Source organism: Oncorhynchus keta, chromosome 7 (assembly GCF_023373465.1).
Source record: "Oncorhynchus keta strain PuntledgeMale-10-30-2019 chromosome 7, Oket_V2, whole genome shotgun sequence".
Taxonomy (NCBI): Eukaryota; Metazoa; Chordata; class Actinopteri; order Salmoniformes; family Salmonidae; genus Oncorhynchus; species Oncorhynchus keta.
This window is the reverse complement of record NC_068427.1, coordinates 45,385,647-45,457,735: the sequence shown is the minus strand read 5'-3', so window position 1 is coordinate 45,457,735 and position 72,089 is coordinate 45,385,647. Positions and strand designations below refer to the sequence as shown.

Genomic DNA, 72,089 nt, shown 5'->3' with positions numbered 1-72,089 from the left:
GGAGGTTTCTGAGTCAAAGGTGAACAAGGTGATTAGCTCACTAAAGAACTCTAAAGCCAAATATGTGTTTGGGATGGACTCTACCTTTCTTAAAAACTACAAAGAGTCACTCATTGGCCCCATTACTAAGGTCACCAACACATCTATTGGTCTATTGTTTCCAAGGGTATGGAAGTCGGCCATAATAACGGCCATCTTTAAATCAGGCGACCCTGCTGACGTGAGTAACTACAGGCCCATTAGTATACTACCTGTGGTGTCAAAGGTTGTTGAATAGTGTGTAGCAGAACAACTGATTGCCCACCTCAACAACAGCCCCTTCACATTACACTCCATGCAGTTTGGCTTCAGAGCGAAACACTCCACAGAAACGGCCAACTGCTTTCTTCTGGAAAATATGAAGTCCAAGATGGACAAAGGGGGTGCTGTTGGGGCTGTGTTTCTGGACCTAAGGAAGGCTTTTGATACTGTTAAACATGAGATTCTCATCAAAAAATTGTCCAAGTTCAACTTTTCCCCTGATGCCTGGAGATGGATGAAATCATACCTTGAAGGCAGAACTCAGTGTGTCAGAGTGAGCAATGAGCTGTCGCCCACTCGTAGCTATGATGTGGGCGTGCCCCAAGGGTCAATACTGGGGCCCCTCCTGTTCACTCTGTACATTAATGATCTGCCTTCTGTCTGTACTGGGTCTGAAGTCCAAATGTATGCAGATGATACAGTGATATATGTGCATGCAAAGAGCAAACAACAAGCTGCACAAGAACTCACTACTGTAATGGTCCAGGTTACAAAGTGGCTCAGTGACTCGTGTTTGCATCTCAATGTGAAAAAAACTGTTTGCATGTTCTTCACAAAGAGGGCAACAGATGCTACTGAGCCAGATGTCTATGTGTCAGGGGAGAAGCTCCAGGTGGTATCCGATTTTAAGTACCTTGGCATCATACTTGATTCCAACCTCTCTTTTAAAAAGCATGTGAAAAAGGTAATTCAAATAACTAAATTCAATCTAGCTAATTTCCGATTTATACGAAATTGTTTGACTACAGAGGTAGCAAAACTGTACTTCAAATCTATGATACTCCCCCACTTAACATACTGCTTGACTAGTTGGGCCCAAGCTTGCTGTACAACATTAAAACCTATTCAGTCTGTCTACAAACAGGCTCTCAAAGTGCTTGATAGGAAGTCCAATAGCCATCATCATTGTCACATCCTTAGAAAACATGAGCTCTTGAGTTGGGAAAATCTTGTGCAATACACCGACGCATGTCTTGTATTCAAGATCCTTAATGGCCTGGCTCCCCCTCCACTCAATAGTTTTGTTAAACAGAAAACCCAGACATATGGCAGCAGATCCACAAGGTCTGCCATGAGAGGTGACTGTATAGTTACCCTAAGGAAAAGCACCTTTAGTAAATCTGCATTCTCTGTGAGAGCTTCCCATGTCTGGAATACACTGCCATCAGACACACATAACTGCACCACATATCACACTTTCACAAAATGCTTGAAGACATGGCTAAAGGTCAATCAGATTTGTGAACATGGTCCCTAGCTGTGTGTTGCCGCTTTCCATGTTGTCTGTTGTCTGTAGCTTGTGAGGTGTGGAAACACTTTGTTGCTTTTATGAATTTTGTCTTGCTGCTTTTTGTTCTATGTTGCTCTGTCTGTATGCTACGTCTTGCTTGTCCTATGTTGCTCTGTCTGTATGCTATGTCTTGCTTGTCCTATGTTGCTATGTTTATGGTTTATGGTCTATATTGTAATTGTTTTTAATAACCTGCCCAGGGACTGCGGTTGAAAATTAGCCGGCTGGCTAAAACCGGCACTTTTACTGAAACGTTGATTAATGTGCACTGTCCCTGTAAAAAAAAATAAACGAAAAAAAAAAAATCAGTGGACCTTCACCCATGGAAAGATTGATCGCTGACGTCAGCAACAATGCAAATCCTAACTATGCAGAGGGGCTGGAAATGTTCGAATTCGATGCCATAAACAAGCCCTCAACTATGCCCACCAGCAGAGATGGACAGTGCACCAGTACCTCAGTGTCCAGCAGAGGCCCGAGCAGGAAGCTGGGGAGTTCAAGGCACAGGTGGAGAGAACCAGGGAGCTGGCATCAAAAGCCGAAAAGGATAAGCTACTGCTAGACGAGGAACTGTGTGAGAAGACAGATAAATTGGAAGATCTGTCTAACACTTATAACAAAGAATGCAAACAAACTCTTGACCAAGTCCGTATTCTAAAGGAACAACTTGTTTTAGCCAAAATTAAATATGATGAAGTCCACGCAAAACTAGATTAATCTAGCGGGCTAGCTAGAAACTTAATGCCCTGCAAACGGTTGTGAATGAAACCACTCAAAGCAATAATGCTTTATTCCAAAAGCTGCAGACCAAAGACGATCAGTTAATGAACTCAATGACCAAGTTGGAGGACAAAACAGCAGAACTCATTGAAGTCGCTGATTTGATGAAGGATGAAAAAGACCAGGTGAGAAAGTTGGAAAATGTGACCTCTAAACAAAAGGAGGACATCGCATCACTGGATCTCTCACTCCACACTCGAGACCTCTCCCTGCAAACGATGACAGATAGGTATGAGGCCGAGCGGAGCAAGGGCGACACCTACGTGTCTAAAATAAACACCCTCAACTCCCAGGTGGAATCTGTGATGCAGCAGAACACCACCCTTAGGTATCATCTGGAGGAACTCCAGAACAGTCAAACGCTATCACGGGACAACCAAACCAAGCAGCCGAGCTCACATCCGGTACTCAGAGACCGAGGGAATGTAAATGACAGGAGATTTCAGCCTCTTTCTCTTGGCCATTCGTCCCACAGTGAATTGGGGCCAAATTATCCCTTCAACAAATGTTTCATTTCAGGTTTATAATAAGGTTGGTAGCAATATAAAAAATTGTTATGGAAATGTGTTACCTGCCATCATGTACCTTCACCCCACCTATCTGGATTGCTGACCTCTGCCTACCCTGACCCTGGGCCTGCCTGCCATCCTGTACCTTCACCCCACCTATCTGGATTGCTGACCTCTGCCTACCCTGACCCTGGGCCTGCCTGCCATCCTGTACCTTCACCCCACCTATCTGGATTGCTGACCTCTGCCTACCCTGACCCTGGGCCTGCCTGCCATCCTGTACCTTCACCCCACCTATCTGGATTGCTGACCTCTGCCTACCCTGACCCTGGGCCTGCCTGCCATCCTGTACCTTCACCCCACCTATCTGGATTGCTGACCTCTGCCTACCCTGACCCTGGGCCTGCCTGCCATCCTGTACCGTCACCCCACCTATCTGGATTGCTGACCTCTGCCTACCATGACCCTGGGCCTACCTGCCATCCTGTACCTTCACCCCACCTATCTGGATTGCTGACCCCTGCCTACCCTGACCCTGGGCCTGCCTGCCATCCTGTACCTTCACCCCACCTATCTGGATTGCTGACCTCTGCCTACCCTGACCCTGGGCCTGCCTGGCATCCTGTACCTTCGCCCCACCTATCTGGATTGCTGACCTTTGCCTACCCTGACCCTGAGCCTGCCTGCCATCCTGTACCTTCGCCCCACCTATCTGGATTGCTGACCTCTGCCTACCCTGACCCTGGGCCTGCCTGCCGTCCTGTACCTTCGCCCCACCTATCTGGATTGCTGACCTCTGCCTACCCTGACCCTGAGCCTGCCTGCCATCCTGTACCTTCGCCCCACCTATCTGGATTGCTGACCTCTGCCTACCCTGACCCTGAGCCTGCCTGCCATCCTGTACCTTCACCCCACCTATCTGGATTGCTGACCTCTGCCTACCCTGACCCTGGGCCTGCCTGCCATCCTGTACCTTCACCCCACCTATCTGGATTGCTGACCTCTGCCTACCCTGACCCTGGGCCTGCCTGCCATCCTGTACCTTCGCCCCACCTATCTGGATTGCTGACCTCTGTCTACCCTGACCCTGGGCCTGCCTGCCATCCTGTACCTTCACCCCACCTATCTGGATTGCTGACCTCTGCCTACCCTGACCCTGGGCCTGCCTGCCATCCTGTACCTTCACCCCACCTATCTGGATTGCTGACCTCTGCCTACCCTGACCCTGAGCCTGCCTGCCATCCTGTACCTTCACCCCACCTATCTGGATTGCTGACCTCTGCCTACCCTGACCCTGGGCCTGCCTGCCATCCTGTACCTTCACCCCACCTATCTGGATTGCTGACCTCTGCCTACCCTGACCCTGAGCCTGCCATCCTGTACCTTCACCCCACCTATCTGGATTGCTGACCTCTGCATACCCTGACCCTGGGCCTGCCTGCCATCCTGTACCTTCACCCCACCTATCTGGATTGCTGACCTCTGCCTACCCTGACCCTGCCTGCCATCCTGTACCTTCGCCCCACCTATCTGGATTGCTGACCTCTGCCTACCCTGACCCTGAGCCTGCCTGCCATCCTGTACCTTCACCCCACCTATCTGGATTGCTGACCTCTGCCTACCCTGACCCTGAGCCTGCCTGCCGTCCTGTATGCCCCACCTATCAAATCTCCACTTTAATCATAAAAAATGGTTTATATACCCTACATTACTCAACTCATTCGCATATACCGTACTCTATACCATCTACTTCATCTTGCCTATGCCGCACGGCCATCACTCATCCATATATTTACATGTACATATTCTTATTCATTCCTTTACACTTGTCTGTATAAGGTAGTTGTTGTGAAATTGTTAGATTACTTGTTAGATATTACTGCACGGTCGGAACTAGAAGCACAAGCATTTCACTACACTCGCATCAATTTCTGCTAACCATGTGTATGTGACATATACAATTTGATTTGATTTGATCTGGATTACTGACCCCTGCCTGCCCTTGACCTGTCTTTTGCCTATAAAATAACACCTATAATAGTAATAAAGAATGCACTTCGTCATGTATTATCTCAAAAAGTTTTCTGAAAATGGGCGAAACATGGTCGAAGGACCTGGATAAATTGTAAACCAACATCACCTGAAAATGCATACATATAATACATATGCAATTGACATCATTTGTTAAAATGTGTAATTTGTCCTCATTTAGTAATGCTTACCTACCTACAGTATCAAAGCCATTGAAGCAGACTTAAAGTATATTTTTTAAATATTGTTGAGATGAGTAAAAATGCTATGCAAATTGCCATTCTAATATGGCATTGCTGGTATGACCCTCATGACTTCTCAACTGCCTGGTAGAGTTTGGATATTTCCAAAAAAAACATTGAGTAAAAAAAAATATATATATATATATTGGATATTCCTATTTGAAGTATTAGTAACAGGAATTGAAAATTTCAACATGTTTTTCAAGAAGAGACAGTTGAAGGTATAAAGAACCATGATTGAAAGGTTCTAATTGAAATTTGAAGAAGTGATACGTTTTTGGACAACTTGACTTGTAGTGTAGGTAGTAACCCTTTTACATGTAATGTTCAGTGAAATAACGTATTTAAATTTTGGTTTCCCTTACCCTGTAAGCAGTCTATGAACTGCTCTAGTAACTGCAATTCACACTTTGGTTTTGTAGACAAGTCACTGCCAACAAAAGCGAATGTTAGCATTTTCAGAAAAAAAACATGATTTCCTTCAACATTACTACAACAGTGTGATTGTTTTGGAGTAAAAAGTTCAATATATTTATTTTAATAACATCCTCCATGTTGTGTGCTTATTGTTTAACCATTGATATGTTCTTGGTCATTTTAATACCGTAAGGAACAACAGGTACTGCTGCAATGTGTAATGATCTTCGTCTGTTGTTTGTAGAAAGTCAGACCGAAATGCAGCGTGTAGGTTACTCATGACTTTTAATGAAGCTAATACGGTACATGAAATAACGGAAGAAGAAAACAACAAACGAATGAAACTAATACAGCCTATCTGGTGACTAACACTAAAACAGGTACAATCGCCCACGAAATACAACGCGCACTCAAGCTACCTAAATACGGTTCCCAATCCGAGACAACTAGAATCAGCTGACTCCAATTAGGAATCGCCTCAGGCAGCCAAGCCTAACTAGACACACCCCTAATAATACACACTCCCAATTAATACAAACCCTAATACGAAATACAACATATAAACCCATGTCACACCCTGGCCTACCCAAACATATAACAAAAACACAAGATACAATGACCAAGGCGTGACACAATGTCTACCAATTGCATGTCCATCTTTTTGTAAGAAATTACACTGCTTACTCAAAACATTTATAAAGTATTAAGGACATATGAATAATCCTCCCTTCAGATTAGGAACTGCAACATGACTTTACTAATGATTAGTAAAGGGTTTCATACGCAAATGTATTAAACATCTTATGAATGATCTTATGAATCATTATTAAATACTATAGAAGTTGTTTATTCATGTGTGAATAACTAGCTTACCAAAACAAGTATGGGAGTAATGATAAATGAACGAGTAAACTATTTTACTAATCCATTACAAATTCTTTAGTATGATACCCAAACAAACTCTGTAATCATTCAGAGTAAACAGCATCTGAGAGAGCTGTTCTGCCTCTGTAGTGAGAGTAGGGGTAGTGAGAGCAGTGACAGTAGTGTTCCTAACCAGTATATTGAGGTTGAAGTGTCTGCTACAGTCTCCTGCGCTGTTGTGTTTAATCATTATTGCATATAGTAGTTATTTATACATGTTAGAATACCTAGCTGAGTAACATTTAACAAATGCGGGCCTAATAATAGATGGTGAAGAAACCCTAAATAGCTTACAAATGGTTTATTACAAACCATTATGAAGTGGTACACATAAATGCATATTCTTACATTTTACTGTTAACTACTTACAAAATACACAATTTAGATAGACCTGGACATTTTCTGATAACATGCAGTATTGTACATTTCAACTTTACTGGACCTGTTGAAGGGGGTGTGTCCCAATTGTACCACTAGAGGGTAATGCTAGACAATATACAGTATATATGACATCCTCAAAATGTACTGTTGGTATTTAATAGGATCCCCATTATCTAATGCAAATGCATCAGCTAATCTTGCTGGGGTCCACATTAAATAACATTGAACAACAGACTATTTGGCCTATACAACCGAAAAATGACTACAATGTCATTTATTAAACAATTGTATGCCTTTTCATGCTTTCCCTAAGTCATTCCAATCCAATCCAGCCAAATAATTCTGTATCAATGCATGTATCTATGATGACAACACTGAACTATGAAAATCTTAACTTCAGAGTTAAAATGTTAAAATGTTTAAATGTAATTTTGAACCATGGATAAAATAAGGCATAAATGATTGGATTAATTAAGGAGTTAACAAGTGGCAAAAAGCTGATGATAAACAATAAAAAGTCTTCAATTAAAAAAGAAAGAAAGAAAACAAAAAGAAATGGAATCCAACAAATGAAATAGTTGATAACAACAATAGACAGAGTCTTTGTTGCTTTTCTCTCAGACTTATTTGCCTGAATAGTTTTAACACCAGACACACTGACAGCCTCTTTTGAAAACACCTTTCTGGCCTGTGATCTGGCCACCACAAAGATTTTCATATAAAGTGTTATAATAACAGAGCACGGGACAACCATTGTAATTGCAATGTCAATTAACGTAACCCAATTTAAACGTTCTAAAATAACACATTCTGTCAAACACCTACTTGGTACCTGTACATTTACAAAGTTTCTTATAATAGCAGCACGGTAAATGATACAACAACACCAGGTAAAGGATATACAACACATCGTTCTTGTTATTGTTATTTTAGAGTGGTACAATAAGGGATCACACACAGCAACATAGCGGTCAATAGATATCAAGACCAAATTGCCCAGAGATAAAGAAGTACATAAATAAGTGATGTAGAATTGAAACACACAGAAATGTTCCCCAAATCCCCAGCATGATTCCATTAATGCTACAGTCGTTACTGGTATCACAATCAGTCCCACCAGGAGATCTGACACAGCCAGAGAGAAGATGAGCAGGTTGGTTGTAGTGTGGAGCTGCTTGAAGTGGGAGATGGAGATAATCACCAGTACGTTCAAAAATACTGTAACTGCTGAAATCAATGAGAAGAAGATGTACAGTGTTATATAGATAGATGTCGATAGCAAAGCCTTTCTGCAAGAGGAGTTTCTGTCCTGAAAACAGTATTGAACATCTTCATGTTCCTCCATTTGTAATAAAGGGTAAAATGCTGAGGTCCTGCTCCTGCTTGGTCCTGTGTGTGACCCTGTCGGGTCCGCCTTCTGACAAACTCTGAGCACTGCCTCTCTATTTATCCCTGAATAGCTGACAACCACTCCCCTCCACAGAGTCTCTCTGCACACACAATAGAGCACAGAAATGAAAAAAAAAAGAATGTTGGATAAACAAATGATGTAATGTATGACAGGATTGGATGTTGCTGTGCCCACCTAGCCTGTCCTTCAACCTTACTGATAGTTAGAGATGAGAGAAAAGGTACATTTTCATTCAAATCTAATAAAAAAAAGTTTGTCCCATGCGCCAAAGAGGAGCTTACAGTGAAATGGTATATACTAAATGGTCACTTTTGTTTATATGTTTATTATTTTACAATTAAAAATTAAAAATCAAATAAAAAAGACAGCAATACTAACAATGACATTCATTTAGAGGACAAAACAAAACTTAACTCACACATACACAAAATAAAACAAAATCCTATTAGGTGATGCATGTATAAGAAGACAGCATATATGTCAGGATTTGGCCAGGGTTGTTCCGGTTTTTGGTCACTAGATGCCATTGTGCCTTTTGACCTTTTGTTTTCCCTTGATCCCCATTATTATTTGCACCTGTGCCTCGTTTCCCCTGATTGTATTTAAACCCTTTGTTTTCCTCAGTCCTTTGCTCTGTGTTTGTATGTTAGCACCCAGCCCTAGTTCTCTGTGAACTCTTGTTGATCCCGGTGGACTCTCTTGTGGAATTCTGTTTTTTGTTCTTGTTTGTTTTTGAGTATTTTTTTAGGCTTTTTGTGCTATACCTTCCACCTTGTGGATTTACCTTTTTGTCTTGGAGGATTACCTTTGTTCTTGTGGAATTCTTTGAGGTTGTGGAGTTACATGTTTTCCTGAAGGACTTCACTTTTTACTTCATTAAATACACTGTCTCAAGTACTGCTGTGTCTGCCTCATCTTCTGGGTTCTGCCAACTATTCGTGGCTCAGTTGGTTAAGTGACTGTTTCTCACTCCGGAGACCCGGGTTCGTAACCGGGTCCTGACAGAAACACAGAGCCAAAAATGAACCCAGAGGCAGCCAGTTCCCAGGACCTTGTTGCCATGCTGTCCCACCACCAGGAGACTGTCCAACGCCACGAAGCCGCCCTGGTTCAGCAAGAGGCCTTAATGGCTAGACATTCTCATCTTCTGTCGGAGATGCTGACTTCCATAAAGCAGATATCTGATCGACTTACCCCGGCAACAGTTCCTGTCCCAGTACCTCAGATTCACGTACCCATGGCAGTTAACCCTCTGGCTGAACCTCGTCTTCCACCTCCCCAACGGTTCTCAGGTGATCCAAGTGCTTGTAAAGGGTTTCTCACCCAATGTTCTCTCCTTTGAGCTGCAACCCTCGTCGTTCCCCACCGACCGGTCTAAGATCGCATATATCATCACCCTGCTGTCGGAAAAAGCCCTGGCCTGGGCTACTGCTGTGTGGGATGCCCATAGTTCCTGCTGTGCCAGCTACTCTGCCTTTGCTGAGGAATTCAAACGAGTGTTTCAAGGCCCAAGCAGTGGTCCTGACTCAGCCAAACAGCTCCTGACTCTCCACCAAGGTCGGCGCAGCGTGACGGACTATGCCATCCAGTTCCGCAAGGTGGCAGCAGCGAGTGGCTGGAACAACGAGGCGCTCACGGTGTGCTTTCTGAAAGGCCTTTCCGACACTATCCAAGATGAACTGGCCACTCGGGGAACCACCGGACAATCTCGAGTCCCTGATCAAGTTGGCCTCACGCATTGACCAGCGTCTGAGAGAGAGAGAATTCAACCGTAGACCTCTAGCCCCTATCAGTCCCAGCTCCGAGTCCCCACCTTTATCCTCGCTGGCTCCACCGGAACCCATGCAGATTGTACGCATCTCCCGGGCTGAGAGAGACCGCCGGATGAGGGAGCGACGCTGTCTATATTGCGGCAAACCTGGCCATTTCCGTACCACGTGTCCCGGGCTCCAGGGAAACGCTCTGTCCCGTACAGACCGGGGGGAACTGTAACGGGAAACATAACCTCCTCCCATCCGTCCAACTCCCGTCTGCTCATTCCAGTCACCCTTTCCTGGGACAACCACAAGCTTCACCTTCAAGCCTTGGTAGACTCTGGAGCCCCCAGGTAACTTCATGGATGGTGTCTGGGCGAAGGAGAATGGCGTTCCCTCTGAACCTTTAAGTGACCCCATGAGGGTTACTACATTGGATGGAAGCCCTTTGGGATCTGGTCTTGTCACTCATGTCACTACCTCCTTGCGTCTTTCAGTTTCACAACACCAGGAATTGATGAACTTTCATTTGATCTCCTGTTCCGAGTTCCCTCTCGTCCTTGGATACCCCTGGCTTCACAGCCATAACCCTCACATCGACTGGTCTGTGGGCACTATAAAGCAGTGGGGTCTTACGTGCCAAGCTACTCGTATTTTCCCGAATTCCCCGAGTTCTACTCCCGAGTCTTTAGAATCCATCGACCTGATCCGAGTTCCCGAGTGTTACCATGACCTCAAACTGGTATTTAGCAAACAGAGGGCCACCATGCTACCACCCCATAGACCTTATGATTGCCCCATCGAACTGTTTCCGGGCACTTGCCCCCCCAGGGGTCGGATCTTTTCCCTATCTTCACCCGAACGAGCTGCTATGGATACCTACATCAAGGACGCTCTGGAAGCAGGCCTCATGCGTCCATCCACCTCCCCGGCGGGAGCAGGGTTTTTCTTTGTGGCCAAGAAAGACGGTGGATTACGTCCTTGCATCGACTACCGGGGACTCAATGCCATAACCGTCCGTAACCGTTACCCGCTACCCCTTATGGCCACAGCCTTCGAGCTGCTCCAGGAAGCAGTTGTTTTCACTAAGCTTGACCTGCGGAACGCATAACATCTTGTGCGGATCAGACCTGGTGACGAGTGGAAGACCGCTTTCAACACGCCTACTGGTCACTATGAATACTTGGTGATGCCCTTCGGCCTGACCAACGCCCCAGAGGTGTTCCAAGCGCTCATAAATGATGTGCTTAGGGATATGCTGAACATATTTGTGTTTGTTTACTTGGATGACATCCTCATCTTTTCGAGCTCTCTTCAAGAACACACAAAGCATGTCAGACAAGTACTCAAACGCCTCCTAGACAGCCATCTGTACGTTAAGCCGGAAAAATGTGAATTCCATTCATCCCGAGTACAATTCCTGGGATTTGTAGTGGGACCCGGTCGAGTCCAAATGGACCCCAGGAAGGTAGGGGCGGTAGCGGATTGGCCCACCCCCAAATCCGTTAAGGAAGTTCAGCGTTTCCTGGGCTTCACTAACTTTTACCGCAAGTTCATCAAGAACTTCAGCTTGGTGGCAGCCCCTCTCTCAGCTTTAACCAAGGGTGGCAATGCAATGTTTTTGTGGGGAAGAGAAGCTGAGACTGCCTTCCAAGGACTCAAGCAGCGCGTCCTCTCTGCTCCCATCCTGATACTACGGATGAACCGTTTGTGGTGGAGGTAGACGCCTCAGAGGTTGGTGTTGGAGCTGTCCTTTTTCAGAGGGGTGAAGACAAGAAGCTTCATCCGTGCGCTTTCTTCTCACACCGGCTTACCCCGGCTGAGAGGAACTACGATGTGGGGGATCGTGAACTCCTAGCGGTTAAGAAGGCATTGAAGGAATGGAGACACTGGCTCGAGGGGGCTTCTCACCCATTTCAAGTGCTTACGGACCACAAAAATCTGGAGTATATCCAGCAGGCGAAGCGGTTGAACTCTAGACAAGCTAGATGGTCTTTTTTCTTCAATCGATTCCAGTTTATCCTCACCTATCGGCCCGGGTCGAAGAATCTCAAACCGGATGCCCTGTCCCGAGTCTACGCTCCTGCCATTCGAGATGACACGGACATGCCTGTCCTTCCTGCTGCTAAGATCGTGGCTCCGATCTCGTGGCAAGTTGAGGATACCGTGAGACGAGCTCAAGCTATTGAACCGGACCCGAAAGGAGGTCCTGCCAATCGGTTGTTTGTCCCCAAGGCAGTGAGGACTCAGGTCCTTCTGTGGGGGCACTCCTCTAGCCTCACCTGTCACCCGGGCGTAGGTCGCACCTTGGAGTTCATCCAGCGTAAGTTCTGGTGGCCTACCATAAGAGAAGACGTTGCCACTTTCGTAAATGCCTGCCCCGTGTGCTGCCAGGGCAAATCTTCTCACCTCCGCCCGCAAGGACTCCTTCACCCTTTACCTGTTCCCCACAGACCCTGGCCCCATATCTCGTTGGACTTTATTACTGGCCTTCCTCCATCCCATAGCAATACTACTATCCTAGTCATAATCGACAGGTTTTTAAAGGCGGCCAGGTTCGTCCCTCTGACTAAGTTACCTTCTGCCAAGGAAACGGCTGAGTTGGTAATTAATCATGTGTTCCGAGTCTTCGGCATTACTCAAGATATGGTTTCTGACAGAGGTCCCCAATTCGCCTCTAGGTTTTGGAAGGCCTTCTGCCAACTCATGGGGGCTTCTGCCAGTCTATCTTCAGGGTACCATCCAGAGTCCAACGGCCAAACAGAAAGGATGAATCAAGAGCTGGAAACCACCCTCCTATGTATGACTCGTAACAACCCGTCCACATGGTCGTCCTTCATTGTTTGGGCCGAATACGCGCACAACACCTTGCGTTCCTCCTCCACTGGTATGTCCCCGCACGAGTGTCAGTTTGGCTATACCCCTCCATTGTTCCCGGACCAGGAGGCAGAAGTCAGAGTGCCTTCAGCCTTGAAGTTCGTCAGACGCTGTCGGCTTATGTGGAGGAAGACCCGTCTTAATCTTATGCGTTCCTCACAGAGGTACCAACAACAAGCCAACAGACGTTGCCGTCCCGGGCCTACCCTGTGCCCCGGCCAGAGAGTCTGGCTCTCCACAAGAGACTTACCACTACGGGTGGAGTCTCGCAAGCTGTCCCAAAAATACATCGGTCCCTTTAAGGTTGCCAGGAGAGTTAACCCAGTTTCTTATCACCTACACTTACCCAGATCCCTTAAGATTAATCCCACGTTTCACATTTCCTTATTAAAACCTGTTGTTTTTTCTCCCCTTGTCCCGGCAGACAGACCTCCCCTTCCGCCTCATGTCATTGGAGGCCAGCCGGCTTATACTGTCCATCGGATACTGGATTCCCGCCGGGTGCAGCGGTCCTGGCAGTATCTGATGGACTGGGAAGGCTACGGTCCCGAGGAGCGCTCCTGGGTTCCTGCCAAAGACATACTGGACCCTGACCTCATTCGTCAGTTCAGGGCCCTCCACCCTGAGAGAGCTGGTAGGAGCCGTTCCTAGGGGGGGGGGATTCTGTCAGGATTTGGCCAGGGTTGTTCCGGTTTTTGGTCACTAGATGCCATTGTGCCTTTTGACCTTTTGTTTTCCCTTGATCCCCATTATTATTTGCACCTGTGCCTCGTTTCCCCTGATTGTATTTAAACCCTTTGTTTTCCTCAGTCCTTTGCTCTGTGTTTGTATGTTAGCACCCAGCCCTAGTTCTCTGTGAACTCTTGTTGATCCCGGTGGACTCTCTTGTGGAATTCTGTTTTTTGTTCTTGTTTGTTTTTTGAGTATTTTTTTGAGGCTTTTTGTGCTATACCTTCCACCTTGTGGATTTACCTTTTTGTCTTGGAGGATTACCTTTGTTCTTGTGGAATTCCTTTGAGGTTGTGGAGTTACATGTTTTCCTGAAGAACTTCTATTTTTACTTCATTAAATACACCGTCTCAAGTACTGCTGTGTCTGCCTCATCTTCTGGGTTCTGCCAACTATTCGTGGCTCAGTTGGTTAAGTGACTGTTTCTCACTCCGGAGACCCGGGTTCGTAACCGGGTCCTGACAATATAGTCATTACAAGCAGTGTAGTTAAGCTGAAAATAAATATTGAGTGGAGTACAGCACAGAGTAGCAGCAGATCGTCAACCCAGTTATGAAGCGGGACTAGACCATTTATCCAGTATCGGCTGCCATATTTTGAAAAACATTGAACTTCTATTGGAGGTATTGTATTGAATCTTTTCCATATGTATTACATTCCCTAAATCTCGTAATCACATTTCAAAGGTAAGTACAGTCTCCAGTTTCCAAAATTGCAATATGAGCCTTTTGCCTAATAGAGTACAAAGAGAGACAGCTTTCCCTTCGTGGTTATTCCTATCAACTGTACCAAACAGTGGTCAATGGGTCTGGGGCTAGAACTCTATCAAAGGCTCTAGATAAGTAATCAAAAATGAGAGCCCAGTAAACATGTAACTTGAGACATGTCCAGAATAAGTGGGTCAACGTCCCCTCATCCTGCTTGCACCTCTCACACAGTGGTGAGGTGTCCGGGAATATTTTATGCAGTTTCACTTTTGAGTAATGTAACCTGTGTATCACTTTAAACTGTACAAGGTTGTGTCTGGCATTCACTAAACTGTGGTTTATATTCCTGAGAGCTTCTACCCAGTCCTCATCTGAGATTTCTGACCCATGTTCTTGTTCCCAAGCCCTTTTAATGGTGTCTGTGGATACCTCTATGTGGGCCTGTAGCACATCATACAGTCTAGAGACCGACCCTTTTGAATGGGGTTTGACAAGGATCAAGCTATCTAATGTAGGACTATTTGGCTTCATGCCATACTGTGGGATATGTGTCCTTATGAAATTCCTGATTTGGAGGTATCTGAAAAAATGTGTTGTTGGCATGTTGAACTTTCCCTGTAATTGTTGAAATGAAGCTAACTGACATCTATGTATAGATTACCAATTGTTGTGAGCCCCTTCTCCCTCCACTGTGAAAACACCACATCATCCAATGCGGGGTGGAAAGCATGATTCAGGCAAATCGGGCTGTCAATGTATACAGTGGGTATGTTAAGGAAATGCCTAATCTGTTTCCAGATCCTAAGCGTATGACAAATGACTGGGTTAGAGTCATAAGTGGATTTTTTTACATATGATGGGCTATTAACAAGTGCAGGGAGTGAGGAACGTTGACAGGAGGCCTGCTCAATCAAAAGCCATGCAGGCATATCCTTCTGTCTCATCGCAGGTAAGCTTTCCCTCCAGAAAGACACAATGTTCAGATTAGCAGCCCAATAATACAGTTTAAAGTGAGGAAGGCCAAAGCCCCCCTCTATCTTGTACTTGCATAAATGCTTCTTTGAAATTCTGGCTGCCTTGTTATCCCATAAAAATTGAGTTACTATTGAATCCAGTTTCTTAAAATAGCTTTGTGGTATGAAATTGGGTAGACATTGGAAGAGGTAAAGAAACCTGGGTAGGACAACCATTTGAGTAGCGTTTATACGACCAACTAAGGAGATAGGCAGAGTTTTCCAAAAATCTATATTTTGTTTAAGCTGATATATTTTCATGTCCCAATTCGCTTTCAACAGCTGATCAAGGTCTCTTGTCACTACAATGCCAAGGCTTGTGAACTTGTCCATCACTGTTCTAAACGGGGTAGATTGCAGAAATTGCATATCCACAGGCTGTGATATTGGCATCAACTCACTTGTAGCCAGAGAAGGAGCCAAATGTGTTTATCAAGTTAAGTAAGGGTGGAATAGAAGTTTTAGGACAAAAACAAAAGACCATCGTCTGCATATAGGGACATTTTGTGCTGTGTGTCCTTTATTTTAACAGAAGCTATATCGGCACATGTCCGAATGCGAGTAGCAAGGGGTTCCATGGCTATAGCAAAGAGAGCAGGCGAAATAGGGCACCCCTGTCGGCACCCCTTGAACAAGCGAAATGACTGCGACATTTCTTGATTGGTTACCACGGATGCCATTGGGTGTGCATAAATAATTCTTATCCAAATGATAAATTCCTTTCCGAACCCGAAGTGCTCCAGAACCGACATCATATACTTCCACTCAATCCGATCAAACGCCTTCTCTGCATCAAGAGCTATTACCACTGCCTCAACCTTCTCTGCATCAAGAGCTATTACCACTGCCTCAACCTTCTCTGCATCAAGAGCTATTACCACTGCCTCAACCTTCTCTGCATCAAGAGCTATTACCACTGCCTCAACCTTATGATCGTGATACATTACGTTGAAAAGGCGTCTCAAATTGTAGTATATACGTCGGCCCGGGATAAAACCTGTCTGGTCAGGGTGTATGATGTCGGAAATATATGTTTTCTATGGGGAGTAACGACACGGGGCGATAAGACGACATCTCCATGGAATCTCTATCTTTTTTCAAGATCAGTTACATTACATTGTAGCCTCATACAGTGTTTGCTGGAGTTTGGCATTTTCTTTGGAGTGTTTAAACATTCGCAACATAAGTGGAGATAGACTGGCGCAGTACTTCTTATAGAATTCTATTACATATCCATCGGGCCCAGGGGCCTTGCTGTTTGGAAATTGTGCTATCGCTGTGTTAATTTCCTCTAAACGTTATCCCTGCATCGAATGCAGCAGCTGCCCTGTCTAGTTTAGGAAGTTCACATTCAGCGAAAAAAAGTTCCATAGTTTGTGGATCAGTAGCATCGCATTTTGATCATCGCATCTTCTCAAGGACTGTAGATGAGGAATTCGTTGTAAAAACGTTCTCCTGTTCCCCTACCTCTCTTTCAATTTCTCTCAGCCTAGTATTGGCGCGTTTCTTCCTCTCTGATATATAAGAAAGAATGTAACCTCTAATCACAGCCTTTAGAGATTCCCAAAGAGTGGAGTCGTCAACATCCCCCGTGTCGTTAGTTCCGAGGAAAAAGGCAATCTGCTCCTTCAAATACTGACAAAAAGCCTCATCTTTCAGCAGGTACGCGTCTAAGCGCCACGGTCGCCGACCTGTCGACATATTGTCGAGTTTCAGCACCATGGACACAGGAGAGTGGGCCGTTATTAGAATAAGGTGATAGGTAACCAACTCAGCTGCTGAAATTAGTTTGGAGTCCAACAAAAAATAGTCCATTCTGGAATATGATTCATGAACTGATGGAAAGAAAGAATAATCCATGTCTGTTGGGTGCGTCAGTCTCCAAATATCGACAATGTTAAGGTTAGACAGACACTGGCATTTGATTGTTGAAGTGACCTTGATAACTGTTTATCTAAAAGAGGATCTAACGTACAGTTAAAGTCCCCTCCAACAATAACACTTGTATCCAAGATATTTGGTATGTCCTTAAATACCCTTTGAAAAAACAATGGATCATCGAAGTTGGGTTCATATAAATTGACTAAGGTTACTGGTTTCGAATTCAGTGTACCAACCATAATAATATACCGACCATTAGGATCTGAAATCGAGGATGAGTAAACAAAAGGAATGTTTTTCCTTATCAGGATTGCTACCCCTCTCGCTTTTGCATCAAAGTTAGGCTGGTATGAAATGGTCACTTACAAGCAGTTAACAAACAATGCAGTTTTATGAAAAAACAAGTTTTAAGTAAAATAAAGATAAGTCAAAAATTTTAAATAACAGTAGCAGATAATTAAAGAGCAGCAGTAAAATAACAGTAGCGAGGCTATATACACGGGGTACCGGTACAGAATCAATGTGCGGGTGCACCAGTTAGTCGAGGTAATTGAGGTAATACTGTATGTACAGTTGAAGTCTTAAGTTTACATACACTTATGTTGGAGTCATTAAAACTCATTTTTCAACCACTTCACAAATTTCTTGTTAACAAACTATAGTGTTGGCAAGTCGGTTAGGACATGTACTTTGTGCATGACACAATAACATTTTCCAACAATTGTTTACAGACAGATTAATTAATTTATCACATTTCTAGTGGGTCAGAAGTTTACCTAAACTAAGTTGACTGTGCCTTTAAACAGCTTGGAAAATTCCAAAAAGTATTTATTTTTTTTATTTTTTATTTCACCTTTATTTAACCAGGTAGGCTAGTTGAGAACAAGTTCATATTTGCAACTGCGACCTGGCCAAGATAAAGCATAGCAGTGTGAACAGACAACACAGAGTTACACATGGAGTAAACAATTAGCAAGTCAATAACACAGTAGAAAAAATGGGCAGTCTATATACAATGTGTGCAAAAGGCATGAGGAGGTAGGCGAATAATACAATTTTGCAGATCAACACTGGATTGATAAATGATCAGATGGTCATGTACAGGTAGAGATATTGGTGTGCAAAAGAGCAGAAAAGTAAATAAATGAAAACAGTATAAAAACAGTATGGGAATGAGGTAGGTGAAAATGGGTGAGCTATTTACCTATAGACTATGTACAGCTGCAGCGATCGGTTAGCTGCTCGGATAGCTGATGTTTGAAGTTGGTGAGGGAGATAAAGTCTCCAACTTCAGCGATTTTGCAATTCGTTCCAGTCACAGGCAGCAGAGTACTGGAACGAAAGGCGGCCAAATGAGGTGTTGGCTTTAGGGATGATCAGTGAGATACACCTGCTGGAGCGCGTGCTACGGATGGGTGTTGCCATCGTGACCAGTGAACTGAGATAAGGCGGAGCTTTACCTAGCATGGACTTGTAGATGACCTGGAGCCAGTGGGTCTGGCGACGAATATGTAGTGAGGGCCAGCCGATTAGAGCATACAAGTCGCAGTGGTGGGTGGTATAAGGTGCTTTAGTGACAAAACGGATGGCACTGTGATAGACTGCATCCAGTTTGCTGAGTAGAGTGTTGGAAGCCATTTTGTAGATGACATCGCCGAAGTCGAGGATCGGTAGGATAGTCAGTTTTACTAGGGTAAGCTTGGCAGCGTGAGTGAAGGAGGCTTTGTTGCGGAATAGAAAGCCGACTCTTGATTTGATTTTTGATTGGAGATGTTTGATGTGAGTCTGGAAGGAGAGTTTGCAGTCTAGCCAGACACCTAGGTACTTATAGATGTCCACATATTCAAGGTCGGAACCATCTAGGGTGGTGATGCTAGTCGGGCATGCGGGTGCAGGCAGCGATCGGTTGAAAAGCATGCATTTGGTTTTACTCGCGTTTAAGAGCAGTTGGAGGCCACGGAAGGAGTGCTGTATGGCATTGAAGCTCGTTTGGAGGTTTGATAGCACAGTGTCCAATGACGGGCCGAAAGTATATAGAATGGTGTCATCTGCGTAGAGGTGGATCAGGGAATCGCCCGCAGCAAGAGCAACATCATTGATATATACAGAGAAAAGAGTCGGCCCGAGAATTGAACCCTGTGGCACCCCCATAGAGACTGCCAGAGGACCGGACAGCATGCCCTCCGATTTGACACACTGAACTCTGTCTGCAAAGTAATTGGTGAACCAGGCAAGGCAGTCATCCGAAAAACCGAGGCTGTTGAGTCTGCCGATAAGAATATGGTGATTGACAGAGTCGAAAGCCTTGGCGAGGTCGATGAAGACGGCTGCACAGTACTGTCTTTTATCGATGGCGGTTATGATATCGTCGGTTATGATATGTCATGGCTTTAAAAGCTTCTGATAGGCTAATTGACATCCTTTGAGTCAATTGGAGGTGTACCTGTGGATTTATTTCAAGGCCTACCTTCAAAATCCAAGACCTCACAAAATAAATTGTAGACCTCCACTGTCACGCCCTGGCCTTAGTATTCTGTGTTTTCGTTAGTATTTGAGGCCAGGGTGTGACATGGGGATTTATGTGGTTTGTTTTGTCTGGGGTTGTTTGTAGTAATGGGATTGTGGTTAGAGTAGTACTCTGGGTAAGTCTATGGTTGCCTAGAGTGGTTCTCAATCAGAGGCAGGTGTTTATCGTTGTCTCTGATTGGGAACCATATTTAGGCAGCCATATTCTTTAGATCTCTTGTGGGCGATTGTTCCTGTCTCTGTATCATTTCACCAGATAGGCTCGGTCACTTTGGTTTTTCTTTTTTACTTGTTTTGGAAGAAGAGAATGAGCGCCATTCTCCTTGCGGAGATGGTGCTAAATACATCAACACGGTCGGTCCCTGGGATTGGGCTGGCCAACACGATTCGGTTTGCTTGGAAGGAAAAGGAGTTGGAGCCTTTAGGATGGGAATCCTTTGGAAGGATAATATTGATGGGATTCTAAAGCTGACGGTGAAGGACGTGTTTTGTTTCCAAGGCAACTCGCTGGAGGGAGCATACGACGTGGCACTATATACAGAGGAAAAACACGATGATATCCTGAGAAGGGCAAGAGCAGTGGGAGGTGAGAGGCCGATGTGCCACTACGATATAACAAGCCTGGCGAAGAATAACTTTAGGGTTGTAACTGTCAACATTTACAACCCTTACGTTAAGGACGAAGAGGTGAGGGCTTTTCTGGGGAGATACATGGATAACGTCTCCTCAGCAAGGCACCTCAAAGACTCCCTTGGGTTTTGGAATGGGAGGAGAGGCTTCCAGGCCCTCCTCAGAGAGGACCCAAAGGGACATGGTGGCTACCTCCATCCTCCTGCTATGTTCTCCCTAGGGGCTGACAGGGGGACGTTGTTTTATGCACGTCAGCCCCCATTTTGCAGGCGCTGTATGGCCTACGGTCACATATTCGCTTCATGCAGTACACGAAAATGCAGATTTTGTGCATCTGAGGATCACGAGGCGAGAGATTCTGACAAGCCTAAGACGTGCCATGGGTGTGGCTCGCCAGCACACCTGTGGCGGGGGTGCCCGGCCCGTCAGAGGTCATATGCGTCTGCGGCTGGGGGAGCAGGAGCGGGGGATGGGGGAAGAAGAGGAGGGGAAGGAAGCACGCCTCATGACCAGAGTACAGGTCCAGAGGGGAAGGCCACAAGGAAGGAGGAGGAGCCAGAAGCGGCGGATGGAAGAGAGAAGGAAACGGAAGGCACGGGAGTAGGAGAACCAGGAAAAGCGGCGGAAGAAGGCAACCGAGTGGAGGAGCATGAGAGAGAAGAAAGCGAGGGAGGAGTGGTGGAGAAGGAGACGGTGGAAGAGCAAGTGGACTGGGGGGAAAGTGCCCTGGTGGAAGAGATGAGGGGTATGGTGGAGGAGCTGGCGGGGGGGGAGGGTGGTATCTCTCCACTGCCGCCATCACCAAAGAAGAGAATGAAGAGGAGGGTGCGATTGGCCGACAGTGAGAGGGAGGGGATGGCCAAGAGAGTGATGGGGGTGGGAGAAACCTCTGGGTTGCTGCTGGTTTCCCCAGGCCCTCAACTTCTGTTGGGTGGGGACACACCTAACAAGACTCAGGACTGGGTACAGGAGGAGGTGGGGAGTTTTTTGTTTGGGGACTCAGCCTCCCAATTTTTTTTTCCAAACCAGCTGCAACACTGGGGAGGGGAGGATTGTGGGGGTAGACCCAGGGTGCAGGGCACCCTGGAGCCAAACACTATTCCTGCATCCTGGGATGGTGTGATGGAGGAAGAGGGGGAGATGTCGGGATTACGGATGGTGTTCTCACCGGTAGATATGGAGCAGGGGAGCATCGGGTGAGTCTCCTGTTTTTTTTTCTTTTCTGTCTGGGTTTAGAATTTGAGTGTATTACATGTTTTTATTTTTTCATGGAGTCTAATTTTACTTTTGTTAGTTTAAATGTAAGGGGTTTATAGGATTTTGTTAAGAGGAGGGCGGTTTTTAGTTATTTGGAGGGTGTGGGGTTTGATTTTGTTTTTTACAGGAGGTTCACCTGAGGGATGGAGGGGATGTTAGTAGGTTTAAGAGGGAGTGGGACAAGGGGAGTCGGTTTGGGGTGTTGGGGGTGCACTCATCGGGGTAGGGATTTTGTGTGGGCACAGGGAGGTAAAAGTGGAGGATTCTTTTGTGGTAATGCAGGGGAGGGTTATAGGGGTGGATGTCACGATAAGGGATTGTAAATTTAGATTAGTGGTGGTGTATGGGCCACAGGTGGTGGCAGACAGGAGGGAGATGGTGGACTGTCTGATGCCCCTGTGTGTCACAAATAGGAAATTAGTGATAGGGGGGGATTTTAAATAAAGATTTAGGAAGAAGGGGGGATAGCAGTGCAGGTGCCATTGCCAGGCTAATGGCTTGCCATGGTCTGGTAGATGGTGGTCTGCACACTACTCCGAAAATGGACGGTCCTACATGGCGCAACTCCAGGGGGGTTGAGCGGAGGCTCGACTATATTTTTGTACCCAGGTCTTTGGGTATGTTGTCTGGGCACCTGTTGCCTGTTTTCTTTTCGGATCACGACGGGGTGCTCCTGCAGGTGGGGTCGCCAGTCTGCCTCTTTGGTAGGGGGTACTGGAAGTTAGATCGGGATGTGCTGGAGGAGCAGGCTTTTGTTGACGGGTTTTATGGTTTCTTTTGGAGGCTTGAGGGCCTCCGGTCCATGTGCGAGGGGGTGTTAGAGTGGTGGGAATTAGTTAAGGTGAGGATTAGGGCTTTTATAATAGGGTATTGCAAGAGGAAAAAAAGGGAGGAGAGGAGGGAGGTGGATCGTATCCAGAGGTTAATTGAACTCGAATACGAGGCTGGCAACCTCGGCGGGTCGTTTGACTGGGAGAGATCTGCAACCCTAAAGGCGCAGCTCAGGGAGTTGCAGGAGCGGAAGGCTCGATCTTTCCTTGAGCATGCGCATAGTGGCTTTCTAGAACATAATGAGACTTGTTCTGCTATGTTCTTTAAGTTGGTTAGGGCCAGACAGAGTAGGAAGGTAATGCATGGTGTTAGGGAAGAAAATAGTAGTATAGTTAGAGAACCAGAGGATATGGTCAGGGTGACAACTGATCATTTCAAGGTTTATTTAAGGAAAGGGAAATAGATGTAGAGCAGGGAAATGTGTTTTAGAACACTTGTCCAGGCGGTTGCCGGAGGACATTAGAGAAGTGATGGAGGCCAGATCTCACTAGTAGAGGTTGAGAGCGCTCTTAGGAGGATGGGAAAAGGGAAGGTGCCTGGGATGGATGGGCTGCCGGCTGAGTTTTATCTCAAGTTTTGGGGTATACTTGGACCAGTGGTCCTCGAAGTCTTGAAGGCCATCCTTGAGACGGGGTCCCGGGGGATCAATGGCTGTTGGTGTGCTGTCACTTTTATATAAGAAGGGGAAGTAACAGACCTTGGCAACTGGCGGCCGTTGACCATGCTGTGTGTAGATTACAAGCTACTTGCAAAGGTTTTAGCAGACCGGTTGCGCACAGCCCTTCCCTACGTCGTTCATGAGGATCAGACGTGTGGGGTAGAGGGCCGCTCTATTAGATGGAACCTACAGTTAATCAGGGACTCCATCGCTTGGGTTGAAGATAGAGGACTGCCTTTAATGGTAGCAGCTAGATCAGGCGAAAGCCTTCGATCGCGTGAATAGATCCTTTTTATTCAGAGTGTTAGGTCGATTAGGATTTGGGGAGAAGTTTATAGGATAGATTCGTACATTATATGTCGGAGCGGGGTGCCGAGTTAGTGTAAATAGTCACTTGGGTGACGTTTTTGACCTCTCGTCTGGGGTCAGGCAGGGGTGCCCACTCTCGGCTCTCCTCTTTGCTCTGTACATGGAGCCTCTGGGGGCTGCCATTAGGGCAGACACAGGGGTGGAAGGCTTGCTGATCCCTGGAAGTGGTGGGCTGCGTGTTAAGATGACGCAGTACGCCGACGACACTTCCTTGCTGTTGTGCAAGGACTCGTGTCTGACAAGGTCCCTTGCCATCTTTGGGGATTTCACCCGAGCGTCGGGAGCAGTTCTAAACCATGCAAAGTCTTCCGTCAAGTTTTTCGGAAGATGGCGCGGTAGAACGGATGTGCCTGGGGGGTTATCTCTCTGTGAGGGGGCCCTGAGGATTCTCGGGGTCCATTTTGAGACCTCCGGCTCAGCGACGCTAAACTGGAACATGCGTATCGCAGTGGTACAGAGGAAGCTAGCAATGTGGAAAGCTAGGTATTTTTCTTTTATGGGCAAAGTCCTGGTCCTATAGGTGGATGTGCTGCCATCTTTTTTGTATTTGGCATACATCTACCCATTGCCGGCTTGTCTGAGGAGGCCTCTAGTGAGGCTTGTGTTTCAGTTTATGTGGAGTGGCAGGTGCGAGTGGGTCGCCAGGGCACGCATGATCTGTCCCATCGGGGAGGGAGGTAGGGGGGTACCACATTTCCCCCTCAAGCTGGACACAATTTTTTTTTCTTTTTTTGTTAATGGAGCTTGCTCAGCCAGTGATACACCCGTCCGGTTACCTCCTGCGGGTGTTTTTCTCGTATCAGGCGAGAAGCATAATGGTGTGGTCTAACACGGGTCCTCGGGCGGAACAGCTGCCGTGGCACTTTGGTCATGCGGCCAAGTGGCTGCGTGCGCACCCTGAGGTTGAAGTTGCCCGAGTAGGTTTAGATCACAGGCACCTGTACGAGGAGGTCAGAAAGGCAGGGAGTCTGGCGCCTGTAGTGGGCATCTCGGAAGTGGTCTGGGAGGGAGTCCAGGCGCGGGGTCTGGATAACAGGCTCAAGGACCTGAATTGGTTGAGCCTTCATAAGTGTTTGCCGGTACGTTCCATCTTGTACCGGTATAATTTGGTGCAATCCCCCACCTGTCTAAGATCCTCTTGTGGCAGGGAGGAGACTGTGCGCCATGTCTTTTGGGACTGTGCCTTTGCCGGAGTAGTATGGGCTAGGGCATGGGTGTTGTTAGGTTTGGTAAAGGGGGATTTTGTATTGACGTGGGCCAGGTTAGAGAGGGGTGTAGGGAAAGCGAGAGGGACAGATAGGGACAGGTTTCTGCTCTGGCTTCATCTTTATTAAAGATGTACAAAACTAACCACGCTGCATTTTGATCCGCCTCTCTTTCCCCAGAAGACAACCGTTACATCCACAAGTCTGGTTCATCCTTGGGAGCAATTTCCAAACACCTGAAGGTACCACGTTCATCTGTACAAACAATAGTACGCAAGTATAAACACCATGGTACCATGTAGCCGTCATACCGCTCAGGAAGGAGACGTGTTCTGTCTCTTAGAGATGAACGTACTTTGGTGCTTAAAGTACAAATCATTCCCAGAACAACAGCAAAGGACCTTGTGGAGAGGCTTGAGGAAACGGGTACAAAAGTATCTATATCCACAGTAAAACGAGTCCTATATCGACATAACCACCATAAAAAAGCCAGACTACAGTTTGCAAATGCACATGGGGACAAAGATCGTACTTTTTGGAGAAATGTCCCCTGGTCTGATGAAACAAAAATATAATTGTTTTGCCATAATGACCATTGTTATGTTTGGAGGAAAAAGGGGGAGCTTGCAAGCTGAAGAACACCATCTCAACCGTGACGCATGGGGGTGGCAGCATCATGTTGTGGGGGTGCATTTCTGCAGGAGGGACTAATGCACTTCTGAAAATAGATGGCATCATGAGAAGGAAAATGATGTGGATATATTGAACCAACATCTCAAGACATCAGTCAGGAATTTAACCTTTTGTAACTAGGGGGCAGTATTTTCATTTTTGGATAAAAACGTCCCCGTTTTAAACAAGATATTTTGTAACAAAAAGATGCTCGACTATGCATATAATTGACAGATCAAATCAAATCAAATCAGCTTTGGATAGAAAACACTCTGACGTTTCCAAAACTGCAAAGATATTGTCTGTGAGTGCAACTGAACTGATGTTACAGGTGAAACCCAGATAAAAATCCAATCAGGAAGTGACGCATTTTTTTAAACCGCCTCATGCCAATGACTCCTTATATGGCTGTGAATGAGCTACGAATGAGCTTACGTTTTCTACGTATTCCCCAAGGTGTCTACAGCCTTGTGACGTCTTTTTACGCATTTATGTTGAAGAATAGCCGTAAGGGACCACATTTAGCAAGTGGTCACATGGTGGCTCCCGCAGAAAATCTTGCGTAAAGTACACAAGTAGCCATTTTTCCAATAGCTTCTTATGAGAAACCAATTGCCCCAACGGATATATTATCCAATTGTCATGTGAAAAACACCTTGAGGATTGATTCTAAACAACGTTTAACATGTTTCTGTCGATATTATGGAGCTAATTTGGGAAACATTTTGGTGTTGTAGTGACCGCGTTTTCCGGTCGATTTCTCAGCCAAACGTGACAAACAAATGGGAGCTATTTCGCCTACAAAAATAATATTTTTGGAAAAAAGGAACATTTGCTATCTAACTGGGAGTCTCCTGAGTGAAAACATCCGAAGTTCTTCAAAGGTAAATGATTTAATTTGATGTGTCTCAATATATTTCATTTGTGATTTTCATGAATAGGAAGAATTTGTAGGAAGATTTATGTCCGCTGCGTTATCCTAATTCGTTTGAGGCTATGATTACGCTCCCGGATCCAGGATTGATAGTCGCAAGAAGTTAAAGCTGGGTCGCAAATGGGTCTTCCAAATGGAAAATGACCCCAAGAATACTTCCAAAGTTGTGGCAAAATGGCTTAAGGACAACAAAGTCAAGGTATTGGAGTGGTCAACACAAAGCCCTGACCTCAATCCTATAGAAAATGTATGTGCAGAACTGAAAAAGCATGTGCGAGCAATGAGGCCTACAAACCTGACTCAGTTACACCAGATCTCTAAGGAGGAATTGGCCAAAATTCACCCAAATTATTGTGGGAAGCTTGTGGAAGGCTACCCAAAACGTTTGACCCAAGTTAACCTGGCTTTTGGTGAGGGGTTCCACTAGCGGAACGGGTTACCAGAAGCACATTTGTTTTTAAATAATTGTACACCTGTCTGGGAACGGGGTTTCCCGTTCCGCTAGCGGAACCCCTCGCCAACAGCCAATGAAATTGCAGGGCGCCAAATACAAATCAACAGAAATCAAATGTCTCGAACATAGAAGTATTTTACACCATCTGGGACTGAGTAGGTGGCAGTTTACTCTGGGCGCACTATTCATCCAAAAGTGAAAATGCGGCCCCCTATCCCAAAGAATTTAAACAATTTAAAGGCCATGCTACCAATGTATGTAAACTCCTGACCCACTGGGAATGTGATGAAAGAAATAAAATCTGAAATAAATAATTATCTCCTATTATTCTGACATTTAACATTCTTAAAATCATTTGGTGATCCTAACTGACCTAAAGCAGGGACTTTTTATAGGATTAAATGTCAGGAATTGTGAAACTGAGTTTAAATGTATTTGGCTAATGGATATGGAAACTAGCCACTTCAACTGTATATGTAGGTATAGTTATTTACATGATTATGCATCAATAATAAACAGAGTAGCAGCAGTGTAAAAGAATCAGGGAGCCAATTAAATAGTCTGGGTAGCCATTTGATTAGCTTACAAAAATAACGGCGAGCGTTAAAAGCCAGCCCTGCCAATGAAATGCAAGATGTGAAACTGAAGTTTTTTAGACTTCCAATATTCAATACAACAAAATAAGATTCGGAAGGATGGCCTTGTGAAACTATAGGACACATCAAGGCATATGTCATTTGGCCAGTGCATAAGAAAATAACAGTCAGGCAGTTGATAAGACGGTACATCTTTATGGTGTATGTTCTAATGGCATTTCATAGGAACATTCCATAGACTTGTACAAATGTCCATCTGAACTGAATTATGAAACAATTATTCAAGTTGAGGGAGACAGTTACATAATATTTGCCAGAGATCACCCTGCAGTGTTCTGACCCAATCATATTGTTTGTATAGTTTGTTATTGTCTCAGATTCAAGAGGGACCTGTTTGCACTGAACTGCAAGGCTCTGTAATAATGACACTTACATCACTCTACCAATTAAAGGTGTCAAATAAGAACACACACACACACGCGTGCGCACACACACACACAGTCAGACACACACACACACAAACACACACACAGTGAGACAGACACACACAAACACATACAAACATCTAGTACACTGTAATTTCATCTCTCTTCACCTTCACGATTCTCAAAGAGCATATTGCATCAGCAAAACTCAACCTGTGCTCTGTGACTGATGTCACTGGCACAATAATGTAAGTGTACACCTCTTTAAATTATGTTAGTTTGACTTTAAGTTTCTCACATCAGAGGGTCCTGTTATCACCTGTATGCACGGCTCTGGAATAATGAGGTTCAAAACTCTAAGGAATTCTACCAATTAAAGGTGTTGGAGACACAAACACTTTACTCAAGGGACCCAATAAGGCCCCAGTACAGCATAAACATTCAAAGTGACCTGATCAGAAACTCGGCATCCTGTGTGGAAAATAAACATCTTAATCGTCCAAGAGGAAAGTTCCTCTTCGACCGAGGCAAAACTGATCTGAAACTCCACATCCTGCATGGAAAATAAATATCTTAACCAATAGTCCAAGACGAACGTTACTCTTGAACCAAGGCCGAGGGTGGCACTGACTTTGAAGTACCAGGCAGGACTACATCATTGTGAGAGTCTGACTCACCTCTGCTACACATTTGACAATTCAGTCATTTAACAGATGGGGTGAGGAGTAATTTCCATTTAGCCACTCTACCATAAAGGCCTGATTGGTGGAGTGCTGCAGAGATGGTTGTCCTTTTGGAAGGTTCTCCCATCTCCACAGAGAAACTCTGGAGCTCTGTCAGACTTACCTTTGGGTTCTTGGTCACCTCCCTGGCCAAGGCCCTTCTCACCTGATTGCTCAGTTTGGCAAGGCGGTCAGATCTAGGAAGAGGTCTTGGTGGTTACAAACTTCTTCCATTTAAGCATGATCGAGGCAACTCTGTTCTTGGGGACCTTATGTGCTACAGAAATGTTTTGGAACTCTTCCCCAGATCGGTGCCATGATACAACCCTGTCTGTGAGCTGTATGGACAATTCCTTCAACCTCATGGCTTGGTTTTTTCTCTGGCATGCACTGTCAACTGTGGGACCTTATACAGTGGGAAGAACAAGTATCTGATACACTGCCGATTTTTGCAGGTTTTCCTACTTACAAAGCATGTAGAGGTCAAATGTTTATCATAGGTACACTTCATCTGTGAGAGACGGAATCTAAAACAAAATCCAGAAAATCACATTGTATGATTTTTAGGTCATTAATTAGCATTTTATTGCATGACAAGTATTTGATACATCAGACAAGCAGAACTTAATATTTGTTACAGAAACCTTTGTTTGCAATTACAGAGATCATATGTTTCCTGTAGTTCTTGACCAGGTTTGCACACACTGCAGCAGGGATGTTGGCCCACTCCTCCATACTGACCTTCTCCAGATCCTTCAGGTTTCAGGGCTGTCGCTGGGCAATACGGACATTCAGCTCCCTCCAAAGACTTTCTATTGGTTTCAGGTCTGGAGACTGGCAAGGCCACTCCAGGACCTTGAGATGCTTCTTACGGACCCACTCCTTAGTTGCCCTGGTTGTGTGTTTCAGGTCGTTGTCATGTTGGAAGACCCAGCCACGACCCATCTTCAATGCTCTTACTGAGGGAACTAGGTTGTTGGCCAAGATCTCACGATACATGGCCCCATCCATCCTCCCCTCAATAAGGTGCAGTCGTCCTGTCCCCTTTGTAGAAGGAATGATGTTTCCACCTCCATGCTTCACGGTTGGGATGGTGTTCTTGGGGTTGTACTCATCCTTCTTCTTCCTCCAAACACGGCGAGTGGAGTTTAGACCAAAAAGCTCTATTTTTGTCTCATCAGACCACATGACCTTCTACCATTTCTCCTCTGGATCATCCAGATGGTCATTGGCAAACTTCAGACGGGCCTGGACATAAGCTGGCTTGAGCACGGGGACCTTGCGTTCGCTGCAGGGTGTCAATCCATGGCGGCGTAGTGTGTTACTAATGGTTTTCTTTGAGACTGTGGTCCCAGCTCTCTTCAGGTCATTGACCAGGTCCTGTCGTGTAGTTCTGGGCTGATCCCTCACCTTCCTCATGATCATTGATGCCCCACGAGGTGAGATCTTGCATGGAGCCCCAGACTGAGGGTGATTGACCGTCATCTTGGACTTAATAATAATAATAATAATATATGCCATTTAGCAGACGCTTTTATCCAAAGCGACTTACAGTCATGTGTGCATACATTCTACGTATGGGTGGTCCCGGGAATCGAACCCACTACCCTGGCGTTACAAGCGCCATGCTCTACCAACTGAGCTACAGAAGACTTCCAAGCTGCTTGCCTATTGTCCTGTAGCCCATCAGGTCTACAATGTGCAGGTCTACAATTTGATCCCTGATGTCCCTGATGTCCTTACACAGCTCTCTGGTCTTGGCCAGTGTGGAGAGGTTGGAGTCTGTTTGATTGAGTGTGTGGACAGGTGTCTTTTATACAGGTAACGAGTTCAAACAGGTGCAGTTAATACAGGTAATGAGGGGAGAACAGGAGGGCTTCTTAAAGAAAAACTAACAGGTCTGTGAGGGACAATTCTTACTGGTTGTTAGGTGATCAAATACTTATGTCATGCAATAAAATGCTAATTAATTACTTAAAAATCATACAATCATACACTGTTACCAAATGTTGCATCTGCACTGTTCTTCAAATAAATGTGTTTTACTCAAACAATATTGACTACTTTAACTTCTTAGAACTACACTAATTAGCATAACGCAACGGACAAAAAATCTTACTAGAAAATATTCATATTCATGAAATCACAAGTGAAATATAGTGAAACACAGCTTAGCCTTTTGTTAATCACCCTGTCATCTCAGATTTTGAAATGTATGCTTTTCAGCCAAAGCAAGACAAGCATTTGTGTAAGTTTATCGATAGCCTAGCATGGCATTATGTCCAGCTAGCAGCAGGCAGCTTGGTCACGAAAATCAGAAAAGCAATCAAATTAAATTGTTTACCTTTGAGCTTCGGATGTTTTCACTCACGAGACTCCCAGTTAGACAGCTAATGTTCATTTTGTTCCATAAAGATTATTTTTATAGCCGAAATACCTCCGTTTGTTCTTCACGTTTTGTTGAGAAATCCACCGGAAATTGCGGTCATGACAACGTCGAAATATATTCCAATTTAGATCCATAATATCGACAGAAACATGGCAAACGTCAATCCTCAAGGTGTTTTTCAAATACCTATTCGATAATATATCAACCCGGGACAATTGGCTTCTTAGTAGGAGTGAGAGGAGCAATGGCCGCCTTTGTCTATTACGCACAAATCATTCTGAGAGCCACCAGCTGACCACTAACGCAATGTTGTTGTTCACACTCATCTCTCGAAATAAAAGCCTGAAACTATGTCTCGTGACTGTAGACACATTAGGGAAGCCATAGAAAAAGGAATCTGGTTGATATCATTTTCAATGCTCAATAGGGAGGCATAGGAACGCAGAGGTTTCAAAATAAGAGTCACTTCCTGATTGGATTTTTCTCAAGCTTTCGCCTGCAATATCAGTTCTGTTATACTCACAGACAATATTTTTACAGTTTTGGAAACTTTAGGGTGTTTTCTATCCTACGCTGTCAATTATATGCATATTCTAGCATCTTGTCCTGAGAAATAGCCTGTTTACTTTGGGAACGTTATGAAAATACTGCAAAAATGAAAATACTGCCCCCTAGCCTCAAGAGTCTGCTACTCCAGAACCGCTCTGAACCAATTTTAGTATATAGCATCTACAGACCCAAGTCTTCAAAACGCAAGGTTTTCAAAGACTCTAGTTCAAAAAACATAGCAGTTATAAGCTATTGAACTTTCATGATTTTTCCCCCTGTCCAACAGTGCCACCATACAGCCAAACTAAACCATACTTTACAGATTAGCTACACTCATGTCGATGAGAATGTGTGCCAAATTTCATCTCTGAGTGAAACTGATCAAAAGATATAAACATGTTATAGTGCCACCGTGTGTTTGATCTCAATGTGCTTAGATATGTTCAGTCTTGAAAGTGTTTGGAACACGTGTACCAAGTTATGTTACAATACAAATATCATCGTCTGCGTTACATGCATTTATGTGCTAAACCACGCCCACATGAAGTGTTGATTGGCCATGTTGTTTGAGATGGTAGCCATTCTGTCAAGCCAAAGGAGGAGACATGGAATTTTTGATTTTGATGGTTGACTTTACAAAAAGGAAGGGGATTAAAACAAGATTAAAGCTAGATTCCGGTGGACTCTTGTCTAATCTTTCACACAAGTGTGACCCGATTCAGGAAACTAGGCATATGTCGCAAGTTACGACTTCACAGGAGAGCTGTTGATAATTTTTTTTTAAATCAAAATGCTTGTTTTTTTACAGAAATGCCTTCTCAAACATGTAAAATGTCATTATGTGTATGCTCTCCACTTTCTGGAGGACCGAGTTTTTAAGTCAGTGGAATTCGAGTATGATAGCTAAGGAGATGGAGAAAACACCGGTCTGGATTACATACATGAAGGGCCCTTTTCGGCATTTGCTGTATGATCGATGAGAATCTCCATATTGCAAATGTACGGTCCTTTACTAGACATCCGCAAATGTTTTTAAAACTGGTGCACGGCGTCGGGCCGTGCACCAGGGCCAGATCTTCCAGGAAGATATCGCATGAAGTCACACGGACATTCGGTTTCCGTTTTATAGTTTTCAAATTTTGGTAATTTTTCTGCTGCTCCTGAAAATGACACCAGATGACAATCTATCAAGCCACTATGAGGTCTACCTGTGTTGATTCTAAGCTACCTGGAGCAACCGGAAGCGGTTAAATTCACCCTAAAGGTGTTTTTATATACCCAACCTGCAGTTTGTAATAATCACTACATTCAACCCTTTGTAAATCAGTCAGTTCTAAACGTAAATACTTTAAAGGATTCTGTAAAAGCCTACCCCAATGCTGGGAGTCTCACTGGGGCTTGTGATCCTGATCGCATTCCAGCCATTGTGTCTGTGAGGGTGAAAATGAAGAAAAGTAACAGAACAGTGAAACCGTATACCTTTCTAGATCCAGGCAGTATAGCTACATTCTGTACAGAAGAACTGCTTCAAGATCTCAAGGTCCTCTGGAAGAAGAACAGACATTCCTCTCAAGACCATGAACAAAGCAGAAAGTTTTGAGTACCTTCGCTGTGTCTGGCTTGTTGATAAGCAGCCTTGATGACAGCAGCTGTATCAAATCTTATCTTCAGAAGGTTGTGCATTCACCACATTCTGTGTACTTTTCTGTGATGTATTCTTCTTTTGACTGAAGCATTGTTGATATTTTGAAAATTCTGTGTTCTACCTAAGATTCCCTTGGGAAAAAAATGCTGAAAAGCATTTATCATACATGGAAGTATTGTTTTTTTCTACTTTTCTACTACCCAACTGTGGTTTGTGACTGTTATGATTTAACATTGTAGACAATTCAATTGAACCCCTTCGCTCTGGGCCAATTCCTCATTCAACCACTGGTGAAATCCCCTCACATCTCATACTGTGTTTTTAGTATGTGATTAAATTGAACACTGACTACCATTCCACGTATCTATCATTATATTTGTTGGTCCTGGTAAAGTTGAATTTTATGAATGTATTTCATTCAATTTTAGTCATTTTAAAACAGATTTGTCAAAGGGGAATTTCACCCTGGTTCTGCCACGGAATATATTCATTACTATATTAACGTCATTACGCTTTTATCATAAACATCACAATTATCCAAACCAGAAGCTAGAACTAGCACATTTTAAGTTCACTGGTAGAATCGGGAAGTGTATTTATCTGCTCGTAGTGAACCACAAAGTCTGGCATTCATAGTGAATGCAGATACTGCCCACTAAAATAGATGAGGCGTGCCCACAAACTTGGATGATGTCATTGTATACATCGAACAAACAACACAGCAATTTCAGATGTTCTCTTTCACCATTCTATCGTCCAAAGATTTACCCTGATGCTGCCAATGGCTTGCGGCTATCAAGAAAGAAGCTCCTTACGATGACCAAAGATTATCAGAGGGATTTTCAGGCTGAACTGATATGTTATCCATTTCAACGACAGCTGAGAAATTATGCAATACCATCAAACAAAATTATGATTTTGTTGGGGGGGGTTCACACCAAACAGAAGATTCTTGATTGAAGGTAAATAAGAGTAGCAATCTGGTAGCCATCTATTACACCCTTTTCTGGAAAACACTCCCTTACTAAAAATATAATTAATAGTAGTTAATAATAGTTCTCTTTGTAAAACTCAGGCTCTCTGGAGGTTATTCTGCAATGCCCTGCTGAAAAATACCCCAAAGTGGCAGCATTTTTTACACAAGCATGAGGGAGAGGACACATCTTGTGGTTACAACAGTAATGATACAACCACCTAATATTTCTCTCTGCAGATTCTCCAAACACAATACAAATACATGTCTACAAAATTCCCCTGCAAAGGTCTACTATTGACAATAACGATCTGTCAAAGTCAATGGGCTGGGGGAGGTTTATAGACTGTACTTTGAGATTTGGAAGTGGGGTTTGTCTGTCCAGGGGTATACTTAGAAAGTAAATGTATTATTGTGTACGAGAGTGATTGAGGTGCCATTTCTCAATCTTCCATACACAACAATTCATACTGTGCAAGAACTGCCCTCCTTAAGACTTTTCACACCATCTTTAGCCTCACAAAAGCAGCTCCCAATGACCCTCATTGTCACTCATTGTCATATTATCTGTTATCTATTTTTTTTGTTTTTTTGCAGTGTATGTGTGGTTCCCAATCACAGGCTCATATATAGGATCATATATAAGCTGTCATTTTCCTTTTGGGTTTTGTGAGGTCTTGTTTTCTGTTTAGTGTCTGTACCTGACAGAACTGTTCGCTTTCGTTTTCGCTTTGAGTGTTTTTTGATAATAAATATCATGAACATTTTCCACCCTGCGCTTTGGTCCATTCCTTTCGACGAGAGCCGTTCCAGAATGTCCCACCAAAAACAAACCAAGCAGCGTGGCCAGGAGGAGCAGGGATCCTGGGTCCGGGAGAAAAGGGAGTGGAGGACATCCTGGACCTGGGAGGAGGTAATGGCAGGGGACAAGACCCTGCCATGGAAGCAGGCGGAGGTAGCGAGAGAGGAACGGCGACGATACGAGGAGTTGAGACAACAATGGAAGCCCGAGAGGCAGCTCCAAAACATTTTTGGCAGAGTCAGGGTTTAGACCTGAGCCAACCTGAGCCAACTCACCGTGCTTACCGTGGGGAGCGTGTGACCGGTCAGGCACCTTGTTCGGCGGTGATGCGCACTGTCTCTCCAGTGCGCATTCACAGCCCGGTGCGCTCTGTACCAGCTCCCCGCAGTTGGCGTGCTAGAGTGGGAATCCAGCCAGGACGGATTGTGCCGGCTCAGCGTTCCTGGTCTCCGGTGCGTCTATTCAGCCCAGGTTATTCTGCGCCAGCTCTACGCACGGTATCCCCAGTTCGCCAGCACAACCCAGTGCAGCCTGTGCCAGCTCCCCGCACTTGCCGGGCTACAGGGAGTATTCAGCGGTTTGGCTGTGCAGGGGTATGCTAAGACAGTACATTTATTGTTGTGTATGAGAGATCGTTGGTAATATAGTTTGGCGATGTCATTTACAAAATAGTCTCCAAAACTCTACTCAGCAAATTGGATGTAGTCTATCACAGTGCCATCCATTTTGTCACCAAAGCCCCATATACTACCCACCACTGCGACTTGTATGCTCTCGTTGGCTGGCCCTCGCTTCATATTCATCGCTAAACCAACTGGCTCCAGGTAATCTATAAGTCTCTGCTAGGTAAAGCCCCGCTCACTGGTCACCATAGCAACACCCACCCGTAGCACGTGCTTCCGAAGGTATTTTTCACTGTTCATCCCCAAAACCAACTCCTCCTTTAGTCGCCTTTCCTTCCAGTTCCCTGCTGCCAATGACTGGAACAAATTGCAAAGATCACTGAAGCTGGAGCCTTATATCTTCCTCACTAACATTAAGATTCAGCTGTTAGAGCAGCTTACCAATCATTGCACCTGTACAAAGCCCATATGTAAAACATTCCAGGACCGTATCTCTCCAGGAACATGGTTGCAGACCCCAGTTCTACATTTTTTATTGTATTTTTTATTTCACCTTTATTTAAACCAGGTAGGCCAGTTGAGAACAAGTTCTCATTTACAACTTTGACATGTAGAATCACCATAATACATGGATATTTTCTATCAATCTTCAAAATGTGTCTGCCTTTATGGATTCACAGAATATATTTATATGAGCTGTACAGGGCTCTGTAGCATCAAACAGATGCTAGACATTCAGATATCCAAAGAATGTTTAAATGTCAAAGTCTAAAATACAGGGGAGTGTACACTATTCAATGCTAACTCAAGAGAACTGGGTATTCAACAAGAAGGTTATATGGTAAAAGTAAAGTAAAATGTTTTACTATGTGTAGTACAGTTCAACATGTCCAAGTGTGTATTGGGTGTAGAGACACACGGAAAACAGATAACTGTAGCTACAGATTGTTACACCAGTTAATGTGATTTACCCAAAGATTTTTGCCGACATTTTGTCTATTTCAAGTCTTCTCTCATTGATCGAGACAGGAGGGTGTCCATCACAAAGTGCTGCATGTCATGATGACAGAGATCTCTAAATCAATGAAAGAAGACTGGAAATATACAAGATGGTGGTGTACACATTGTTGGATTACTTCATGGAGCAAAACAACTATTTATTTTAGTAACAGATCAATTTTCTAAATTCAAACTGGCCCCCTGAAACGGGACACAGACATTTTATGAGACTCCTGCTTCCCCGAATCGAGGATGAAGACCGCATCGATAAAGTTGGTTAACAATTATCTGTGCTACACCAAACAGTACCTATCTTGTAATGGATACCAAAAATATTTGGTTAAATCTGTAAGGACCGATTCTGGAGTAGAGAAGCAGGTACGGGGAGCCAACATTTAATCAGGAACAGACAAGGAACAAGATATGAACACGGGTAAACAATGACAAACAATAATGAATACTGAAGCGGGGAACAGAGCGGGGGAACAGACAGATTTAGGGGAAGTAATGACAGAGGTGATTGAGTCCCGGTGAGTCTAATAATCTCTGATGCGCGTGACGAGGGAAGGCAGGTGTGTGTAATGATGGTGGCAGGAGTGTGTAATGCAGGGCAGCCTGGCGCCCTCGAGCGCCAAGGGGGGGGGGAGATCGGGAGCAGGCGTGACAAAATCACATTATCTGGTGTAACAATAGGTAGCTAAGAGAACTGGTGGTCATTATGAAATTGCCATTCACAAAGAAACATATAGTATGATCAGTGTAGTAAAGATCTGGGAATACTATGAGAAGAGTGATGCCATGAGCAAACTGCCATTCAACTCGCCATGAGTCATTTTCTTGAAATCCAGCAGAATGTTTTAATCCCTCGAGAGGGATACAGTTCACAGCATACAGTTCTGCTACAATGACACACTCAGGCAAAGGAATTCTGTTTGTGTATCTAGAATCCACTCCAGGAAGATTGAACTGCCAACATTTCATCAACATTAGGGTAGACTATTTGAACATGCATACATGTGTGCAGGCAGAGAGATTACATTTACAACAATATCTAGCCTAATAGAAATAAGTATGGCATAACCCTCAACCTTTGCACAGTGACCATACCGTACAAATGTACCTAGGTAGGTAGAAAGACAGTACCTATCTATAGCCATGTCTATTAGGCATGCTTATGCTACTTTTTTAAATAGTAAAACCAGCTTCAGTTTTAGAGATTTACAACAGTAAATTGTTGTATTATTGTTCCTCCTCACTCTTTGCTAGTAAACATAGTTAGCTAGCTTGCTTGATATACAATACTTGTTATTTACATCTGTTTGGACTCCTATATTGCATCATGTCTCTCATTCAGTGGGCTTGCAATTCATCCACAGTCATAATCATAACCAATGTCAACCCTCATCAATTATGTTACATAGCTAGCTAGTAAACACGATTTACAGTTCCTGATGTTACACGTTTGCTAACAATTTACAAACACGAGGTGTGGAACATAACAAGTTAGCAGGTGCCATGCTATCTACCATTAGCTAGCCAACTCCATTCCTGTGCTAACGTTTGCTGGTAAAGCTAGCTTTAGGTGGCTGGTTGTAATGTTGTAGCTTGCTGTTTAGTAGCCATATCTACGACTAAAAATAGGTTTTACAATCGAGATACAAAATATATTGGATTGTAAAATGTAATCTATTTTAGCCATAGATATGGCTACAGGTATTTTTTTAGCTAACTTAGCTAGCTAACTACCTAGCGAGCTACCAAAAATATAAATAATTGAATTTCCCATCACAGTAACACAGTAGTATGTTAGCCAGTATTACACAATATGGGTTTCAGTAGATAAACTAAAGCTAGCTAGCTAGCTAGGTGGCTTGCAGAAAAAATTACTTACTAGGCACCGCATTTGTCATCTACCCTATTGGTGCTGGAATTGGCTGTAGCTGAGTTTCCCAACTCTTTGTTTCGAATCCTCTTCGCTATATTCTGGATGAAACATGTTGAATGTCACCATGTAGCTAATAGAACATAAGAACAAAGTGGAGTGCTGCGTTGAATTTGATGAGAGGAGTCACTTGAAGCAATTTTTTGCCCAAAGGATTTTGTTGTTAGAAACCACCTCCTTTTAAAAAAAGCATGCCTTGGGGAGGGACCGGGGACAGAGCATGAACCACCGCCTAACATAAGATGTAGTCTTTTAGAGACTGGAAAAAAATATCTGCTTGTATATTTAACAATGAATACGCCAATAGGAACATCGCTGAAAGACGTCCAATGGCTCTATCGAACAAAGACAACCATATTGTATAGTGCGATCAGTATAACATAAAGCCTTCGCAAAATGTCACAAAGCAGGACTACATTTTTATTTACTTGGTAATTATGTATGAAACACATCTCACTTTCCTAGAAATGCCTCGGATATGGTGAAAACAAGACCACATTCCCAAAGTGTCACGACTTCCGCCGAAGTCGGTCCCTCTCCTTGTTCAGCGGTCGACATCACCGACCTTCCAGCCACCGCTGATCCACTTTTCATTTTCCATTTGTTTTGTCTTTGTTTTACACACCTGATTTCAATCGCTCAATTACTTGTTCATTATTTAACCCTCTGTTCCCCCATGTTTTTTTTGTGAGTGATTGTTTGTTGTATTTTTTGTCATGGTGTGCATTTATTTGTTACTTTGTATATTTGACATTTTGAGTAAAATTACGTTGATTACTCATATCAGCAGTCCTTCGCCTGACTCTGTACACCAGCTATACCTAGGACCCATTACACTCAGGCTGAAATTCCCCTTTAATACCACAGCTAATAGTCTGCGTGCCAGAACATTCTATAACAGCATCCCCATTCATAGACCTAACTTTACACTGTTTGAACACCATTTATAATACATCATTTAAGTCATCATTTAAGTCATTTACATTTAAGTCATACATCTAGTTAGTACATAATCAATGCAATGATAAAAACATCATCATTGAGATAAAATCACTATGTCTCTAGTCTATTGTCTTTGTTTATTGTGTGTCGATTGGTTTAAAACATATAGCCTACCTTACTTTTATTAGTTCAAAACAATCAGCTTGCTTGCAAGAGAAGATGTTGCTCTCAAAAAGACCCCAAAGAATGGCTTATTTAGACAGTAGAGGTTTCCCTGAAGAATGGGCAGAGACGTATCATCTTACCACATTTCTCAGACGCCTAACCAGTGCATCTTGTTTGCAACAAAACTGACTCTGCTTGCAAATTATTCGATCTGTGTCATATAATTCCAGTCAATGTAGCCTACATTCAAAAGTTACCTTTCCACCCCAGAGAGAGGCCCAATGCAGGACAATTTAAGCTTTAACTGCTGGCTACTCTTCTGTGGTTTAACCCAACAAGATAAGGTCACAAGTGACTCACTAAATGCTGCCTTGGTTTAAATATATTGTATTTTACATAAAGTATATAGTTCAATTGATAACTACATAGAGTTCCAAATTGTTAGGCTATTACCAAAGCACCTTATACCACCCACCACTGCGACCTGTATGCTCGAGTCGGCTGGCCCTCGCTACATATTCACCGCCAGACCCACTGGCTCCAGGTCATCTACAAGTCCATGCTAGGTAAAGCTCCGCCTTATCTCAGTTCACTGGTCACGATGGAAACATCCACCCGTAGCACGCGCTCCAGCAGGTCTATCTCACTGATTAACCCTAAAGCCAACACCTCAACTTTAAACATCTGCTATCTGAGCAGCTAACCGATGGCTGCAGCTGTACATAGTCCATCGGTAAATAGCCCACCCAATTTACCTACCTCATCCCCATACTGTTTTTATTTATTTACTTTTCTGCTCTTTTGCACACCAGTATCTCTACCTGTACATGACCATCTGATCATTTATCACTCCAGTGTTAATCTGCAAAATTGTAATTATTCGCCTACCTCCTCATGCCTTTTGCACACAATGTATATAGACTCTTTTTTTATTTTGTTCTACTGTGTTATTGACTTGTTAATTGTTTACTCCATGTTGTTGTCTGTTCACACTGCTATGCTTTATCTTGGCCAGGTTGCAGTTGTAAATGAGAACTTGTTCTCAACTAGCCTACCTGGTTAAATAAAGGTGAAATAAAAAATAAAAAATTAAAAAATTACTTGACTTGACAAGCAAAATATATATTTTTTTACTACACCCTGGCCAGCTAACATGTGGAGTGCTGACATGTCTCCTGATTGTAATGAACTTCGTCTGTTGTTTGAAGAGTCAGACCGAAATGCAGCGTGTAGGTTACTCATGACTTTTAATGAAGAAAATGCGGTACATGAAAAAACTGAAGAAGAAAACAACAAACGAGTGAAACTAATACAGCCTATCTGGTGACTAACACAGAGACAGGTACAATCACCCACGAAATACAACGCGCACTCAGGCTGCCTAAATACGGTTCCCAATCCGAGACAACTAGAATCAGCTGACTCCAATTAGGAACCGCCTCAGGCAGCCAAGCCTAACTAGACACACCCCTAATAATACACACTCCCAATTAATACAAACCCCAATACGAAATACAACATATAAACCCATGTCACACCCTGGCCTACCCAAACATATAACAAAACACAAGATACAATGACCAAGGCGTGACACTGATGTTGTGGGTTCTGTTCCAAACTGAGCAATGACAAAACCCAAAACAGTTAGTCTTACACAGTTATGCTATTTCCCATGTAAAACATTGAGCAAATCATCAACAGTACTGTAATTTTTCCATTAAAATGTCAGTCAGGCCGAAGGATAGGCTAGGTGGCAACATCCAATCTTGTCATAAATTACATCATGCTTTCACAAATGAATTTTTTATCCAACCCCTTGTTTTTCTGTGCTCACTTGACTATGTTTTTTGTGCGCGTGCGCGTGTGCAGAGAGACTCTGGAGGGGAATGGCTGTCAGTCATTCAGGGATAAATAGAGAGGCAGAGCTCAGAGTTTGTCAGATGGCGGACCTGACAGGGTCACACACAGGACCAAGCAGGAGCAGGACCTCAGCATTTTTACATGTTATTACAAATGGAGAAACATGAAGATGTTCAATATTGTTTTCAAGACAGAAACTCTTCTTGCAGAAAGGCTTTGCTATCAACATCTATCTATATAACACTGTACATCTTCTTCTCATTGATTTCAGCAGTTACAGTATTTTTGAACGTACTGGTGATCATCTCCATCTCTCACTTCAAGCAGCTCCACACTCCAACCAACCTGCTCATTCTCTCTCTGGCTGTGGCAGATCTCCTGGTGGGACTGATTGTGATACCAGTAACGACTGTAGCATTAATGGAATCATGCTGGGGTTTTGGGGAATATTTCTGTGTGTTTTATTTCTACATCACTTGTTTATGTGCTTCCTTATCTCTGGGCAATTTGGTCTTGATTTCTATTGACCGCTATGTTGCTGTGTGTGATCCCTTATTGTACCACTCTAAAATAACAATAACAAGAATGATGTGTTGTATATCCATTACCTGGTGTTTTTATATCATATATGATGCTGCTATTATAAACATATTTGTAAATGTACAGGTACCCAGTCAGTGTTTGAAAGAATGTTTTATTGTTGAAGGGTATATGTGGGGTAATATAATTGACCTTGTAATTACAATGGTTGTCCCGTGCTCTATTATTATAACACTTTATTTGAAAATCTTTGTGGTGGCCAGATCACAGGCCAGAAAGGTGTTTTCAAAAGAGGCTGCCTGTGTGTTTGGTGTTAAAACAGTACAGGCAAATAAGTCTGAGAGAAAAGCAACAAAAACTCTGTCTATTGTTGTTATCAACTATCTCATTTGTTGGATTCCAATTCAATTTTATTTATTTTTTCTTTTCATTGACAATGTATCATTATTCATAATCAGTTTTCTTCCACTTGTTAATTCCTTAATTAATCCAATAATTTATGCTTTCTTTTATCCATGGTTCAAAGTGACAGCTAAAATTATTTTAACTCGGGTGAAGTTAAGGTGTTCATAGTTCCTATGTTTTTACTCCCTAATTTCACATAATTATGTTATACTGTTTTGTTGTTTTTGTTTCTTTCATGGAACAATATATTGACACTACCTTGCTCTGTGTTCTCACCATAGATACATGTGGTGTTTTTTGAGAATGATTTGGCTGGATTGGATTGGAATGACTTGGAAAAGGCATACGCTTGTTTTATAGAAGACATTGTAGTCATTTTGGGTTGTATATTCCAAATACTAAAGTCTGTGGTTGTTCCATATTATTTAATGATCAATTCTATGCAATTATTCAAAAAGTACATTTTGTGGATGTCTGTAGGTTGTTTAACATCACCCTCTAGTGGCTTAATTGCGACGCAGCGCCTTTAACAAGTGGAGTACTGTTTAAATGTACAATACCTCATGATATCAGATAACTTCCAGGTCTAAATCAATGGTCTATTGTATAAGTATTTGATGGTAAAATGTAAGAAGATGCAATTAAGGGTAACCCTTTATAATAACATTCAGTAATAAAGCATTTGTAAGGCATTTCCAGTTTGTTCACCATTTATTAATCATTATTCCCACGTTAGTTAAGTGTTACTCAGCTAGGTATTCTCACATTTATAAATTACTACTATATGCATTAATGATTAAACACAATAATGCAGGAGACCACAGCAGACACTTCAATCTCAACATACTGGTTATGAACACTACCACTACTCTCACTACATCGGTGCTGCCAGGTCAGGGGTCACACCAGATCAGCTCTGTCAGATGCTGTTGAGTCTGAATGAATATAGAGATTAGTAAGACTTTATAATAGCACTTTGTAATAAATATTTTATGATGGATTAGCAAATAGTTTATTCATTATTCATTTATCATTACTCTCAGATGTGTTTTAGCAAGATAGTTATTCCCACATTTATAAACAACTTCTTTAGTATGTAATAATGATTCATAAGATGTTTAATAAATATCCTTATAAACCATTTACTGATCATTAGTCAAGTAGTTTTCTAGTCTCTAATCTAAAGGGAGGACTATTCATACTTTCTTAATACTTTATAAATGTTTGAACAGTGACCAGATTAATTTATCACAAAAATATGGACATGCTATTGGTAGACATTCCAGCAGTACCTGATGCTCCTTACGGTTTCAAAATGACCTAGAACAAATCAATGGTTAAACAATAAGCACACAACACAGAGGATGTTGAAGGAAATGTATTGAACATTTTATTCCAAAACAGTCACACTGTTGTAGTAGTGTGCTGAAGGATGGTAACATTATTGTCTGTTGGCAGTGACTACCAAAACCAAAGTGTGGATTGCAGTCACTCATTAGAGCAGTTCATAGACTGCTTACAGGGTAATAGAAACAATATATAAATACATAATTTAATTGAACATTATGTTTAAATGGTTACCATCTCGAAATACACTACAAGTGAAGTTGTCCAAATACGTACTACTTTTTCAAATGGGGGGACTAGATACATAAGGTGTTTTTGAAAATTCCCTCAAATAAAAGGTGACATTCTCTAATGTCTCCTCATATGAAACATTTGATCTCAAATCCAAAATGCGGGAGTAAAGAGACTCATTCCTAAATTGTTTTACTGCAGTGTTTTACACCCACTGGGCTCACACTGGTGGAATCAACGTCGTCATGATGAAGTTGCTGGTGTCGTTCAGTTGGGAACGGGCAATCTCTGTGGCAGCGGAGCGATGATCCAGTCCTGGCAGAAACATCCTTGAAGTTGATATGGAGGGCCTCACCATGAAGTAGACAGCACTCCACTTCTGTAGGGAGCGTCACTGGGAGGGAGACAGCGCTCCTCTTCTGTAGGGGGCGTCACCGTGAAGTAGACAGCACTCCTCTTCTGTAGAGGGCGTCACCATGAAGTAGACAGCACTCCTCTTCTGTAGGGGGCGTCACCGTGAAGTAGACAGCACTCCTCTTCTGTAGGGGGCGTCACCGTGAAGTAGACAGCACTCCTCTTCTGTAGGGGGCGTCACCGTGAAGTAGACAGCACTCCTCTTCTGTAGGGGGCGTCACCATGAAGTAGACAGCACTCCTCTTCTGTAGGGGGCGTCACCATGAAGTAGACAGCACTCCTCTTCTGTAGGGGGCGTCACCATGAAGTAGACAGCACTCCTCTTCTGTAGGGGGCGTCACCATGAAGTAGACAGCACTCCTCTTCTGTAGGGGGTGTCACCGTGAAGTAGACAGCACTCCTCTTCTGTAGGGGGCGTCACCATGAAGTAGACAGCACTCCTCTTCTGTAGGGGGCGTCACCATGAAGTAGACAGCACTCCTCTTCTGTAGGGGGCGTCACCGTGAAGTAGACAGCACTCCTCTTCTGTAGGGGGCGTCACCGTGAAGTAGACAGCACTCCTCTTCTGTAGAGGGCGTCACCGTGAAGTAGACAGCACTCCTCTTCTGTAGGGGGCGTCACCATGAAGTAGACAGCACTCCTCTTCTGTAGAGGGCGTCACCGTGAAGTAGACAGCACTCCTCTTCTGTAGGGGGCGTCACCGTGAAGTAGACAGCGCTCCTCTTCTGTAGAGGGCGTCACCATGAAGTAGACAGCACTCCTCTTCTGTAGAGGGCGTCACCATGAAGTAGACAGCACTCCTCTTCTGTAGGGGGCGTCACCGTGAAGTAGACAGCACTCCTCTTCTGTAGGGGGCGTCACCGTGAAGTAGACAGCACTCCTCTTCTGTAGGGGGCGTCACCATGAAGTAGACAGCACTCCTCTTCTGTTAGCTTCCAGATCTGCCAGTCAACCAGTCTCTTCCAGATCTGCTAGTCAACCAGAATCTTCCAGATCCGCCAGCCAGCCAGGATCTACCGGAGCCTACTACCTGCCTGAGCTTCATCTCAGTACTGGGCTTCCTCTCAGTACTGGGCTTTCGCTCAGTACTGGACTTTCTCTCAGTACTGGGCTTTCTCTCAGTACCGGGCTTTCTCTCAGTTCCGGGCTGCCCCTCAGTCCCGAGCTGCCTCTCAGTCCCGAGCTGCCCCTCAGTCCCGAGCTGCCCCTCAGTCCCGAGCTGCCCCTCAGTCCCGAGCTGCCTCAGTCCCGAGCTGCACCTCAGTCCCAAGCTGCCCCTCAGTCACGAGCTGCTCCTCAGTTCTGTGGGGTTCTGACTGTCATGGTCGGCGGCGAGGGTGGATTATCCCAGGACGCGAAGGGGAGGAACTAGGACATTAATGGAGTGGGGTCCACGTCCCGAGCCGGAACCGCCACCATGGACAGACGCCCACCCGGACCCTCCCTATGGTTTTGAGGTGCGTCCGGGATTCCGCACCTTAGGGGGGTTCTGTCACGCCTTGGTCTTAGTATTTTGTGTTTTCTTTAATTATTTGTTCAGGCCAGGGTGTGACATGGGGTTATTGTATTGTCGTATTGGGGTTTTTGTAGGCATTGGGATTGTGGTTGATTAGGGGTGTGTCTAGTATAGGCTTGGCTGCCTGAGGCGGTTCTCAATCAGAGTCAGGTGATTCTTGTTGTCTCTGATGGGGAACCGTATTTAGGTAGCCTGGGTTTCACTTTGTATTTCGTGGGTGATTGTTCCTGTCTCTGTGTAGTTTCACCAGATAGGCTGTAATTAGGTTTCACGGTCCGTTTTGTTGTTTTGTATTTGTATTCAGTTATTTCATGTACCGCGATTCATTCATTAAAGACATTAGTAACCACCACTCTGCATTTCGGTCCGACTCTCTTTCTACAAACGAAGAACGCCGTTAAACTTATACACACAATGTAAGTGGATGGAATAAGAATATGTACATGTAAATATATGGATGCGCGATGGCCGTCCGGCATAGGCAAGATGCAATAGATGGTATAAAATACAGAATATAGTACATATGAGATGAGTAATGTAGGATATGTAAACATTATTAAAGTGGCATTATTTCAAGTGACTAGTGATACCTATATTAAATCCATTTATTAAAGTGACCAGTGATTTGAGTCTGTATGTAAGCAGCAGCCTCTCTATGTAAGTAAGCATTTCACTGTAAGGTCTACTACACCTGTTGTATTCTGCGCATGCGATAAATAAAATTGGATTTGATTAGACCGTTGCTCCACTCTTTAACCTTTTAAAAATAGTTCTCAGGCCTCACACCCTCTCCCTCTCTCTCTCTCTCTCTCTCTCTCTCTCTCTCTCTCTCTCTCTCTTTGGAGACAGGTGTGCTGGAGTCAGAGCAGATCCCTACCAGCTGTAACCCGTTCCATAATCAGCACCTCTACATATACTCATTCCTGCCACCTCCACTCTGCCAGGTCGTAAACTCTGCTCAGTCAGTTCTTATCCTAGCCTTTTGTCAATTCTCTAGGTCCTGTTGCCCTGCTGTGCTTGTTTCTCTGCCTTACACCGTTTTGTCCTCTCATTGCAGTACTGCTCTGTCTCTGGCTCCTGTCTCCTGTACCACATCTCACCACCAACCACCTTGCTCTGGACACCCCGCCAACCCGGATGTCCAAGCGGTTTCTGAATCCTGGCTCAAGAAGTTCAACAAAAATCCTGAAATTTCTATCCCTAACTATAACATTTTCTGACAAGATTGAACTGCCAAAGGGGGCAGAGTTGCAATCTACTGCAGAGGTAGCCTGCAGAGTTCTGTCAAACTATCCAGGTCTGTGCCAAAACAATTCGACCTTCTCCTTTTAAAAATCCAACTATCCAGGAACAAGTCTCCCACCGTTGCCGCTTGTTATAGACCCCCTTCAGCCCCCAGCTGGGCCTTGGACACCTTATGTAAATTGATTGCCCCCCATCTATCTTCAGAATTCGTACTGTTAGGTGACCTAAACTGGGACATGCTTAAAACCCTGGCAGTCTTACAATCTAAGGGATATACCCTCAATCTCAACCTACCAGGTGTTCAAACAGGATCTCAGTGATCACTGTGTTCAACCAGGATCTCAGTGATCACTGCCTCATTGCCTGCATGAGTAATGGATCCGTGGTCAAACGACCACCCTTCATCACTGTTAAATGCTCCCTAAAACTCTTCTGCGAGCAAGCCTTTCTAATCGACCTGGCCCGGGTATCCTGGAAGGATATTGACCTCATCTCGTCAGTAAAGAATGCCGGATGCTGTTTAAAAGTGCTTCCCTCACCATCTTAAATAAGCATGCCCATTCAAAAATTGTAGAACGAAGAACCCCAGACTTGACTGCCCTTGACCAGCACAAAAACATCATGTGGTGTTCTGCATTAGCATCGAATAGCCCCAGAGAAAATCACCTTTTCAGGGAAGTCAGGAACCAATATACCTAGTCAGTTAGGAAAGCTAAGGCTAGCTTTTTCAAACAGAAATTTGCATCCTGTAGCACTAATTCCAAAAAGTTTTGGGACACTGTAAAGTCCATGGAGAATAAGAGCTCTTCCTCCCAGTTGCCCACTGCACTGATGCTAGCAAACACTGTCACCGCCAATAAATCAACGATAATAGATCATTTCAATAAGAATTTTTCTAAGGCTGGCCATGCTTTCCACCTGGCTTTCCCGGCCCCCGCCCCCACCTCTTCTTCACCCAAATACAAACAGCAGATGTTTTGAAAGAGCTGCAAAATCTGGATCCCTACAAATCAGCTGGGCGAGACAATCTGGACGAGACAATCTGGACTCTCTCTTTCTAAAATTATCTGCTGAAATTGTTGCAACCCCTATTACTAGCCTGTTCAACCTCTCTTTCTTATCGTCTGAGTTCAACCTCTCTTTCGTATCGTCTGAGATCCCCAAAGATTGGAAAGCTGTCACAGTCATCCCCCTCTTCAAAGGGGGAGACACTCTAGACCCAAACTCTTATAGACCAAAATGCATCCTGCCCTGCCTTTATAAAACCTTCGAAAGCAAAGTTAACAAACAGATCACCGACCATTTCGAATCCCACCGTACCTTCTCCATTATGCAATCTGGCTTCCGAGCTGGTCACGAGTGCACCTCAGCCATGCTCAAGGTCCTAAACAATACCAATACTGTGCAGCCGTCTTCATCAACCTGGCCAAGGCTTTCGACTCTGTCAATCACAGCATTCTTATCTGCAGACTCAATAGCCTTGGCTTCTCAAATCACTGCCTCACCTGGTTCACCAACTACTTCTCAGGTAGAGTTCAGTGTGTCAAATCGGAGACTTCTGGCAGTCTCTATCGGGGTGCCACAGGGTTCAATTCTCAGGCTGACTTTTTTATGTATGTGTACTTCCGGGTTGGAGCGAGCGGTTGGAGCGAGCGGTCGCATTCGCACTTCGGTCCGCAGGTAGGATAACTTTTCATTACATTTCATTACATTTCATTATAGTACAACGGTTTGATTTGTCTAATCTTAGCAATTTCTTCTTAGCTAGCTACATAGCCGTCTTTGTATCAAAGATAATTGCGTAATTATCGTATTTCGTTGTCCTAACGTAGTCTACACTGCTATCTGCCCAGCAGCTAGCCAGCTAGCAAATGTCTACCGTCTACCGAATAGCAGCACTGTAGAAACTATTACACTCAACTGAACGACTTGATTAGTGTAGTGTTAGCTAGCTACATAGTTGTCTTTGCTGTCTTCGTATCCAAGATAATTGTGTTGTTTAGAGTGTGTAGTCTTAGAGTGATTATCTTAATTTACAGAGGTTAGCTAGCCAGCTATTTGTCGTCCTTAACGTAGGAGACACTGCTAGCTAGCCAACAGCTAGCCAACGTCTACCGAATAAAATTCCCACTCAACAACCCGGTCGCGTTCCGCTCGCTCCACAGGTAGTATCACATTTTCATTTCATTTCATTACAGCACAACAGTTTGATTTGTTTGATCGTAGCTAGCTACATAGCTAGCTACATAGCCGTCTTTGTATCAAAGATAATTGTGTAGTCTAGAGCGATTTTCTAGGTTAGCTAGCCAGCTATTGTCGTTCTTTTAACGCAACGTAACGTAATCAACACTGCTAGCTAGCCAGCTAGCCCCTGAATAGCAGCACTGTAGAAACTATTACACTCAACGGAACGACTTGATTAGTGTAGTGTCAACAACGCAGCCACTGCCAGCTAGCCTACAAAGTCAACAACGCAGCCACTGCCAGCTAGCCTACTTCAGCAGTACTGTACAATTTTAATCATTTTAGTCAATAAGATTCTTGCTACGTAAGCTTAACTTTCTGAACATTCGAGACGTGTAGTCCACTTGTCATTCCAATCTCCTTGCATTAGCGTAGCCTCTTCTGTAGCCTGTCAACTATGTGTCTGTCTATTCCTGTTCTCTCCTCTCTGCACAGACCATACAAACGCTCCACACCGCTTGGCCGCGGCCACCCTAATCTGGTGGTCCCAGCGTGCACGACCCACGTGGAGTTCCAGGTCTCCGGTAGCCTCTGGAACTGCCGATCTGCGGCCAACAAGGCAGAGTTCATCTCAGCCTATGCCTCCCTCCAGTCCCTCGACTTCTTGGCACTGACGGAAACATGGATCACCACAGATAGCACTGCTACTCCTACTGCTCTCTCTTCATCCGCCCACGTGTTCTCGCACACCCCGAGAGCTTCTGGTCAGCGGGGTGGTGGCACCGGGATCCTTCTCTCTCCCAAGTGGTCATTCTCTCTTTCTCCCCTTACCCATCTGTCTATCGCCTCCTTTGAATTCCATGCTGTCACAGTTACCAGCCCTTTCAAGCTTAACATCCTTATCATTTATCGCCCTCCAGGTTCCTCTGAGAGTTCATCAATGAGCTTGATGCCTTGATAAGCTCCTTTCCTGAGGACGGCTCACCTCTCACAGTTCTGGGCGACTTTAACCTCCCCACGTCTACCTTTGACTCATTCCTCTCTGCCTCCTTCTTTCCACTCCTCTCCTCTTTTGACCTCACCCTCTCACCTTCCCCCTACTCACAAGGCAGGCAATACGCTCGACCTCATCTTTACTAGATGCTGTTCTTCCACTAACCTCATTGCAACTCCCCTCCAAGTCTCCGACCACTACCTTGTATCCTTTTCCCTCTCGCTCTCATCCAACACTTCCCACACTGCCCCTACTCGGATGGTATCGTGCCGTCCCAACCTTCGCTCTCTCTCCCCCGCTACTCTCTCCTCTTCCATCCTATCATCTCTTCCCTCTGCTCAAACCTTCTCCAACCTATCTCCCGATTCTGCCTCCTCAACCCTCCTCTCCTCCCTTTCTGCATCCTTTGACTCTCTATGTCCCCTATCCTCCAGGCCGGCTCGGTCCTCCCCTCCCGCTCCGTAGCTCGACGACTCATTGCGAGCTCACAGAACAGTGCTCCGGGCAGCCGAGCGGAAATGGAGGAAAACTCGCCTCCCTGCGGACCTGGCATCCTTTCACTCCCTCCTCTCTACATTTTCCTCCTCTGTCTCTGCTGCTAAAGCCACTTTCTACCACTCTAAATTCCAAGCATCTGCCTCTAACCCTAGGAAGCTCTTTGCCACCTTCTCCTCCCTCCTGAATCCTCCTCCCCCTCCCCCTCCTCCCTCTCTGCAGATGACTTCGTCAACCATTTTGAAAAGAAGGTCGACGACATCCGATCCTCGTTTGCTAAGTCAAACGACACCGCTGGTTCTGCTCACACTGCCCTACCCTGTGCTCTGACCTCTTTCTCCCCTCTCTCTCCAGATGAAATCTCGCGTCTTGTGACGGCCGGCCGCCCAACAACCTGCCCGCTTGACCCTATCCCCTCCTCTCTTCTCCAGACCATTTCCGGAGACCTTCTCCCTTACCTCACCTCGCTCATCAACTCATCCCTGACCACTGTCTACGTCCCTTCCGTCTTCAAGAGAGCGAGAGTTGCACCCCTTCTGAAAAAACCTACACTCGATCCCTCCGATGTCAACAACTACAGACCAGTATCCCTTCTTTCTTTTCTCTCCAAAACTCTTGAACGTGCCGTCCTTGGCCAGCTCTCCCGCTATCTCTCTCAGAATGACCTTCTTGATCCAAATCAGTCAGGTTTCAAGACTAGTCATTCAACTGAGACTGCTCTTCTCTGTATCACAGAGGCGCTCCGCACTGCTAAAGCTAACTCTCTCTCCTCTGCTCTCATCCTTCTAGACCTATCGGCTGCCTTCGATACTGTGAACCATCAGATCCTCCTCTCCACCCTCTCCGAGTTGGGCATCTCCGGCGCGGCCCACGCTTGGATTGCGTCCTACCTGACAGGTCGCTCCTACCAGGTGGCGTGGCGAGAATCTGTCTCCTCACCACGCGCTCTCACCACTGGTGTCCCCAGGGCTCTGTTCTAGGCCCTCTCCTATTCTCGCTATACACCAAGTCACTTGGCTCTGTCATAACCTCACATGGTCTCTCCTATCATTGCTATGCAGACGACACACAATTAATCTTCTCCTTTCCCCTTCTGATGACCAGGTGGCGAATCGCATCTCTGCATGTCTGGCAGACATATCAGTGTGGATGACGGATCACCACCTCAAGCTGAACCTCGGCAAGACGGAGCTGCTCTTCCTCCCGGGGAAGGACTGCCCGTTCCATGATCTCGCCATCACGGTTGACAACTCCATTGTGTCCTCCTCCCAGAGCGCTAAGAACCTTGGCCTGATCCTGGACAACACCCTGTCGTTCTCAACTAACATCAAGGCGGTGGCCCGTTCCTGTAGGTTCATGCTCTACAACATCCGCAGAGTACGACCCTGCCTCACACAGGAAGCGGCGCAGGTCCTAATCCAGGCACTTGTCATCTCCCGTCTGGATTACTGCAACTCGCTGTTGGCTGGGCTCCCCCTGCCAGTTCTCTCACGTCACCTTCCCCTCCTCCGCTCTCTCCACTGGCTTCCAGTTGAAGCTCGCATCCACTACAAGACCATGGTGCTTGCCTACGGAGCTGTGAGGGGAACGGCACCTCAGTACCTCCAGGCGCTGATCAGGCCCTACACCCAATCAAGGGCACTGCGTTCATCCACCTCTGGCCTGCTCGCCTCCCTACCACTGAGGAAGTACAGTTCCCGCTCAGCCCAGTCAAAACTGTTCGCTGCTCTTGGCCCCCAATGGTGGAACAAACTCCCTCACGACGCCAGGACAGCGGAGTCAATCACCACCTTCCAGAGACACCTGAAACCCCACCTCTTTAAGGAATACCTAGGATAGGATAAAGTAATCCTTCTCACCCCCCTTAAAAGATTTAGATGCACTATTGTAAAGTGGCTGTTCCACTGGATGTCATAAGGTGAATGCACCAATTTGTAAGTCGCTCTGGATAAGAGCGTCTGCTAAATGACTTAAATGTAAATGTAAATGTCCTGCGTGGAAATTGGTGCGCAAAACTCAGCTGCTGGTATTTTTCCATGGGATTCAGAGAAAAACCATGCTTCCACGAACGGCATATCAATGAAGAGATATTTGACAAAACACCTTGAGGATTGATTCAAACAACGTTTGCCATTGTTTCGGTCAATATTATGGAGTTAATTCGGAAAAAGTTCGACGTGTAGGTGACTGAATTTTCGGTTTGTTTCGGTAGCCAAATGTGATGTACAAAATGGAGCGATTTGTCCTACACAAAGAATCTTTCAGGAAAAACTGGACATCTGCTATGTAACTGAGAGTCTCCTCATTGAAACATCTGAAGTTCTTCAAAGGTAAATTATTTTATTTGATTGCTTTGCTGGTTTTTGTGAATATGTTGCATGCTAAATGCTAAGCTAGCTATCAACACTCTTACACAAATTATTGATTTTCTATGGTTCAAAAGCATATTTTGAAAATCTGAGATGACAGTGTTGTTAAGAAAAGGCTAAGCTTGAGAACAGGCATATTTATTTCATTTCATTTGCGATTTTCAGAAATCGTTAACGTTGCGTTATGGTAATGAGCTTGAGCAGTAGTGACGATCCCAGATCCGGGATGAGGATTAAAAGAAACACCAAACACGCTCTCACACACACCCCAACGGACCAATTTATCTTGTGTTGAGAGTGTCACGACTTCTGGGCTGAACTAGCTCAGAACTCCTTACGCCACTCCTCAACTAACTTGTCCCCTTTTGAGTGTGTGTTAGGTTAACAGCCGGTCCTGGCTCCATGGCATCAGAGCCAGACCGAGGCTCCTGTGGTGGTGGAATGGTTACAGCGCTCCAAGGACACCTGGAAAGGGTCTGGCTCTCGACCCGAAACCTGTCCCTCCGCCTGCCCTGTCGGAAGCTGGGGCCGCAGTGTGTGGGGCCGTTCAAAGTCCTGAGGAGAATAAACGAGGTGTGTTACAGGTTACAACTTCCTAGGTATTACCGTATTAACCCCTCGTTTCATGTGTCTCTCCTCAGGCCGGTGGTGGCTGGTCCCCTGCAAGAAGGTGAGGTGCCTGCGCCCCCTCTGGACATCGAGGGGTCCCCGGCGTACACAGTTCGGGGCATTCTGGATTCGAGATGCCGGGTGGGGGGCCTACAGTATCTCGTGGACTGGGAGGGGTACGGTCCGGAGGAGAGATGCTGAGTTCCGGTGGGAGACATTTTGGACCCTTCTCTCTTGAGAGATTTCCACCGCCTCCACCCGGATCGCCCAGCACCTCGTCCTCCGGGTCGTCAGAAGAGGAGCACTGACCAGCACCGCAGGACGGTGGCGGCGCGCTGCGGGAGCCGCGCGTCGGGGGGTACTGTCACGACTTTCGCTGAGGTCGGCTCTCCTGCCTGTTCGGGCGGTGCTCGGCGGTCGTCGTCACCGTCCTACTAGCCACTACCAATCCCTTTTCGTGTGTCTGTTGGTTTTGTCTGATTGGTTTCACCTGTGTTTAGTTAATTAGTGTCTGTATATATGTAGTAGGTTGTCCCGCCCTTGTTTTGTGCGGGATTGTTATTTGTATTCATGTCAGTTGGTGTAGTACTTGTGTTTTTATTCTCCGGTCTGTCTTTGATCCTGTGTTGGATTGTTCACCCTGTGTGTGTTGGGTTGACCGTGTTTTTGTTCACCGGAGAATAAACTGTTGTATCACTATCCGCTTTCTGCGCCTGATTCCACCCACCTTGATAAGACGTGACAGAGAGCGAGACATAAACAGATCAGGAAGACAGACAGACAGACAGACCAGACAGGCAGACGGACGGACAGAGATTTCTTTAAAGGTAAATTATATTTTCTTTTAAAATATTTTTATCGTCTTCTAAATCTTTAGTACAGAAATGCAAACCTATTACAATTATTAAAAGTTTACAGTGCAATAATAAATTATTCCACAAATGTTTTTACTAAACCTTTGTAACGGCGTTCTTCGTTTGTCAAAAGAGAGTCGGACCGAAATGCAGCGTGGTGGTTACTCATGTCTTTAATGAAGAAAAACAAAAGCGATACATGAAATAACTATTAGAAACAAAAACAACAAACGGAACGTGAAACCTAAATACAGCCTATCTGGTGAACACTACACTGAGACAGGAACAATCACCCACGAAATACAAAGCGAAACCAGGCTACCTAAATACGGTTCCCAATCAGAGACAACGAGAATCACCTGACTCTGATTGAGAACCGCCTCAGGCAGCCAAGCCCATACAACACCCCTACTCAGCCGCAATCCCAATAATACAAAAACCCCAATACGAAATACAACAACATAAACCCATGTCACACCCTGGCCAAACCACAATAGAGACATAAAGCTCTCTACGGTCAGGCCGTGACATTATTGGAGTCATTAAAACTTGTTTTTCAACTACTCAACAAATTTCTTGTTAACAAACTATAGTTTTGGCAAAACTGTTAGGACATCTACTTTGTGCTTGACACAAGTCATTTTTTCCCGCAATTGTTTACAGACAGATTATTTCACTTCTAATTCACTGTATCACAATTCCCCAGTGGGTCAGAAGTTTACATACACTATATTGACTGTGCCTTTAAATAGCTTGCAAAATTACTTAATGGCTTTAGAAGCTTCTGATAGGCTAATTGACATAATTTGAGGCAATTGGAGGTGTACCTGTGGATGTATTTCAAGGTCAACCTTCAAACCCAGTGCTTCTTTACTTGACATCATGGGAAAATCAAAAGAAATCAGCCAAGACCTCAGAAAAAGTCTGGTTCATCCTTGGGAGCAATTTCCAAATGCCTGCAGGTACCACGTTCATCTGTACAAACAAGTATAAACACCATGGGACCACGCAGCCATCACACTGCTCAGGAAGGAGACGTGTTCTGTCTCTTAGAGATGAACGTACTTTAGTGCGAAAAGCGCAAATCAATCCCAGAACCACAGCAAAGGACCTTGTGAAGATGCTGGAGGAAACATGTACAAAAGTATCTATATCCACAGTAAAACGTGTCCTATATTGACATAACCTGAAAGGCCGCTCAGCAAGGAAGAAGCCATAGCTCCACAACCACCATAAAAAGACAGACGACGGTTTGCAACTGCACATGGGGACAAAGATCGTACTTTTTGGAGAAATGTCAGATGAAACAAAAATAGAAGGGCCAAAGCAACAAACAATTATGTCATACATTACATCATTGTGTGCTTACTTGTGTATGTGTTTGTGCTTTTGTGTGCAGAGAGACTACGAGGAGGGGAGTGGCTGTCAGTAACTCAGGGATAAATAGAGAGGCAGAGCTCAGAGTTTGGCAGAAGGCTGACCAGGCAGGATCGAGCACAGGACCAAGCAGGAACACGAGGACATCAGCATTTAGATTTTGTTTTTCAAATGGAGGAACATGAAGATATTCAATACTGTTTTCAAGACAGAAACTCTTCTTGCAAAAAGGCTTTGCTATCGATATCTATCTACATAACACTGTACATCTTCTTCTCATTGATTTCAGCAGTTACAGTATTTTTGAACATACTGGTGATCATCTCCATCTCTCACTTCAAGCAGCTCCACACTCCAACCAACCTGCTCATCCTCGCTCTGGCTGCATCAGATCTCCTGGTGGGACTGATTGTGATACCAGTAATGACTGTAGCAATAATTGAATCATGCTGGGGTTTTGGGAAATATTTCTGTGCGTTTCTTCTCTACATTACTTGTTTATGTACTTCTTTATCTCTGGGCAGTTTGGTCTTGATTTCTATTGACCGCTATGTTGCTGTGTGTGATCCCTTATTGTACCACTCTAAAATAACAACAACAAGAATTATATGTTGTATATCCATTACCTGGTGTTGTTGTATTATATACAATGCTGCTATTATAAAAGACATTGTAAATGTACAGGTACCCAGTAGGTGTTTGAATGAATGTTTTATTGTCGAAGGAATAACCTGGGGTAATATAATTGACTTTGTATTTACAATGGTTGTCCCGTGCTCTGTTATTATAACACTTTATTTGAAAATCTTTGCGGTGGCCAGATCACAGGCCAGAAAGGTATTTTCAAAAGAGGCTGCCAGTGTGTCTGGTGGTAAAACAGTACAGGCAAGTAAGTCTGAGAGGAAAGCAGCAAAACTCTGTCTATTGTTGTTGTCAACTATTTCATTTGTTGGATTCCATTTCTATTTTCTTTTTCTTTGTTTCTTTTTTAAGTGACAATTTACTATCATTCATCCTCAGCTTTCTGCCACTTGTTAATTCCTTAATTAATCCAATAATTTATGCTTTCTTTTATCCATGGTTCAAAGTGACTGCTAAACATATTTTAACTCTGAAGTTAAGGTGTTAATAGTTCCTGTATTTGTATTTCTAAGTTTGAAAAAATGGTTTGACATAGTTTTGTTACACAATTGTTCTTTCATGCAACAATACACTGACAATACAGAGATGAATGTGGTGTTGATACAGAATGATTTGGCTGGATTGGATTGGAATGACTTAAAGAAGGCATAAATAAAAAAAGGAGAATGCATAAGAAGGTATAAGCTTGTTTTATAAAATACACTGAAGTCATTTTGGGTTGTATTCTCCAAAGTCCAAAGCCTGTGGTTGTTCCATGTTATTTAATGATAAATAGTATTTAATTATTCTAAAAGTACATTTTGAGGAAGTCATGAATCATGATATATATTGTCTAACATTTCCCTCTAGTGGCTACATAGTGACACAACACCTTTAACAAGTGCAGAGAAGTTGAAATGTTCAGTACGGCATGATATCAGATGACGTCCAAGTCTATCTCAATGGTGTATTGTGTAAGTAGTTGATGGTAAAATGCAAGAATATGCAATTATGTGTACCACTTTATAATGTTCAGTAATAAGCCATTTGGTAGGTATTTACAGTTTGCTAACCATTTATTATTACGCACATATTTGTTAAATGTTAATCACCTGGGTATTATGACATAATATATATAATAATAATAATAATATATGCCATTTAGCAGACGCTTTTATCCAAAGCGACTTACAGTCATGTGTGCATACATTCTACGTAGTCGAACCCACTACCCTGGCGTTACAAGCGCCATGCTCTACCAACTGAGCTACAGAAGGACATTTATAAATAACTAATATATACAGTAATGATTAAACACAACAGTGTACAGCAGACACTTCACCTCAACATACTGGTTATGAACACTGCCATTACTCTCACTACATCACTGCTGCTAGGTCAGGGGTCACGCCAGAGCAGCTCTCCCTGAAGATGTTGAGCGTGAATGAATATAGTGATTGGGTAACACACTAAATAATTAAGAATGGATAAGTATATCGTTTATTCATAATGTATATATCATTACTTCTTCATCGGTTTTAGCAAGCCAGTTCTTCACACATTTATAAACAGCTTTCATAGTATGTAATGATTTATAAGAAATGTAAATATCACTCTTGCTGGTGATTCTCTGATCCACCTTTACGCAGACGTCCCCATTCTGTATACATCTGGCCCTTTTTGGACACTGTGCTAATAAACCTGCAAATGAGGTTCAGTGCCATACAACACTTCTTCCGTGGCCACCAACTGCTTTTAAATGCTAGCAAAACTAAGTGCATGCTCTTCAACTGATTGCTTCCCGTACCCTCCCACCCGACTAGCATCACTACTCTGGAAGGTTCTGACTTACAACATGTGGACAACTACAAGTACCTAGGTGTCTGGTTAAACTGTAAACTCTCCTCCAGACTCACATTAAGCATCTCCAATCCAAAATTAAATCTAGAATCGGCTTCCAATTTCGCAACAAAGCCTCCTTCACTCATGCTGCCAAACATACACTCGTAAATCTGACTATCCTACCAATCCTTGACTTTGGCGATCTCATTTACAAAATAGCCTCCAACACTCTACTCAGCAAACTGGATGTATTCTATCACAGTGCCATCTGTTTTGTCACCCCCCACTGCGACCTGTATGCTCTCGTTGGCTGGCCATCACTACATATTCATTGCCAAACCAACTGGCTTCAGGTCATCTATAAGTCTTTGCTAGGTAAAGCCCTGCGTTTTCTCAGCTCCCAACACCCATCCATTGCACGCGCTCCAGCAGGGATATTTCACTGGTCATCCCCAAAGTCAACACTTGCTTTGGCTGTCTTTCCTTCCAGTTATCTGCTGCCAATGACTGGAATTAATGGCAAAAATCACTGAAGCTGGAGTCTTATAACTCCCTCTGTAACTTTAAGCAGCCAACTACCTCATCTCCATATTGTTATTTTGCCTATTGCTCTTTTGCACCCCCATTATCTCTCCTTGCACATGATCATCTTCACACCTATCACTCCAGTGTTAATGCTAAATTGTAAATATTTCACCTCTATGGCCTATTTATTGCCTTACTTCCCTACTCTTCTACGTTTGCACACACTGCACAGAGATTTGTATATAGCCTCCACATTGACTCTGTAACGGTACCCCTGTATATAGCCTCCACAATGGCTCTGTACCGGTACCCCCTGTATATAGCCTCCACATTGACTCTGTACCGGTACCCCCAGTATATAGCCTCCACATTGACTCTGTACCGGTACCCCCTCTATATAGTCTCCACATTGACTCTGTACCGTTCCTCTGTATATAGCCTCCACATTGACTCTGTACCGGTACCCCTGTATATAGCCTCCACATTGACTATGTACCTGTTCGCCCTGTATATAGCCTCCACATTGACTCTGTACCGGTACACCCTGTATATAGCTTCCACATGGACTCTGTACCGTAACACTCTGTATATATCCTCCACATTGGCTCTGCACCGGTACCACCTGTATATAGCCTCCACATTGACACTGTACCGGTACCCCTGTATATAGCCTCCACATTGACTCTGTAACGGTACCCCTGTATATAGCCTCCACAATGGCTCTGTACCGGTACCCCCTGTATATAGCCTCCACATTGACTATGTACCGGTACCCCCAGTATATAGCCTCCACATTGACTCTGTACCGGTACCCCTGTATATAGCCTCCACATTCACTCTGTACCGGTACCCCCTCTATATAGTCTTCACATTGACTCTGTACCGGTACACCCTGTATATAGCCTCCACATTGACTCTGTACCGGTAACACCCTGTATATAGCCTCCACATTGACTCTGTACCGTAACACTCTGTATATAGCCTCCACATTGACTCTGTACCGGTACCCCTGTATATAGCCTCCACATTGGCTCTGTACCGGTACCCCTGTATATAGCCTCCACATTGACTCTGTACCGGTACCCCTGTATATAGCCTCCACATTGACTCTGTACCGGTACCCCCAGTATATAGCCTCCACATTGACTCTGTACCGGTACCCCCTCTATATAGTCTCCACATTGACTCTGTACCGTTACCCCTGTATATAGCCTCCACATTGACTCTGTACCGGTACCTCTGTATATACCCTCCACATTGACTCTGTACCTGTCCGCCCTGTATATAGCCTCCACATTGACTCTGTACCGGTACACCCTGTATATAGCCTCCACATGGACTCTGTACCGTAACACTCTGTATATATCCTCCACATTGGCTCTGTACCGGTACCACCTGTATATAGCCTCCACATTGACACTGTACCGGTACCCCCTGTATATAGCCTCCACATTGACTCTGTAACGGTACCCCTGTATATAGCCTCCACAATGGCTCTGTACCGGTACCCCCTGTATATAGCCTCCACAATGGCTCTGTACCGGTACCCCCTCTATATAGTCTTCACATTGACTCTGTACGGGTACACCCTGTATATAGCCTCCACATTGACTCTGTACCGTAACACTCTGTATATAGCCTCCACATTGACTCTGTACCGGTACCCCCTGTATATAGCCTCCACATTGGCTCTGTACCGGTACCCCCTGTATATAGCCTCCACATTGACTCTGTACCTGTACCCCCAGTATATAGCCTCCACATTGACTCTGTACCGGTACCCCCTGTATATATCCTCCACATTGATTCTGTACTGGTTCGCCCTGTATATAGCCTCCACATTGACTCTGTACCGGTACACCCTGTATATAGCCTCCACATTGACTCTGTACCGGTACCCCCCGTATATAGCATCCACATTGGCTCTGCACCGGTACCCCCTGTATATAGCCTCCACATTGACTCTGTACCAGTACCCCCAGTATATAGCCTCCACATTGACTCTGTACCGGTACCCCCTGTATATAGCCTCCACATTGACTCTGTACTGGTACTCCCTGTATATATCCTCCACATTGACTCTGTACCGGTACCCCTGTATAAAGCCTCCACATTGACTCTGTACCAGTACCCCTTTATATAGCCTCCACATTGACTCTGTACTGGTATCCCTGTATAAAGTCTCCACATTGACTCTGTACCGGTACCCCCCTGTATATAGCCTCCACATTGACTCTGTACCGGTACCCCTGTATATAGCCTCCACATTGACTCTGTACCGGTAGTCCCTGTATATATTCTACACATTGACTCTGTACCGGTACCCCTGTATATAGCCTCCACATTGACTCTGTACCGGTACCCCTGTATATAGTCTCCACATTGACTCTGTACCTGTACCCCTGTATATAGCCTCCACATTGACTCTGTACCGGTACCCCTTTATATAGCCTCCACCTTGACTCTTTACCAGTATCCCTGTATAAAGCCTCCACATTGACTCTGTACCGGTTCGCCCTGTATATAGCCTCCACATTGACTCTGTACTGGTACCCCCTTTATATAGCCTCCACATTGACTCTGTACCGGTGTCCCCTGTATAAAGCCTCCACATTGACTCTGTACCGGTTCGCCCTGTATATAGCCTCCACATTGACTCTGTACTGGTACCCCCTTTATATAGCCTCCACATTGACTCTGTACCGGTACCCCCTGTATATAGCCTCCACATTGACTCTGTACCGGTACTCCCTGTATATATCCTCCACATTGACTCTGTACCGGTACCCCCTGTATAAAGCCTCCACATTGACTCTGTACCGGTATCCCCTGTATAAAGCATCCACATTGACTCTGTACCGGTACTCCCTGTATATAGCCTCCACATTGACTCTGTACTGGTACCCCCTTTATATAGCCTCCACATTGACTCTGTACCGGTGTCCCCTGTATAAAGCCTCCACATTGACTCTGTACCGGTTCGCCCTGTATATAGCCTCCACATTGACTCTGTACTGGTACCCCCTTTATATAGCCTCCACATTGACTCTGTACCGGTACCCCCTGTATATAGCCTCCACATTGACTCTGTACCGGTACTCCCTGTATATATCCTCCACATTGACTCTGTACCGGTACCCCCTGTATAAAGCCTCCACATTGCCTCTGTACCGGTACCCCCTGTATATAGCCTCCACATTGACTCTGTACCGGTACCCCCTGTATAAAGCCTCCACATTGACTCTGTACCGGTACCCCTGTATATAGCCTCCACAATGGCTCTGTACCGGTACCCCTGTATATAGCCTCCACATTGACTCTGTACCGGTACCCCCAGTATATAGCCTCCACATTGACTCTGTACCGGTACCCCTGTATATAGCCTCCACATTCACTCTGTACCGGTACCCCCTCTATATAGTCTTCACATTGACTCTGTACGGGTACACCCTGTATATAGCCTCCACATTGACTCTGTACCGTAACACTCTGTATATAGCCTCCACATTGACTCTGTACCGGTACCCCTGTATATAGCCTCCACATTGGCTCTGTACCGGTACCCCCTGTATATAGCCTCCACATTGACTCTGTACCTGTACCCCCAGTATATAGCCTCCACATTGACTCTGTACCGGTACCCCTGTATATATCCTCCACATTGATTCTGTACTGGTTCGCCCTGTATATAGCCTCCACATTGACTCTGTACCGGTACACCCTGTATATAGCCTCCACATTGACTCTGTACCGGTACCCCCGTATATAGCATCCACATTGGCTCTGCACCGGTACCCCCTGTATATAGCCTCCACATTGACTCTGTACCAGTACCCCAGTATATAGCCTCCACATTGACTCTGTACCGGTACCCCTGTATATAGCCTCCACATTGACTCTGTACTGGTACTCCCTGTATATATCCTCCACATTGACTCTGTACCGGTACCCCTGTATAAAGCCTCCACATTGACTCTGTACCAGTACCCCTTTATATAGCCTCCACATTGACTCTGTACTGGTATCCCCTGTATAAAGTCTCCACATTGACTCTGTACCGGTACCCCTGTATATAGCCTCCACATTGACTCTGTACCGGTACCCCTGTATATAGCCTCCACATTGACTCTGTACCGGTAGTCCCTGTATATATTCTACACATTGACTCTGTACCGGTACCCCTGTATATAGCCTCCACATTGACTCTGTACCGGTACCCCTGTATATAGTCTCCACATTGACTCTGTACCTGTACCCCTGTATATAGCCTCCACATTGACTCTGTACCGGTACCCCCTTTATATAGCCTCCACCTTGACTCTTTACCAGTATCCCCTGTATAAAGCCTCCACATTGACTCTGTACCGGTTCGCCCTGTATATAGCCTCCACATTGACTCTGTACTGGTACCCCTTTATATAGCCTCCACATTGACTCTGTACCGGTGTCCCCTGTATAAAGCCTCCACATTGACTCTGTACCGGTTCGCCCTGTATATAGCCTCCACATTGACTCTGTACTGGTACCCCTTTATATAGCCTCCACATTGACTCTGTACCGGTACTCCCTGTATATATCCTCCACATTGACTCTGTACCGGTACCCCTGTATAAAGCCTCCACATTGACTCTGTACCGGTACCCCCTGTATAAAGCATCCACATTGACTCTGTACCGGTACTCCCTGTATATAGCCTCCACATTGACTCTGTACTGGTACCCCTTTATATAGCCTCCACATTGACTCTGTACCGGTGTCCCCTGTATAAAGCCTCCACATTGACTCTGTACCGGTTCGCCCTGTATATAAGCCTCCACATTGACTCTGTACTGGTACCCCTTTATATAGCCTCCACATTGACTCTGTACCGGTACCCCCTGTATATAGCCTCCACATTGACTCTGTACCGGTACTCCCTGTATATATCCTCCACATTGACTCTGTACCGGTACCCCTGTATAAAGCCTCCACATTGACTCTGTACCGGTACCCCCTGTATAAAGCCTCCACATTGACTCTGTACCGGTACACCCTGTATATAGCCTCCACATTGACTCTGTACCGGTACCCCATTTATATAGCCTCCACATTGACTCTGTACCGGTACACCCTGTATATAGCCTCCACATTGACTCTGTACCGGTACCCCCCGTATATAGCATCCACATTGGCTCTGCACCGGTACCCCCTGTATATAGCCTCCACATTGACTCTGTACCAGTACCCCCAGTATATAGCCTCCACATTGACTCTGTACCGGTACCCCCTGTATATAGCCTCCACATTGACTCTGTACTGGTACTCCCTGTATATATCCTCCACATTGACTCTGTACCGGTACCCCCTGTATAAAGCCTCCACATTGACTCTGTACCAGTACCCCCTTTATATAGCCTCCACATTGACTCTGTACTGGTATCCCCTGTATATAGCCTCCACATTGACTCTGTACCGGTACTCCCTGTATATATCCTCCACATTGACTCTGTACCGGTACCCCTGTATAAAGCCTCCACATTGACTCTGTACCGGTACCCCTGTATAAAGCCTCCACATTGACTCTGTACCGGTACACCCTGTATATAGCCTCCACATTGACTCTGTACCGGTACCCCATTTATATAGCCTCCACATTGACTCTGTACCGGTACACCCTGTATATAGCCTCCACATTGACTCTGTACCGGTACCCCGTATATAGCATCCACATTGGCTCTGCACCGGTACCCCTGTATATAGCCTCCACATTGACTCTGTACCAGTACCCCCAGTATATAGCCTCCACATTGACTCTGTACCGGTACCCCCTGTATATAGCCTCCACATTGACTCTGTACTGGTACTCCCTGTATATATCCTCCACATTGACTCTGTACCGGTACCCCCTGTATAAAGCCTCCACATTGACTCTGTACCAGTACCCCCTTTATATAGCCTCCACATTGACTCTGTACTGGTATCCCCTGTATAAAGTCTCCACATTGACTCTGTACCGGTACCCCCTGTATATAGCCTCCACATTGACTCTGTACCGGTACCCCCTGTATATAGCCTCCACATTGACTCTGTACCGGTACCCCTGTATATAGCCTCCACATTGACTCTGTACCGGTAGTCCCTGTATATATCCTACACATTGACTCTGTACCGGTACCCCTGTATATAGCCTCCACATTGACTCTGTACCGGTACCCCCTGTATATAGTCTCCACATTGACTCTGTACCCATACCCCTGTATATAGCCTCCACATTGACTCTGTACCGGTACCCCTTTATATAGCCTCCACCTTGACTCTTTACCGGTATCCCTGTATAAAGCCTCCACATTGACTCTGTACCGGTTCGCCCTGTATATAGCCTCCACATTGACTCTGTACTGGTACCCCTTTATATAGCCTCCACATTGACTCTGTACCGGTGTCCCCTGTATAAAGCCTCCACATTGACTCTGTACCGGTTCGCCCTGTATATAGCCTCCACATTGACTCTGTACTGGTACCCCTTTATATAGCCTCCACATTGACTCTGTACCGGTACCCCGTGTATATAGCCTCCACATTGACTCTGTACCGGTACTCCCTGTATATATCCTCCACATTGACTCTGTACCGGTACCCCCTGTATAAAGCCTCCACATTGACTCTGTACCGGTATCCCTGTATAAAGCATCCACATTGACTCTGTACCGCTACTCCCTGTATATAGCCTCCACATTGACTCTGTACTGGTACCCCTTTATATAGCCTCCACATTGACTCTGTACCGGTGTCCCCTGTATAAAGCCTCCACATTGACTCTGTACCGGTTCGCCCTGTATATAGCCTCCACATTGACTCTGTACCGTAACACTCTGTATATAGCCTCCACATTGACTCTGTACCGGTACCCCTGTATATAGCCTCCACATTGGCTCTGTACCGGTACCCCTGTATATAGCCTCCACATTGACTCTGTACCTGTACCCCCAGTATATAGCCTCCACATTGACTCTGTACCGGTACCCCTGTATATATCCTCCACATTGATTCTGTACTGGTTCGCCCTGTATATAGCCTCCACATTGACTCTGTACCGGTACACCCTGTATATAGCCTCCACATTGACTCTGTACCGGTACCCCTGTATATAGCATCCACATTGGCTCTGCACCGGTACCCCCTGTATATAGCCTCCACATTGACTCTGTACCAGTACCCCCAGTATATAGCCTCCACATTGACTCTGTACCGGTGCCCCTGTATATAGCCTCCACATTGACTCTGTACTGGTACTCCCTGTATATATCCTCCACATTGACTCTGTACCGGTACCCCTGTATAAAGCCTCCACATTGACTCTGTACCAGTACCCCTTTATATAGCCTCCACATTGACTCTGTACTGGTATCCCCTGTATAAAGTCTCCACATTGACTCTGTACCGGTACCCCCTGTATATAGCCTCCACATTGACTCTGTACCGGTACCCCCTGTATATAGCCTCCACATTGACTCTGTACCGGTAGTCCCTGTATATATCCTACACATTGACTCTGTACCGGTACCCCCTGTATATAGCCTCCACATTGACTCTGTACCGGTACCCCCTGTATATAGTCTCCACATTGACTCTGTACCCGTACCCCCTGTATATAGCCTCCACATTGACTCTGTACCGGTACCCCCTTTATATAGCCTCCACCTTGACTCTTTACCAGTATCCCCTGTATAAAGCCTCCACATTGACTCTGTACCGGTTCGCCCTGTATATAGCCTCCACATTGACTCTGTACTGGTACCCCCTTTATATAGCCTCCACATTGACTCTGTACCGGTGTCCCCTGTATAAAGCCTCCACATTGACTCTGTACCGGTTCGCCCTGTATATAGCCTCCACATTGACTCTGTACTGGTACCCCTTTATATAGCCTCCACATTGACTCTGTACCGGTACTCCCTGTATATATCCTCCACATTGACTCTGTACCGGTACCCCCTGTATAAAGCCTCCACATTGACTCTGTACCGGTACCCCTGTATAAAGCATCCACATTGACTCTGTACCGGTACTCCCTGTATATAGCCTCCACATTGACTCTGTACTGGTACCCCTTTATATAGCCTCCACATTGACTCTGTACCGGTGTCCCCTGTATAAAGCCTCCACATTGACTCTGTACCGGTTCGCCCTGTATATAAGCCTCCACATTGACTCTGTACTGGTACCCCTTTATATAGCCTCCACATTGACTCTGTACCGGTACCCCTGTATATAGCCTCCACATTGACTCTGTACCGGTACTCCTGTATATATCCTCCACATTGACTCTGTACCGGTACCCCTGTATAAAGCCTCCACATTGACTCTGTACCGGTACCCCTGTATAAAGCCTCCACATTGACTCTGTACCGGTACACCCTGTATATAGCCTCCACATTGACTCTGTACCGGTACCCCATTTATATAGCCTCCACATTGACTCTGTACCGGTACACCCTGTATATAGCCTCCACATTGACTCTGTACCGGTACCCCGTATATAGCATCCACATTGGCTCTGCACCGGTACCCCTGTATATAGCCTCCACATTGACTCTGTACCAGTACCCCCAGTATATAGCCTCCACATTGACTCTGTACCGGTACCCCTGTATATAGCCTCCACATTGACTCTGTACTGGTACTCCCTGTATATATCCTCCACATTGACTCTGTACCGGTACCCCTGTATAAAGCCTCCACATTGACTCTGTACCAGTACCCCCTTTATATAGCCTCCACATTGACTCTGTACTGGTATCCCCTGTATAAAGTCTCCACATTGACTCTGTACCGGTACCCCTGTATATAGCCTCCACATTGACTCTGTACCGGTACCCCTGTATATAGCCTCCACATTGACTCTGTACCGGTACTCCCTGTATATATCCTCCACATTGACTCTCTACCGGTACCCCTGTATAAAGCCTCCACATTGACTCTGTACCGGTACCCCTGTATAAAGCCTCCACATTGACTCTGTACCGGTACACCCTGTATATAGCCTCCACATTGACTCTGTACCGGTACCCCATTTATATAGCCTCCACATTGACTCTGTACCGGTACCCTGTATATAGCCTCCACATTGACTCTGTACCGGTACCCCCGTATATAGCATCCACATTGGCTCTGCACCGGTACCCCTGTATATAGCCTCCACATTGACTCTGTACCAGTACCCCCAGTATATAGCCTCCACATTGACTCTGTACCGGTACCCCTGTATATAGCCTCCACATTGACTCTGTACTGGTACTCCCTGTATATATCCTCCACATTGACTCTGTACCGGTACCCCTGTATAAAGCCTCCACATTGACTCTGTACCAGTACCCCCTTTATATAGCCTCCACATTGACTCTGTACTGGTATCCCCTGTATAAAGTCTCCACATTGACTCTGTACCGGTACCCCTGTATATAGCCTCCACATTGACTCTGTACCGGTACCCCTGTATATAGCCTCCACATTGACTCTGTACCGGTACCCCTGTATATAGCCTCCACATTGACTCTGTACCGGTAGTCCCTGTATATATCCTACACATTGACTCTGTACCGGTACCCCTGTATATAGCCTCCACATTGACTCTGTACCGGTACCCCCTGTATATAGTCTCCACATTGACTCTGTACCCATACCCCTGTATATAGCCTCCACATTGACTCTGTACCGGTACCCCTTTATATAGCCTCCACCTTGACTCTTTACCGGTATCCCCTGTATAAAGCCTCCACATTGACTCTGTACCGGTTCGCCCTGTATATAGCCTCCACATTGACTCTGTACTGGTACCCCCTTTATATAGCCTCCACATTGACTCTGTACCGGTGTCCCCTGTATAAAGCCTCCACATTGACTCTGTACCGGTTCGCCCTGTATATAGCCTCCACATTGACTCTGTACTGGTACCCCTTTATATAGCCTCCACATTGACTCTGTACCGGTACCCCGTGTATATAGCCTCCACATTGACTCTGTACCGGTACTCCCTGTATATATCCTCCACATTGACTCTGTACCGGTACCCCCTGTATAAAGCCTCCACATTGACTCTGTACCGGTATCCCCTGTATAAAGCATCCACATTGACTCTGTACCGCTACTCCCTGTATATAGCCTCCACATTGACTCTGTACTGGTACCCCTTTATATAGCCTCCACATTGACTCTGTACCGGTGTCCCCTGTATAAAGCCTCCACATTGACTCTGTACCGGTTCGCCCTGTATATAGCCTCCACATTGACTCTGTACTGGTACCCCTTTATATAGCCTCCACATTGACTCTGTACCGGTACCCCATGTATATAGCCTCCACATTGACTCTGTACCGGTACTCCCTGTATATATCCTCCACATTGACTCTGTATCGGTACCCCTGTATAAAGCCTCCACATTGACTCTGTACCGGTACACCCTGTATATAGCCTCCACATTGACTCTGTACCGGTACCCCATTTATATAGCCTCCACATTGACTCTGTACCGATACCCCTGTATATAGCCTCCACATTGACTCTGCACCGGTACCCCTGTATATAGTCTCCACATTGACTCTGTACCCGTACCCCCTGTATATAGCCTCCACATTGACTCTGTACCGGTACCCCTTTATATAGCCTCCACCTTGACTCTTTACCGGTATCCCTGTATAAAGCCTCCACATTGACTCTGTACCGGTTCGCCCTGTATATAGCCTCCACATTGACTCTGTACTGGTACCCCCTTTATATAGCCTCCACATTGACTATGTACCGGTGTCCCCTGTATAAAGCCTCCACATTGACTCTGTACCGGTTCGCCCTGTATATAGCCTCCACATTGACTCTGTACTGGTACCCCCTTTATATAGCCTCCACATTGACTCTGTACCGGTACCCCTGTATATAGCCTCCACATTGACTCTGTACCGGTACTCCCTGTATATATCCTCCACATTGACTCTGTACCGGTACCCCTGTATAAAGCCTCCACATTGACTCTGTACCGGTATCCCTGTATAAAGCATCCACATTGACTCTGTACCGGTACTCCCTGTATATAGCCTCCACATTGACTCTGTACTGGTACCCCCTTTATATAGCCTCCACATTGACTCTGTACCGGTGTCCCCTGTATAAAGCCTCCACATTGACTCTGTACCGGTTCGCCCTGTATATAGCCTCCACATTGACTCTGTACTGGTACCCCCTTTATATAGCCTCCACATTGACTCTGTACCGGTACCCCCTGTATATAGCCTCCACATTGACTCTGTACCGGTACTCACCGTATATATCCTCCACATTGACTCTGTACCGGTACCCCTGTATAAAGCCTCCACATTGACTCTGTACCGGTACCCCCTGTATAAAGCCTCCACATTGACTCTGTACCGGTACACCCTGTATATAGCCTACACATTGACTCTGTACCGGTACCCCATTTATATAGCCTCCACATTGACTCTGTACCGATACCCCCTGTATATAGCCTCCACATTGACTCTGTACCGGTACCCCCTGTATATAGCCTCCACATTGACTCTGTACCGGTTCTCCCTGTATATAGCCTCCACATTGACTCTGTACCGGTACACCCTGTATATAGCCTCCACATTGACTCTGTACCGTAACACTCTGTATATAGCCTCCACATTGACTCTGTACCGGTACCCCCTGTATATAGCCTCCACATTGACTCTGTACCGGTACCCCCTGTATATAGCCTCCACATTGACTCTGTACCGGTACCCCCTGTATATAGCCTCCACATTGACTCTGTACCGGTTCTCCCTGTATATAGCCTCCACATTGACTCTGTACCGGTACACCCTGTATATAGCCTCCACATTGACTCTGTACCGTAACACTCTGTATATAGCCTCCACATTGACTCTGTACCGGTACCCCCTGTATATAGCCTCCACATTGACTCTGTACCGGTACCCCCTGTATATAGCCTCCACATTGACTCTGTACCGGTTCTCCTGTATATAGCCTCCACATTGACTCTGTACCGGTACACCCTGTATATAGCCTCCACATTGACTCTGTACCGTAACACTCTGTATATAGCCTCCACATTGACTCTGTACCGGTACCCCTGTATATAGCCTCCACATTGACTCTGTACCGGTACCCCTGTATATAGCCTCCACATTGACTCTGTACCGGTACCCCCTGTATATAGCCTCCACATTGACTCTGTACCGGTTCTCCCTGTATATAGCCTCCACATTGACTCTGTACCGGTACACCCTGTATATAGCCTCCACATTGACTCTGTACCGTAACACTCTGTATATAGCCTCCACATTGACTCTGTACCGGTACCCCCTTTATTTAGCCTCCACATTGACTCTGTACCGGTACCCCTGTATAAATTCTCCACATTGACTCTGTACCGGTACCCCTGTATAAAGCCTCCACATTGACTCTGTACCATTACCCCCTTTATATAGCCTCCACATTGACTCTGTACCGGTTCGCCCTGTATATAGCCTCCACATTGACTCTGTACTGGTACCCCTTTATATAGCCTCCACATTGACTCTGTACCGGTGTCCCCTGTATAAAGCCTCCACATTGACTCTGTACCGGTTCGCCCTGTATATAGCCTCCACATTGACTCTGTACTGGTACCCCCTTTATATAGCCTCCACATTGACTCTGTACCGGTACCCCCTGTATATAGCCTCCACATTGACTCTGTACCGGTACTCCCTGTATATATCCTCCACATTGACTCTGTACCGGTACCCCCTGTATAAAGCCTCCACATTGACTCTGTACCGGTATCCCCTGTATAAAGCATCCACATTGACTCTGTACCGGTACTCCCTGTATATAGCCTCCACATTGACTCTGTACTGGTACCCCCTTTATATAGCCTCCACATTGACTCTGTACCGGTGTCCCCTGTATAAAGCCTCCACATTGACTCTGTACCGGTTCGCCCTGTATATAGCCTCCACATTGACTCTGTACTGGTACCCCCTTTATATAGCCTCCACATTGACTCTGTACCGGTACCCCTGTATATAGCCTCCACATTGACTCTGTACCGGTACTCACCGTGTATATCCTCCACATTGACTCTGTAC

The 72,089-nt window shown here is 45.0% G+C and overlaps 2 protein-coding genes across 2 annotated transcripts; one reads left to right on the top strand and one right to left on the bottom strand.

The window, feature by feature from the left end:
- Positions 1-5,838: 5,838 nt before the first annotated feature.
- On the bottom strand, positions 5,839-8,460 carry LOC118377538 (trace amine-associated receptor 6-like). The gene has a single exon (XM_035764462.2). It carries the CDS (start codon positions 8,218-8,220, stop codon positions 7,255-7,257), a length of 966 nt encoding a protein of 321 aa, XP_035620355.2. The 5' UTR covers positions 8,221-8,460; the 3' UTR covers positions 5,839-7,254.
- Positions 8,461-41,505: 33,045 nt separating this feature from the next.
- LOC118377536 (trace amine-associated receptor 6-like) lies at positions 41,506-57,738 on the top strand. The gene is made up of 2 exons (XM_052522974.1): positions 41,506-42,234; positions 56,833-57,738. Exons 1-2 carry the CDS (start codon positions 41,557-41,559, stop codon positions 56,989-56,991), a joined length of 837 nt encoding a protein of 278 aa, XP_052378934.1. The 5' UTR covers positions 41,506-41,556; the 3' UTR covers positions 56,992-57,738.
- Positions 57,739-72,089: the final 14,351 nt, after the last annotated feature.

Bases quoted from the DNA above. Each gene is read 5' to 3' on its own strand.
- LOC118377538 (XM_035764462.2), bottom strand. From the start codon at position 8,220: ATGGAGGAACATGAAGATGTTCAATACTGTTTTCAGGACAGAAACTCC.
- LOC118377536 (XM_052522974.1), top strand. From the start codon at position 41,557: ATGTTATTACAAATGGAGAAACATGAAGATGTTCAATATTGTTTTCAA. The intron at 42,235-56,832 runs GTGTTTTCAAAA...CAGGCCAGAAAG, and splicing joins CCAGATCACAGGCCAGAAAG to GTATTTTCAAAAGAGGCTGC.